The 72,089-nt window shown below is 37.3% G+C and overlaps 1 protein-coding gene across 2 annotated transcripts; it reads right to left on the reverse strand.

Annotated features, from left to right (window-relative positions):
- Positions 1-10,990: 10,990 nt before the first annotated feature.
- On the reverse strand, positions 10,991-58,588 carry LOC130072500 (complexin-1). Of its 2 annotated transcripts, none has more exons than XM_056237628.1 (4): positions 58,570-58,588; positions 57,277-57,389; positions 17,138-17,313; positions 10,991-11,501 (listed from the first exon to the last, which is right to left on the reverse strand). In XM_056237628.1, the coding sequence occupies exons 2-4, from the start codon at positions 57,305-57,307 to the stop codon at positions 11,304-11,306; spliced, it is 405 nt and encodes a 134-aa protein (XP_056093603.1). In that variant the 5' UTR covers positions 57,308-57,389; positions 58,570-58,588; the 3' UTR covers positions 10,991-11,303. The 2 variants fall into 2 exon arrangements, with proteins under 2 accessions (XP_056093603.1, XP_056093602.1); XM_056237627.1 differs by lacking the exon at positions 58,570-58,588 and adding an exon at positions 58,354-58,542.
- Between the last annotated feature and the right edge of the window lie 13,501 nt (positions 58,589-72,089).

Below are 72,089 nucleotides of genomic sequence, written 5' to 3' on the forward strand. Positions count from 1 at the left end.
GGGATCCGGCCGTGAGTGCGAGCCATCTCTGCGTGAGTGCTATTCACGACAGTACAAGTACTCCACAGCGACTCTAGGGGTCGCTGTTTGACAAAAACGGAATTCCTACTTAGTGCTGCTTTAATAGCATATTTTATTAACTAATAGTGTAAATGAATGTGTTAATTACCACAATTAGTCAAAGCTATGCACTTCAACTTCCAGTTGTCCGCTTTAATTAATCATTAGCTAATGATTTGCAAAGGTATCATTATGTTATGACTTTACTTGTTGAGGCACATCATTATTAACTAGTCATTTAGTAATTGTCGTAATTTAGACATGAATTTGCACTAACAATGAAGTAATTAATCATGTATTAATGCATATTAGTGTCCCTCTATTATCTGGAAGTTGAAATACAAGGCTTTGGCTCATTCTGGTAATTAACATATTAATTAACACTATTCGTTAAAAAAAGTTAGTTATTTGGGAATTAATTCACAATTACATATTTCATTAATAACAATTCATGTATGAACTAATACATTAACCTTACAGACTCTTAATTAGTTCCAATGTGGTAATCGTTAATGAATAGCTTAGATAATCATTAGTTACACATTAATTCAGTATTATCTGTGCATTAGATAAGCATGATTTAATGCTTATTAGTGCACCCGTATTGTAAAGTGTTACCAATTAAACTTATCAATTTGATGGCGGATCCAGAAAGGTTCAAACGACAATCATCAGTGACAACAGATTCACCCGCTGTAAAATGCAAAAGACTTTGTTCGGACTTCGGAGTGAAAAAAAGAGACTGCAACCGGCGCATGCGAAAACAAGGATACATATCGGAAGGACAATACATGTAGTCACATAATGCTGACGTTGTTAACATTAACAATTTGAGAACAAAGTATAATTTGCACGGTTTTACGTGATATGATAAGCGATTTTTAGATTTAATCAGCGCGTTTTACTGCAATGTCAGAACCAGAACAAAAGTGGATGTTACTTACTTGTTCAGATGACATTTTCCGGTGAAAATTATTATGTTGGTCATACTTCCAAAAAGAATAATCTGTGATTCTGAATGCCAGTATCTACACCGACGCGGTGACTGACAGCTGTACACTCTCCTCAAACATTGTGTTCATCCGCGCTGTGCCGTGTCGAGGGTGTCGAGGTACAACTCATGTAAAGTTGATAATTCCGTGAATGACTGCAATTGCAGATTTCGAACAGAGATGGCGACAAAGAGGAAAAACTGCGGACTTCAGCTTTAAAGGGATACTCCACCAGTTTTTCTTATTAAACTATGTTATTCCCTTAACTAAGACGAGTTGATACATACCTCTCTCGTCTCAGTGCGTGCACTATATCGCTCTGTATTGCCGCAAAACTATGTTAGCACTTAGCTTAGCCCATGCATTAAATATGGGCCAAGCAGAGAAGCGACCAAACACTTCCACGTTTTCCCTATGTAAACACAGTTACTCGAGTAGTGTAACTTGACCTGGGCTGGTGACTCAAAATAAACCGTTGCGCTTTTCTAAGCGTTTAAAATTGATGACTATATTATATGGCGGAATACCATAACAAGTGCTTTTGAGCACTTCGACTTGGCCCAATAATATCTTCACTCGTGAAAAGTCCCGGCTCCCGCTTACTCTCCCCCTCCCTCTGACATTTCCGTCAATACAACCAACATGACTTTTACTACCTGTGCTGTGCTATTAGCAAACTGCAGATCATTTGCAATGGCGGACTTTGTAGATGATTATGACTTCTTTGTAGAAGACCCAGAGCCATATCTGTTTGAACCCGAGTACACGGAGGAGGAATTAGCTCTTATGGACCGTGAGAGGCAAGAAAGATATGATCCAGAACAGACCGGAGCTGGCGAAAGACCACGGGCAAACAGCAATTGGTGGTGCAAGTGTGACTGTTGCGAACAGATGCCGACCGAAATTGAGAGCCTGTGCTAACTAAGCTAACTAGCTTCCAACAACCTGTTACTTCGTCAACTCCGCTCGAACTACTACTACCGGCGCATGTCACGTTGGTTGTATTGACGGAAATGTCAGAGGGAGGGGGAGAGGAAGCGGGAGCCGGGACTTTTCACGAGTGAAGATATTATTGCGCCAAGTCGAAGTGCTCAAAAGCACTTGTTATGGTAATCCGCCATACAATATAGTCATCAATTTTAAACGCTTAGAAAAGCGCAACGGTTTATTTTGTGTCACCAGCCCAGGTCAAGTTACACTACTCGAGTAACTGTGTTTACATAGGGAAAACGTGGAAGTGTTTGGTCGCTTCTCTGCTTGGCCCATATTTAATGCATGGGCTAAGCTAAGTGCTAACATAGTTTTGCGGCAATACAGAGCGATATAGTGCACGCACTGAGACGAGAGAGGTATGTATCAACTCGTCTTAGTTAAGGGAATAACATAGTTTAATAAGAAAAACTGGTGGAGTATCCCTTTAAGCTCCAAAAATGTATGACTTCCTGGTAACGCTTTAGATTACAGCCCGGAAAGTACTGCGTAATTAAGATGAATTTACAACGTAACTTTTGGTAATTATTGTGTACCTATAAAGTACTTACATGTAAGTATAAGTGAACAATATGTAAAGTTTGGGGAATAAAGGGAAAACAACCAGGAGAATTAAAAAAAATATATTATACTGTAAGTATTATAGAACTAAGGGGTACTTATTCTACTATTATGATACAATAATCTTACTTTTTTTCATGTTTCAAGGCAAGTAAAGCTAAAACGATTGCAATTTTTTTTTAAATACTGGGAAATGTACTCTTGTTTCATGTACGTGGTGATTGTTACCCTCTTGTTTCATGTAGTTACAGGGTAAGTGTGACATTACGGGCCGTAAATTAAAGTGGTGCTTGTTACCCTCTTCTTCCATGTATATTTACAAAGTAAGTACAATAAAAATACATACACACAATCTAATATCACTGACTCTGAAACCTTTATTTGAAAAACAACTTATTACAGTTGGTCTGAAGCAATAGTCTATAGTTTAAACATTATTGTAATTTTTCTTCAAACACTTCACTTCAGAAGACATTGATCCATCCTTTGGGGTCGTATGGATTACTACAGTTGTTGCAGTATGTGCTGTATGATGCTCCAACTTTTAGAAACACATGAGCTTGCATTATATGTATTCCCAGAGATGTATTTTTTATTTTTCTAAAAACCTTCATTTGTGTTAATCTGAAGAAGGAAAGTCGTATACTTCTTGGATGACATGAGGGTAAAAGATGAGTAAATGGTGAGGACGTATTTCCGGGTGGTCTGCACTTTCTTTTAATAAATAATACAGAATAGCAAGAGACATGATTTCTTCTTCATTCATCAGTGGAAAGAAAGAAAAAGAAGAAGAGAAACAAAAGAAGAAGCCAAGCAAGAGAAAAATGGGGGGATACAACGTGCTACTTTCTGTCAAGACTTAAGCATTTGAAATTAATTGTTGATTAAAAAAGCAGTTTTAAACAAAAACAAAAAGTGTTGTAAATCTGTTTTGAATTAAGTTGTTTTTCAAATAAAGGTTTCCGAGTCAGTGATATAAGATTGTGTGTATGTATTTTTATTGTACTTACCCAGTAACTACATGGAACAAGAGGGTAACAAGCACCACTTTAATTTACGGCCCGCAATGTCACACTTACCAGGTAACTACATGGAACAAGAGGGTAACAAGCACCACTACATGAAACAAGAGTATCTTTCCCCAATATTTAGGCAAAAGTTGCAATAGTTTTAGTTTTCAGTGCACTTTTGTTAAAAAAGATTACTGTATAAATGCATAGACAGGTACCCTGTAATTTTTTAAAAGCCTATACAGTATGTACTGGTTCACCATTATTACAAAAAGGTATGTTCTTGCTAAATTGCTCCCAAATGTAAGATTGTTGTATCATAATAGTAGAATAAGTACCCCTTAGTTCTATAATACTTACAGTATAAATATTTAGTTTTCCCTTTATTCCCCAAACTTTACCTATTGTTCCCTCATACTTACATGTAAGAACTTTATAGGTACACTATAATTACCAAAAGTTACACTGTAAAATCGGAGTACATTCCGGGCTGTAATCTAAAGCGTTACCGACTTTCTTTCATAATAGATCCCCACACACATTCAAATCAAATTGGGTTTGGAATGACATAAGGGTGAGTAAGAAATTTCATTTTTGGGTGAACTAACCCTTTAAGATAAGCTGAATTCAGGTTGTGGAGAAAGCCACCTAGAGAGATTACCTCAGAAACTTGACTTATGTAAGATGGGATAAGGGTCTCCTCACTAGCCTTATGTAGGACTCAATAGAGACCGTTTAATTGACATAAACTTTTCATGACCGCAGGACGCCAATTGAAGCCTGGCTCTCCTACCAGCAGAGTGCTGTTCTGAGATGTAGAAGGCAGCTGAGTATGAAAAGGCCACCCTTGAGCGTAAATGATAATGGAATTGATTTTTTTTTCTCCAGCAGTCTCATGTTTTTGTAGAGCAGGAAGTGGAGTGTGTGCATCGGGACAAAAGCACAGGCATGGTAGTAAATGGATATGCATGAATTCTCTATACTACACAATTAGAGCTCTAGTCTCTTGATTTCCCCCTTGTGCAGTTTAAAGAGCAACATAGGAGCCGTAAGTTGTCTGAAGCGGTTTACTTTCATTAAATGTTTTAGACCAATGACAATTTGGTGAACCAAAACAACTTTCCCGTGTAAGTGCTAATATAGCATTTAGGTTTTATCATGCTATTTTAAATCTCAAAATCACTCAGCTCTTGAATGGTTGAGGGGGTGCCATCTTAATATTAACGTCTACTATGTTTTCTAAACTTGCAATCATGACAAAAGACTTTGAATGATGTGACTTTTCATTGTGGACAGGGCTTTTTAATTGCAATTTTTAAAAAGGTCTCATTTATCTTATTTTGACAGGAATGTGGGCAAGCTGTGAGGGATAGAAATACAGTAGGCCCTATTTTAACGATCTGAAACGCAAGTGTCAAAGCGTAAAGCGCAAGTAACTTTGTGGGCGGATCCCGGCGCTGTTGCTATTTTCCCGGCGGGATAAATGCCTCTTGCGCCTGGCGCAAATCTAAAAGGGGTTGGTATGAAGTAGCTTCATTATTCATAGGTGTGGTTTGGGCGTAACGTGAAATAAACCAATCAGAGCGTCATCTCACATTCCCTTTAAGAGCAGGCGCGCTTGTTTTAAAGCAGATTCCTATTATAACGGCGGATTTGCCAGGCGCGCGCCAGGAGCGGTTCACAGCCGAGGAGAGCAACGTTCTCGTCAGGGCCGTAAAACACACAGAAGTGACATTGGGGATGGAGAAACCCACCCAAATTAACTTCTGTTAAACAGGCGTATGATAATTTGGGTAAATGTGTAAGCTACATGCTTTTATAATAAATTATCTATCTATCTATCTATCTATCTATCTATCTATCTATCTATCTATCTATCTATCTATCTATCTATCTATCTATCTATCTATCTATCTATCTATCTATCTATCTATCTATCTATCTATCTATCTATCTATCTATCGTAATAATGTATGATTTGCAAAAATGAAAACTGCTGCTTAGATGAGAGAATCAATGTGTATGCGCGTTGTGCACACGCTACATTGATTATGGCCAAGCATGCGCCCTTAAAATAGCATAATGAACAACGCGCAACGCGCCACTGACTTTAGACTAGGTTTTTTCTGGTCAGTGGCGCAATTGTTTTATAGAACAGCAAAATAGCATGAGGGAAAGTTTGCGCCGGAACACGCCTCCTCTTTGCGCTGAACCGCCCCGGGGAGCGCAAGTGTATTTCTTAGTTAACCGACATGCGTCTGTGGAGGGAAAAGTCCGCTTTGCGCGGGTGCAAAATAGGAATGATACATGCGTCAGTGTACAAAGTAATTTGCGCCGAGTGCAAGATAGGGCCCAGTGTGTTCAATGGATTGTACGGTTGTTTAACAACATACCGATTGTTCGATTGATGAAATCTATCCAAAAAACTTTCAGTAGACAAAAACATAAAAAGGGTTGTGTAATTGACACGATATAAGACCTTTATACAAGAATGTAGTTTATCCCTCATAGCCTCGTTTTATCCACATAAAAATTCAATTTGACATCTACCCTCACCCTGGCTTAGGTCTATTCTATATGTTCTTGTAAATGGTAGAGCATGATGACAAAGTTTACTTATAATCCAAACGGGTAGCAGAAATACAGTACACACGCATAGCTTATAAACGTGACCGGACAATGAGTGCAGGAGAAGGTAGCCTACCATATAAATAACAAACTGAAACAAGATAATTAATCAAACACAGCTGAAACAAACAAACTAATAATGACTGTAACCAAGGAGACAAACGAGTGGCGGGAATCTGAACAAGGAAGACACATGACAAAATAAAAACAAACTTAAGTCCATACAGGAACTGAAACAGAACCAGTGACAGTGAGGTGTGAAATACTGTAATTCCTTTCTTACTTTGAAATCTAACGTTTACTTTTCTTAAATGAGACCGGCTCGATGTCGCATGCCGCCTTCAAATGCGACATGAGACGCAGTTATTGTGTCAGTGGCATCCTGTTCTCATAGAAGTCATCATCTTGAATGTTTACTTTAGTTATGGTTACCTGCATTCTTCATGTCTATAGGTGAGGACATAAAGTAAATCAAGAAAATTGGCACACTGCAAATGCAAATAAAATTTCCCTTCATTTATTAAGACATTTCCCACAAAGGCAACGTTTCGAGCCAGCCAGCTTTTCATCAGGCCACCCACTTTTTTCTTGATTTACTTTGGTTTTATGAGCACCTACAATGTTTTTTTGTACTTTTATGTGGATAGAAAGTATAGCTAGATGTTGGCGCTGCTGTAAGCATGTTGTACAAAGAGGATGATTTAGAGTCATTCTGGGTTTCACTTTATTTTGATGGTCCCTTTAATACATTCTGTTGTCTATAAGTAATATTGCACCTACATGTCTACTAACTCTCATTAGAGTATTAGTAGAGTATTAGACTAATAACTTACACTAGGTTATATCAATGTTGATACTGTACATTAATTCATATTATCTGATTAATCGTGCAAGTATCTTTTTGCACAATCCAGAAGTCACAATAAAATCATAAATCACTGTCATTTTTTGCATTATAACTCTGATGTTCCAGAATACTAATACATGCGTCATGACCATTATGGTTTGGGCAAACAACTTTTGTTTAAAGAGGACTATTACTTTAATTCCTTTGGCATCCCTAATGTTTTTTTTTTTTTTTTGCAGTGAGATTCACCAGTTTCATCTTTTGGAAAAGAGGATCTAATCATCATTTGAATGAGACAGATTATTCTGTTCAAAGCCCTTTAATGTTTATTGGATTTTTTTTTTTTTTTTTTTTTTTTTGAAAATGTGTAAATGTAGAGCAGCATCGAAAGAATGTAAAACGAGAAATGAATGCAGAAATTATACATTTTTGGATCGACATATACAATTTTTCTACGTAAAACAGGGTCAAACTGCAATTTTTTTGTGATGTTTTTTTATTGTTTTCTAAAAACCCTTGAATCACTGCATAAGATATTATGACTCGTTTTCAAAGAATGCATCTTGAAAACAAATGTATTTTGTCTTACTGCACTGGTTTAGTACAGTAAAGTCAAAAATACAGCTGTATTAAAGATACATACTCTGAAAGCATACTCAGTTTTGTACAACTGTTGCTTTTGAACTAAATCTTGTTTCAAAGATTTGAGATATTTTGACTGGAAAAGACAAAAATACTTATAAAGAGTGCTCTCAAAAAAGTCTTACTCTTAATAAGCTATAAGAATCTTCTTTGTAATATGTCTTGTTTGCTCTAAATATGCTAAAATATCTGTTTCTGTTTTCATTCAAACTCAAATAACAGGAGATTTTGCTGCCCAGCCGAAAGCAGGAACACACAACCATAAAACAATTATATGAAATCACTTTATTATCCGTGTGTGGTGATTCCATTTGGCAGGAATGTTACAGTCTAAAATCTGTCTATAACGGCATGCAGTGAGGCCTACAGGTGGAGCGCTCGGAAAACACAGAGGACACACAGAAATATCATTTACAACCTCACCTACAGTGCACATCATATGCATGCATACAATTCATCAACAAAGAGAGAGGGAGGTGAATCTACATTGACTTAAAAATGCACCAAATAAGAAACATAATTTTTCCAAATTACAACCACCTAGAGACAGGAACAGATTACAGACTGAAAATCACACCAAGATAACCACATAGGACAATGCAGTAGAACAGTAGACACGTACATTCATATAACAACAATGGAATATTTCATAACGTTACTGTGTTAGGCAGTATCTTCATTAGCATCTGAGAGACACGGAATGACTTTGAGTAAATGCATGTCAAATGTTGATTTACATTTAGAGAACATCATGATGATTATGCAATTATTTTTTACTTATACAGTACTGAAGTAAACATACAAAAGATGGTCTGGGGAATGTTTTATTGTTGATTGTTTTTTAAACTTCAAATTGAATTGTGTGATCATTTCGTTTGTTCTTTGTTTGAGGAATCTGTTTAAGACAATCACAAAACCCAAAGCCCAAAGAACTGACATGGTAGTCACATATTACAGCACTTTAGACAATAATGTAAAAGAACAACATTAAAATTAAGGGGAGGGGGAAAAGAGTTAAAATAATAACAGCAGACAATTTCACAAAACAGGAACACTCTTTGGTTTAATAAAACAGGTGATGATATAGGATGAGTGATGGGTTTTTCGGGCAGTATTTATTTATCAGTGCAGCTGATGAGAATTCACCACGTCACAACGATCACACTATAAGAGCGGCAGAATCGAGGGCAGTTGATATTCATCTAGAAAAATCATGTTTGTGCTCCAAAAATGGCCTCTGTCGATTGTAAAGTACACTCTGGGTGGCAGAAATGTGAGATATTAAGTCATTTGCACGGAAGTTTGCACGTATTTTGTTTACTATGCTAATGCTATGCTAATGTTTTTAGCTGAATCTCATCTCTCCGAAAGTGGTACAGCTGAAATCGTCACTTCTTGTGAGTAAAGGCCTTAAACACAAGTGGCAGTAAATCTGACAACATTCAGGATGATTGACCACTGGCATTAGTCTGTTCAGCTGTTGAAGGACGCCATTCTAAACTGTAAGCACATTCATATAATAAACTTTAATATAAATTTAATGAACTCCTTGTTTCATGTGGTACATGGCAGGAAAGCTATGACATCGATGTGCCCGTGTGCTTTAAAACGACACTATTGTACTCTCAAAGCCACGGCGTATCGTATGCTTTATAGAGACACTGAAAAAAACGTTTCTCTCTTCATTCACAGGCCAGCATGGATTGGATGGAATGTCTGGAATATTCGGATTTCGGAATGTTCAAAACAACGGAATGGCAGCCTGATTCCTAGTTGTGTTTTTCTGAATCTTGAATGTTGTTCAAATTTAAACATACACATCTGCGCCTAACAGGTTTTCCTGAACGCGTTGTTATTTACAGTAATTGCAGACATAATCTAACGAGAATACAAGCACACGCTATCAAACCGCGGCCAAGTAGCTTATCTTTTAATTTTCTTAGTAAAAAAGAGAGGATGGATAATACAATCTGACGTTGCGTCTTTCAAATCTGAGTTCCGCTGTTTTCCCTCTTGTCAATGCAGTTACAACAACGAGAAATAACGTCATACATAAACTAGCAACAAGCAGGCATAAAACACGAGTCAGATCCGTTCGTAGCTCATAAAATAAGAGCCAGGCTTTGTTTAGAGACTCGAAAAAGTAGGAATCGCGCAACGTCCTTCTCCAGTTTCCTTTTACTAAGCTCGCTTGACTGATACTAGGAAGACGACACGGCATTTGCACACAAACATTCTCTAGCAAATAAGCTGAATACATAGCCATGAAGATTGTCTGTTATTGCTGATCTGGGATCAGAGTCCCATAAACAACCAACGGACACAGGACATCTTCATTTAGAAACAAATATTGCACCATTGTCACTGTCTGTTTACGTAATGTGTGCTCACAACCATGTTGTGAGAGCTAACGTAAATAAATGTAGACACTAGAGAACTAGATTCTACTGTACAGCAGTGAAGATGAAGAGATTATATAATTATTTATATGTATAGCCCTATTGATCCAATTGTAGTTGTATGTGATCGATGTCACCCCACACAATCTTATACTGTAAAAGCACAAACAAGTCAATTCAAGAAACACCTAGCGCTATGGTCTCTCTCACTGTGGCTAGCTAACATATGTGATTCCTTTTTATTCAATCAAATCCAGTTTACAAGAGTGTGATGTGAATGTGCGTGACAACGTAACGAGGGACGTATAGTTTGCTTTTCTCCAAACGAAGATCTGGTGAGCAATATGCCATTTAACACTGTACAATGTCAGACAACAAAATCCAAAACCATAGTTATTGCCTTAAATTTCAGTGTATTTCAGCTAAAAATGCTAAATTAAATTGGATATAGTTTACTGATAAAAAAAAAAAATGGTAGCATGCTTAGAAGAAACAGCAAAACAGCCAGATCATGTACGTTCTCTTCCATATTACAGTTTTCAGTCATGTCAATCGGATACAATGTGACAATTCATGATGATAGGAACTGTATACTAGTTTGAAGTATGGATGTTAAATTAATCTGTATACAGTATATATCTATAGGTAAACCACATGGATTCATTAATAATATCTATAACAGAGCAACAATCAAAAGTATGATATGATTCGGCGAAATCCCTCCGAGATAAATTATGGCTTGTACTCATAGTCATTGTATATTTTTATATATATATATATATATATATATATATATATATATAGGTATATTGATATATATATATATCCTAAAGTCATATACAGTTATTTTTTCATTTGCTATTTACAAACAAAATGAATGAAGCATGAGGAATATTCTTGCTCTATGGTCCGGACTCAGGGGGCATTCAATTTGTCTTTGAGCAGAGCGTTCGCAATGTAACATTTCTAGTGCACAAATTGTATTTTTCCTCATTCTTTTAATAAAAATAAAAAAAGTCACTTGTATCGCAGCTAAAGACAGATGTGATGGCACACGATTTGAGTCCAGAGATCTTAGAACAAATGCGAGAGAGAGAGAGGGGAAGGGGAAAGAGGAGGTGGCTTTCATGACATTAATGATTCCCGTTTTATCACGACTTGTCGTGGAATGCTGTTACTTTTTATTGAACATATCTTGAAGCGGGCCCGGGAGGAACTTCATGACGGTGTCCACGATGCTCTCCTCCTCCTCTTCTTCATTCCCGCAGCCGGCAGGGATTGCTTTCTTGGGACGGGTCAGACTGCCCTCTGACGCCTGCTCCATGGCTGCCTGGGCTTCTGCCTCCTTCTCTTCCTTCTTCTTTATACCATACTGAAAAATACACAGCAGCATGTTAGGCCTTCAATCTTCAATCAGGTGAACAAATTCTTAAGCTTGAATGGATACTTTGACAATTTTCAATCTGGTTTCCGATCGCATCACAGCACAGAGACAGCGCTCATAAAGATAATAAACGATATTCGCTTAAATACTGATACAGGCAAATTATCAGTACTGGTACTACTCGACCTCAGTGCTGCATTTGACACTGTTGATCACGACATTCTTCTTGACAGGCTGGAAATCTGGGTGGGGCTTTCTGGGATAGTCCTAAAATGGTTTAGGTCATACTTAGAAGGGAGAGGTTATTATGTGAGTATAGGAGACCATAAGTCTGAGTGGACATCCATGACTTGCGGAGTCCCTCAAGGCTCAATTCTTGCGCCACTCCTGTTCAACATGTATATGCTCCCAATGAGCCAAATAATGAGAAAGAACCAAATTGCTTACCACAGCTATGCAGACGACACACAGCTCTACTTAGCCCTATCGCCCAACGACTACAGCCCCATTGACTCCCTGTGCCAATGCATTGATGAAGTAAACAGTTGGATGTGCCAAAATTTTCTTCAGTTAAACAAAGTCATTGCATTTGGAAACAAAGGTGAAGTTCTCAAGGTGAATGCATACCTTGACGCTAGGGGTCTAACAACTAAAAATCAAGTCAGAAATCTTGGTGTATCTCTAGAGTCAGACCTTAGTTTCAGTTGTCATGTCAAAGCAATTACTAAATCAGCATACTATCATTTGAAAAATATTGCAAGAATTAGATGCTTGGTTTCCAGTCAAGACTTAGAGAAACTTGTGCATGCTTTCATCACCAGCAGAGTGGATTATTGTAATGGACTCCTCACTGGCCTTCCTAAAAAGACCATAAGACAGTTGCAGCTCATACAGAACGCTGCTGCCAGGATCCTGAGCAGAACCAGAAAATATGAACACATCACACCAGTCCTCAGGTCTTTACACTGGCTCCCAGTTACATTTAGGATTGATTTTAAAGTATTATTACTGGTATATAAATCATTTAATGGGCTAGGACCTCAATATATTGCAGATATGTTCACTGAATATAAACCTAACAGATCACTCAGATCATTAGGATCACATCAGCTAGAAATACCAAGGGTTCACTCTAAGCACGGAGAGTCTGCTTTTAGCTATTATGCTGGAACCAGCTTCCAGAGGAGATGTGCTCCTGATGTGCTCCTACAGTAGTCACATTCAAATCCAGACTCAAAACACATCTATTTAGCTGTGCATTTACTGAATGAGCACTGTGCCACTGTTCGTCCGACTGTTTTTACTGTACTTTATTTTTTATTCTAAACTGTTTTAATTACCGGTATTCTTATTTGTTTTGATTATTTTAATTTCTTCTATGTAAAGCACTTTGAATTACCATTGTGTATGAAATGTGCTATATAAATAAACTTGCCTTGCCTTTCCAATGTCACCACTTGCTGTTAACTCTTTTTTTTAAACTAGTTTTTGGCAGTTTTTCTGCTGTATCATTTTTAAGAAACCCAAAATTTTAAAGAGGACATATTATGCTTTTTTTAAATTAATTTGTTAAAATGTTTATACATTTTCAGCTTTCTTTAGAGTGTAATGTTGCTGTTTGAGCTTGAAAAAGGTCTGCAAAGTTACAAAGCACAAAGTCCTCTCATTTATTCTCTATATCAGTGTGCACTGTTTCAGAACTCCCTGAAACGCCTTGTAGTCTTGAGTTTTCTTCCGGGAATAAACACATCACAATATTCCTCATTTAAATAATTCCCGCCCAAGGCATACACTAAAAAGGGGGTCAGGCCTGATATGTATACCTTGAATTCAATATAAGTTACATTGGATAAAAGAGTCTGCTGAAAGCATAAATGGATATGTTTATGCATGTACTGGACACTCAAAAACTGTGTGCTGAAAGTGGACACTTTGGGTTGCAGGACAGGATAGGCCAGAATAGGATAGGGTAGGATAGGATAGGACAGGATAGGACTGGATAGGAAAGGAAAGGAAAGGATAGGATAGGATAGGATAGGATAGGATAGGATAGGATAGGATATGATAGGATAGGATAGGATAGGACAGGAAAGGAAAGGACAGGACAGGATAGGATAGGATAGGATGGATAGGATAGGATAGGATAGGACAGGACAGGACAGGACAAAATGGGATAGGAAAGGAAAGAAAAGGAAAGGAAAGGAAAGGAAATTTCCTAGATGAATCACATGAATCACATGACTATTTCCTCTTGATTAGCATACAAATGTTTGAGCATTGGAGAATTCTGGCTACACTCAGTTCTAGATTGTCTCATGACATGAATGTTAGAAACATTTAAATTGGGATGGTGTATGTCCATAAAACCTTGGCAGACTGCCATTTGGCAAGTCAGTGTAATTATTTGGGCTTGGCAGTTAGCTTAGTGATTCACAGAAGCTTCATTTAGATCAGAGACACTTTCTCATTTACAAATAAATGCCCTGATTTTAAATGGTGTGCCGGATATTGGCAAGGAAATCCACTTCATTAGAGAAGTACTTAGATGACAAATGGTCCATTTCGTCTTTGTTTCACCCCCAAAGAGTCTTTCACCCCCAAAGGGTCCGAGGCTCGTTAATTCTTGCCCATTCAACTGTTTTACCCCTTTAGCTACACTAGAAAGACCACAAAGAGATGAAGGAATCTTCCACTTTAATTGTGCTCTTGCCGTTATTAAAGTACTGTAACTGTTTTCTATTTTAAAATGTTATTTATTCCTGTGGTCAAAGCTGAATTTTCATCATCATTACTCCAGTCTTCAGTGTCTGATTCCCTTCATTTCTGATTTTTATCAATGTTGAAAACAGTTTTTTTTCTGTTTAATATTTTTTGTGATAACTATCATACATGTTTTTTCAGGATTCTTTGATGAATAGAAAGTTCAAAATAACAGAATTGATTTAAAATAAAAGTCTTTTGTAACATTATAAAAGTCTTTACTGTCACTTTTAATCAATTGAATGTTTCCTTGCTGAATAAACAGCAAAAGTATTAATCAAATTGATAAAAAAAAAAAAACTTAATGACTCTTTAAATCTCAATAACCCTTAAAAAATCTTAATGACCCTTTAAATACTTTTGAAGTTGTACATACTGTGTGTATGCATTGCTTGTTTTAACTCGTACAACCTGCAAATGATGGGTTCTATTTCCTGTATCACTCCGGGAATCATCCTAAAGGAATGATGAGTAGTAATGGGAAGGAAGGAGATTTATATGAAGGAATGATGTTTAGGGCAAGCCATATTCCCCCCCTTAGGACTCTTAGCGTCCCTGAGACATATATAATTGTGACATCTTGTCAATAAATGGATTAAACAATGGATGATTTCTTCCTCCGACTACTGAGGTCACAAACTAGCTTGTGCAATCAGCAGCTGACTTTATAAACAATGATTTTCTTAAACTATCTATAATTAGGAATAATATGGATTCCATCCCTTGTGTAGACATAATCGTATTAATGCAGCTTAATCTGAGAAATACTTAATGGGTTACTTGAAGGGAGTGCATGGCAAACCCTGGAGTTCAGCCATCGTGGACAAGACATAAGGACTTCCATCAGTATTGCAGTCACATTTTGTACAGAATATGAAGATTCTGCCTTAATCCTTGTGGTAAATTAGACCCATGGGGTGATGGCTTATAGCAGAAAAAAGACTTTGGCCTCCCATCCTCTCTTAACATGGCTTTGCATAAAAATATATCTGTTTTACTCCAACTCAGTTTGTCACAAAAGGAAATCACCACTGAGACTCAGGAGCCCAAGGTAAATTATCGTGACAAATTCGTAAATGCCAAGTCTGTTAAGCAGAATAATTATTTCTAGCTCTGACTTTAGTACATCTGATGAAGCAAATGTTCTTGATGTCATTTACACAAGTTTCCGGCCAGTAAATGCATATTGAAGAAGAACATTTTAAGTAATTAAGTAAAAGACTGTTTAATATAATCTGCCTAAAGACTATATCTAAAAATTTAGAAATTAACTTTCATTAAAATATACTTAAAAAACATTCTGTAACAAACAGTAGCTCATGTACATTTAAATGATCATAAATGAGAGCAAATTAATCACAGTTTCATGGCAGTTCTAGTATATGAATGTAGATTAACTAATACTCTGCATTGCATAACGTAATAATATTTGTAATAATGTAATGAAGCTGTGAAATATCACTGTCTTTTATTAGAACAACATTTTCATTTGAATAATCCCTGGGTCTTCCCTTCCATGACACCTTTTTCTTTTCTTTTATTATTGCACAGCAAAGCAGCCATATGGCAGTGTGAGCGCAGGGACTCGAGCACAGTCAATCTCCACAGCCTCCACAGTAATGGAATGCTTGCCAGAGCTAGACTGTTATTTTCCCAGTCCCTCTGGTTCACAGCATGCACCCTCAGGGCCCGTCCATTCTCATACACCACGTACCACTCAACTACATTCAGCCTCCCCGAGAGTGAAACAAACTAAGAAAAAAAAAATATATATATATTTTTTTTCTTTACAGTATGCATTTATGTGGTCTGTATAATTCACTATTCACTGTGAACAACTATTTTACAACATATATACTGCTGTTCAAAAGTTTGGGATCGGGAAGAAGTCTCTTCGGCTTACCAAGGATGCATTTATTTGATTGAAAATACAAAACAAACAGTAATATGAATGAAATATTATTGCAATTTAAAATAAAGTTTTTTTATTTGAATGATGCTGAAATTTCAGCTTTTCCATTACAGGAATAAATTACATTTTAAAATATATTCAAACAGAAAAGTTATTTTAAATTGTAATAATATTTCACAGTATTACTGTTTTTTTATTGTATTAAATAAATGCAGCCTTGGTGAGCAGAAAAGACTCATTTTAAAAAACATAAAAAAATCTTACCAATCCCAAACTTTTGAACGGCAGTGTATTATTATACTATTTTCTAAATACATAGATTAGTGATTCTCAAACAAAAACAAAGCATGATCATACTTTTCTTTAACTGGGGAAAGATGGGTTCTATTTAGGGTTCATGACTCAGTTATATAAAAAGGAATGTCTTAAATTATTGCATAATGCTTCCAGGTTTAACAGGTTATTTAATGTTTTTCTAGTGATAAAAAAAATTGTGAATTAAAACAAATGAATTAAAACGGGAAACCCCTAAAAGGTTGTATATGTGAACTCTTTTCTTATAAGAGTGAAATAAAATATACATATGTAAATGTTTTTAGCATTTTACCACAGCTTGAGAATCACCGGTCTTGGCCAGTGTTATTTTTAGTATCACTTATATACCATTATTTTCTGTTAGATTTTTTTTATGTATATTTTCTTTTTTCACTTTAATTAAAGTTAAATAGGTCTATATAGCATTTATTAATTAATGAATGAAAATGATAAATGTTGCCTTGGCGACATTGCTGAAATAAAATAAGTTTAAGTTTTCTCATTTTCTTTCAAGTAAAATTTTTTTTAATGGTTTTAGTTTGAGGTTTAGCTAACGATAAAAACACTGGCCTACCGTGAGTGATCATACAAACATCTTGACACCTCATAACAGTCAATCATCTCACGATAGATTTACCTTGTCCCTGATGCCCTGTCGAAGCGATTCCCTCTCCGCTTCCATTTTTGCGTACTTTGCCTTCCTCTCCTCCTCCTGTTGCCTGAGGGCTTCCTGTCTTTCTTCCTCCTTTCTTTCAGCATCAGGGTCCTTCTCCTCCTCGCCCCCCAGCATTTTCCCCATGTCTTTGGTCGCTCCTTTGAGAGAAAGAAGGAGAGAACCAGGAACAGAAAATCACTCAACAGTCCACGAACTGGATCACAAAGAGGGACTTCCAATTTCCAAAGACTTTTGGAGGATAACCTCTCACAAGGTGAATTGAAAAGCTGAAAAATTAGTTCTCACAAGTCATCCAGCTTCTTTTATAAATACTCTCAATGGTGACTGCTCTCTTTGTCGGCAGGAGATGCGAGGAGGACAATAGCCAAGAAAAGCACAATGGGTCAGATTGTTATAACAAAAGGGCTCCATTAGGGCCATGAGAATACAGGATTTTGACAAAGCAGATAATAAGTTCTGATTGCATCCGCAGCTCACATTCATCTGCCATCACGCCGCTTGTTAGCGCTCCGCAGTGAGATTGTGTATCTCTCCACTGTTGGTCAAACCGTGCAACACGTTGTTAGGCTTTGTAATTAGCATTTAGCAAAAGACAAGTGTTTTAAATCACACATGGCGAAGTCAGAATAACTCTTTGTGAGCATGCAGCCAAAGTCATGCCCTTTAGGATGAGGGAATGTTAATTTTAAACGTAGAATTGCATTGAACATTATATAAAAAAAGTGAATTTTTCTTGTAACTCTTTCGTTTCTAATGATATATTTTTAAAAGTCTTTAGCAGTCACCAATATCTTGTGGTCAGTAATGCTGAGCTCAAATATAATAGCACATATCTAGCCGAATTCAAAAGCATACTTTCTGCCACCTTTGTGTCTGAGTTAGGCTGACATAGCAGAACAGAAGTTATCCAAGTTCATGCAATATGTATTCATGTCACGTCGGTTTATGCTGGGAGACAGAGCTCCATGTAAATGCATGAAGGGTTCTGTTTTCAGTCCAGGAGTTTTGTTCTCCCTGGATCAGCAGTGGAGGGCGGCACACTGCCATTGCCCACCAGTCCATGAGGTCTGCGTTCAACCTGCGTGACACCATGGTCTCGCATTTACTGCTCTCTAGAAATTGATTTTAATGAGGACTGGGTCTCTCTGACAGCAGAGACGTGTGAAGACTTCAGCTTAGATCTGACGATTCACTTCTCTTTCAGCCTGGGCTGCTCGTACACATCATATCTACATGAAGGTTGAGAGGACCAGGCTTGTGTTTACTCTGGACAGGGTTGGGGAGCGTATAGCCATATGCTTTTTATCAGGCATTTATGAGAGACCCAGTGTTACAGTTAGTGCCTGAAAGAGTTTATACATGTAGAGAAAGCTTCTAATGACTAGATTGAAAGTTACAGCTACAAAAACAAGAGTTTCACTATACTGATTAAAGTTAACATAGCAAATTGAGCTTGCATGTTCCTGGTCTTATTGTGTATAATTCATGCTATGTAATTTCGAGGAAAACATTTTTTTCTCCCCTTTTTTGTTGTTATTAGTGTTAGGGAAAGTTACTTTTAAAGGTATTGAAAAGGCGCGTTACTCCCTAAAAAGGAACTAATTGCGTTACTTAGTTACTTTTAATGAAAAGTATTGCAAATACTTTACTTTTGGGTTACTTTTTCTCACCTAGGTTTGATGGATTGATTTTTAATAACTAAACAAAAGTTTGGCAAAGTAAAGGCTCTTTCACACCAAAAGTGAAATGGACAAGCCTTCTGCTGGATTGCTGAAGAATAGGATGCAGGAGAAGATAGTTCAACGCTATCTCACGACCAATTCGTACGAATTTGTACGAGTGATTAAAAGGTGGCTAATTCATACGACCTCACTCGTACGAATTTGTACGATTTGTCTAAACCCACGTGATGGGTAGGTTTAGGGGCGGGGTCAGGGGTATGTCATTCGTATGAATTCATACGAATTGGACAACTCGTAAAATATGTACGATTTAGCAAAAATCTTACTAATTCGTACGAGTGAGGTCGTACGAATTGTTACGAATTAGCCACCTCGTAAAATTCGTACACGAATTGCCGTTTAGCAATAAAAACAAAAAACAAAAAAATTAAATGAGGTTTATTTTTTGCTTATTGGCATGCTTTAAGGTCAAAAGCGAAGACATTGGTAAATAAAGTGAGATTAAGTACATAAAGTATATTTGTGTAATTTAACGTCTAGAACTACAAAACCCATCATGTTCACACACAGCACACACAACGCCTCTGCACTTACTCACGATTCTCTCAACATGAGGACAGGAAAGCTGCCAGTTAATACAAAACAAAGTAACTTGCGTTACTTATTTGAAAAAGTCCCTCAGATATTTTGTTGTAAATGTAAAAGTAATGCATTTTTACTTGGAAAAATTTAATCTGATGACATAACTTGCGTTATTTGTAATGTGTTACTACCCCCTTCACTGGTTGTTATCTCTAGACCACACAGGCTAGCAAATGCTAACCATTAGCATAGGTATTTAGCTCAAAAAGACTTGCCAATCAACTGCAAACTCACATTCAGTCTGACTCTGTTATAGAACCCCCATCAATTTCAATCCATTTTTGATGAATCCAAGCTCTACTTTTTGTTTTTCTTGGAAATAGTTGCATGATGTGGGGTCAAAACATACATTTATATCACAAACCAATTGACTTTTCAGTGTAAGTGACTCACTTCTGTCTTGCTGTAATTCCAACAAAATGAAACAATTATCCCCACTCATATTACACTGGACCCAGCCATTCAGCGTCAGCACAATCAATAGCTTATAAGAGTCAGAACTGCACAACTATATGAGCTTGAACAAAACATGCCCACAAGCACTGCAGGCTTAATACTGTTCTCAAAATGACTTCTGGAAAGGAAATGGGAAAATGAAAGAAAACATTGGTCTTCATCTTTAAAATTTTAGAACAATTGATTTGGGGTTTTAATTTTAGAGTAGGATTAACCTATGAAAACTGACTCAGAGGCAACTGAACTGAAACTACCCACTAGGGCATCCATGGAAAGGATTAGCTGACATTACCGAAAACTTGCTGAAACCGAGAGATTTTGTAGAGAGCTGTCATCCTGAATTACCAGTCGAGTGCAGAGTATATATCCCTGTAGTGAACAGCTTTAGCAAACTCTAGGTTTGAAATGAGTATAGCTGGTGTGTATTCTCTGAGAATATCTTTGGCTGCAGTAGGTGAATGTCTTGAAGGTACAAACAGTGCTTCTCTCACTGCAAAGTATATTTTTAAATTGCTCAACGTGCGCTGTATTTGTATAATTTCAATGTAGGGGAGAATAAAGTAATGCCTGATATTTGAGGTTTGAATTTAGCATGGCACTCTGTTAAGAAGACCTAGCCAAAGACATATTTTATTAATTCTGTGGTTATTTTTTTAATATTTGTATTTTATTCAAGGAATTTTGCATTTAAGTCAACATGAGACGGTGTGCACAACCCATTTTTACGCCGGTCTACTTCTGAAATGTGACATATTTCTGAGTGCATGAGGATATTCAACAAGTAAAAACTCTAGGGTAAAGCCCACCAAGGACGACAACTATAGCTATAACGTTTTAATAATCGTTCTAATTCTCTGAGAATAGGGAAGTACACACCACAACTATAGTAACAACGACACAGAAGAACAACTTTCTTTCAGAACAATTTTTTTTCCATCTGATGAACGATAAAAACATTGACAGCCTACCAGAATACCACGAACTTTAAAGAGCTTGAGTAATTAAAGCAGCAGATGAAAAAAACTGCAGCATGTACTTATAATAAACAGACGCTAATGGTTATAGTTATCTTAATAGTTATTGTTCCTTTTCTTGTATTGTTTGTTGAGCCTTTGTCTAAAGACAATTTTCTCCCTCTGTGAGGATAGACAATAAAGCTTTTTGGATTTGAATTTGAATGTGCCTTAAGACTTAATTATGTCCTTTGGGAATTTATTTTAGACTATACTGAATCTAAAGACAAAAGAAAAGAAACATAATTAACTTAAAATGGATAATAACCTTGGTTGGACCATGTGCATTTGATGAAAAAACGTGTTTCAACTCAACTCAACTTCCAGTCCAATTAATATTAACCCTTATTTACCCCAAAGTTTTTGAAGATCACAGGCCAGAGCCGTCACTCTTTTCTCCCGTCTGAACTCTAGTGTTTTTCATTGTCTGTTTTTAATTAGAGCTGTTTTCTGCGGCTTGGCACAGGCTCTTGTCTCAGCTCCTCTGCTTCACACGCTGTTAATCTGCGCTCTTGAGGCTAATTAGCTCATCTGATCGTGACAAAGTCTCCGCGTGACACACAAACGCTTTACGATGTCTCTGTGTTGCTTGGCGCTCTCTACTGCTCAGCCACTTGTGCAGACCAGACCAGAGTCCCTAAAGTAGATCTCTTCACAACAAGCAGCTAACCACGCTAAAGCTAACGCTGTTCAAGGGTCTCCTCATCATGTGTCATGGTACGCCTGTCGGCCGGGAAGCCCTGTGCGATTTGAAAGACCGCAAAGTGATGCTTGAGTTTTGAAAATGGTACCGTCACTTGGGCTGGAAATGGACTGTGTTATATAAAAAGAGTGTGTATGCTTAAGTATGTGTCTGTTGTAGCGGAAAAAGTGATGGAGATGACGTACTTGACAGGTGGCGTATCCTCATTCCTTTGTGTGGCTGTCAGTGTGTGTCTGTGTCCTTACTGTGAGAGGAAGTGTGGGTAGATGAGAACAAAATGTGCCACTCTTTAGCCGAGTGCCTGTGTAGGAAAGGGAAACATGCCCGTAGGGCCGTGCGGTATATATCGTGTGATAGTTGAAATGTGCCAGCTGGTGCAGATTTTGCTAAACCATTCATACCACAGTAGATGTTTTAGTGGACAGAAGTTAACATGGCTAGCTTCAGCACTTAGATTCCTATTAGTTGCCATGCAACAAAAAGCATTTTTGTTCTCCGATTGCCGGTATCTGTTTATTTAGTTTTATGTACAATTTTATTACATTAGAATATATTTAAAGTCCCTCTGTAGTCAATCATTTTATCCCTTAAAACTCATTTTTGATCACCAAAATGACTTTAACTTTTTTTTTTTATCCTTAAAAAATATCTTCATGCCTTAGCCTCCTGAGACCCGAGAGTTTCCCTGGTGTGCATTTTATAATTGTTCTTGCTATTTGGGATAAGTAGGACCTAATAAATATAATAACTAAAATTTGTTTTTGTACAGGAAGTAGTTTTTGCAGAAAATGATGTCCTCATGTGAGGACAGTGGGTCTATGATTTACCATATGATGTCCTCGTGTGAGGACACAGTACTAGCAATAAAAAAAAAAAAAAACTTGTGGTTGTAAAATGGTTGTAATTCAAGAATGCTTTGGAATATAGACATATGGTTGGTCTTGTTTTTAAGAAGACATTTGCCAGATTATTGTAGAAGTGAAATAAATTATGAAAGTGAAACAGAAAAAAAGTTATATAAGTTTGAGTTTATGAAAATATAGAATGTAAAAATATAATTATTTATATTTTATATAAAATATATATATGATAAAATATATTTTACTCTAAAACTGCTAGAAAATTAAAGCCAAAAATCTAAACAAGTTGTGTTCCAAATTTTAGGTTGATATCTCAAAAAATGAGCTTTCAGTAAGATTTTATTTGGGCGTAGTACCAAACTTTTTCACTAGATGGACAGCCAGCTTCCTTACTGACCATATAAGGGTGTCACCATTTTCATATGTTTTGAGTGATCTGAACCATGTCTTTCCATAATTCCATACAATTTATTAAGTATACATCCTATTCAGAAATAGTATGGGTGTTTTGGCAGTATTTGATTTGATTTCAACCTCTAAAAAACATAAAAAGAGCACATGTGCGTTATAGCTCGCTGCCGCATCACAAATCGAGAATTCATAATATTTTTCTTTATATTCTAAAAATGTTCAGACCTTTTTTTCTGATAACATTTAATTAGTGTTATCTTTTGAACTCTTGGCATGAAAACAAACTGAGGTTTCTACCAATCTTTCATGATTTTTCATGTTTTTTTTTCTATTTCAAAATAAAGGCCTAAACACGCCTAATGAATATGAAATATTCTTGTTGCAAATTGATAAATTACTGCTATTCTGTAATTTATTTTTAAAAACAGCCACCAAATATGAAAACTAGAGATTGTAAGCTTTCAAATGATATTTAGTTTGTCAATATTACTTTAGGTTTTTACTAAGATATTATTGTTCTAAATATATATGGGCAAACGTCCCACGTGGGACGGTGACAGTTAAGGGGGTAACGTAATATAGTCCCAATGTCCTCAAACGAGTACTTCATATTTACTGATGTCCTAGAGTGCTACTATTACTAAAATATGTCAAATTTTAATTCCCATATGATGATAGAGACAGTATTGTACATGAAAATACATTTGTTTCATTCATATAATTTGAATAGATTTTTTACCTGGGTAATTTTTCTTTCGGGAACTGGTGTAGAGGTGTTAGGGTTAGGGTTAGGGTCATTTTCTTCTCACTGACATTGGTGTAATGTTGTGATATCACTACAAGATGGTGTGGGCAGTGCCCCTAAATGTGGCCAACATGTCTAAGATTTACAAAATTGACTATCATTGTGTCAAGAGGCAAAAATGTAATGTCCTCATATGAGGCCGCAGGGTCTCAGGAGGTTAGAATAGTATTTAGTACACGTGGTTCTATGAATATGTAAATTAGCCCCGCCTCCACTCACTCACACCAGCTCAGAGATTCACTCACTGACGATCACACGTTGACGTGATTGGTTACAAGGTAGTTTGTGACGTCAGAAACACCATTGATTTCAAGCCGCGTTATTGAGACTGTCTTTGATCCACTGCAGTTTTAAGGAGAAAATACTCAGCAATGGTGTTGACATGAATTTACACATGGTTTGTCTTAAAGCATATTGAAAACACCACATAGACACATAAACAACTTTAAAAGCTTGATTTTTATCTCAGCGGGACTTTAAAATGATGTCCCTGGATGTCTTGGCAGATTTAGCTCACTTCAGGGAACAGTCTGGTCTTTAGAATATCGTGTTATATAAAGTGTCAAAATGTGGGTTCATTTCTTATGAATAATCGAATCTATTAGTTTGCGTTCTTAACAGAGAAAATAAAAAAGTTTATTATAATAGAGTACATTTTATGTGTAAGGCATTTCATTCACTGAACATACTTCCTCAAAAGTAACAATATATTGCATACATGATGCTTCTCAACTATTCTTTTCAAGGTTCTTTTTCCTCTCTGTGTGTGTGTGTGTGTGCGTGCGTGCGTGTGTGTGTGTGTGTGTGTGCGTGTGCGTGCGTGTGTGTGTGTGTGTGTGTGTGTGAAGGTCATCTACACACTGAAGGACTGTGAGAGGGGTGATCAAGTCCCCCGTGGAGCCCGGGCACATGGAGAGAGCGCAAACTCAAGGACTCTGTGTTCCCTTCTTGCTCCATCTGTCTTAATCTCACACCTGCTAAACAGCGAGAGCCCAGTGGCACACCTTCCTCCCTGCGAGGACATTAATGTCCACCGACAGATCAGATACCACACAGGACACCCACAAACACGTCTCTTCCACAGTGCCAAGCAGCAGAGAGGCCATGACCTCTGCACTTCTCTCCATATGTTAGCGGTAATCACGTGTCTCATGTGACGCACTTCATCCATCCCAATTAAGTGATGATTTATGGTGAAGGTGCCTCATCTTGAAAAAAAATCCAATTATCTTTGAGGCTTTGTAAACAGATTTTTTAAGACTTGGCATCTTGTCCTTGATTATCTCCATAACTCCAAAATAATGACGTCTTAATATTATAATAACTTCAAAACAGTGCCTGTGATTTTCCATTTTCTTTCTACAAAGTTTATCTTAAAAAGTTGAATGAAAAAATCACTCTTTATATCAATGCCAAACACTAACTTTTTATTTTATTTGAAATGTTCTGCTTATTTCTAATTATTTAGCAATTTCATATTTAGACAGCAGGAAAGGGATTTAGGGGTTTGTTGACTATGTAGGATATAAATGTTTTATATGTTTCATATGATCATATCAATAACAACTCGCTAAATTCTAATTTGTGATCAGGCAAATGTCATCATCCTTTGGTCTTTGATCATAAAACTTCATGTGCTCCTGAATTCTATCAGATTCTGTTAGACAGCTTTTACTCTTTTGCTCACCACACACACACACACACACACTCTTCCCAGTATTGAGGAAACCACAAGGAGAAGAGCGGTATGATATATGTGTCTTTCAGGAGAGGTCATGGTAACTAAGAACTGTGCAAAAGCCTGGAGCCAAAATGGAAGGATTTGGCCAGTATTCCATGCTCTAATGAGAGGAGGATTTTTTTTTTCTTAGGGACTGGGTTACAGGAATTGAGGTGTATCTCCTAAATCTCCCAAGAATAGATAGGAGAAGGTGGCAGGAGTGCTATCACGAAAGCCTTTTATCACCCATTCTCTGCCATTATCTTCCCTAACCAGCATGCGAATAGCCAGGAAATGGGACCGATTTTGCAGGGCTGGATAGATCCATCACCGTCTGGGACATTTAACTGGCCACCATCTATCTGGACCAGTGTTTTGTTGAGTGTTTTGGAAATAATTTGACTCATAACAAAAGAAAAATCAATTATTTCTACCTTGATTATATATCAATAGAGTGGTGCAGGTATGTCTATTTGCCGCTGGGTTCCTTCGAGATTTTTGTGTTTTATAAATTTTTTTTTTTCAATTTATGAGTAAAATAAAGCCTGTAGTAAACATAACTTGACGATACTTTGTCATTTTGTTCTACAACGTACACTGCACACACTCACACCCCAAACGGTCTTATATAGTTACTTAGTAGAAACATACGTTTTAAAAAATTACCATTCATGTTTTCACTATGGGTGTGTGTAATTTATGTTGTAGAACAAAACGTCAAAGTATAGTCAAGTTGTGTTTACCACAGGCTTTATTTTACACATAAATCGAAAAAATAAATATATATATATATAAATCCCTATAGGAAAATCTATAAGCAACCAGCTGCGAATTCAACTTTCGGGTTCTGGCATCATAACTGCACCCCTCTATTGATCCTATTTAAAAGCTGCAGTGTCTGCCTGTCTGTCTGTCAATTGAATTTGCTTGGAGAATTACTGGCTTTCTTGCATTGTAAACCGTATTTGTAGCGTCTGTTCTCTCGTGCAGATCCTCCACCTCTCTAGTCGTGCGTGCTGGAAGTACTGCAGTCCTGGGCAGCTCAGCATGCTGATCTTGGGCTGCCAGAAATCATGTACGACTGCAGCCGCCTATCACACACTAGTGCTTTCATCTGGCACAGAGTTATAGCAGGAGGGCGAGACCGTCTCGACAGAAACCACTGCACAGCATCTTAACCTGGGGTGAAAGGATTATTCCAATGAAATTCAAAGTGCTGCCATCGTTGCCCACTGATTACCCTTCTCCGCAGATGCTTGTGTCATACGTAAAGGCTCTGCAAAGGGAAATGAAAGGGAAGGAAGTGGAGAGAGAGGGGATTGATTTTGAGGACTGGCATCCATTGGATATTTAATCTTCAGCTGAAGGATTCAGGGACACTACTTTGTCTCAGTAATGGAAGTCTGATCAGAGGAGCTTATGTTCTTGTAACTTTGAAGATTCTTTGGAGGGTCTATGATGAGCTTGTAATACAAATCTAGTGTGGAAACCTTGCATGCCAATTACCAAGACGCTCAATGACACTTCCTGCCTATAGTGTCCTCTGCTCTGGTGTCTAAAGGCACAGGGGGATAATTCAAAGCTGATTATTTTTAGATTCAAAGGGTTAAAAATAGTCTGCTCAGATAAATGATGGAAGCCCTGAAAGTGTGCGGAACAAGATTAAAAATTTACATTCTAGAATTACATTCTTGGGTCTCAGGGTCTTGAAATGCAATATAAAAGACTTGCTTCTCTCCCGAGGAGGTTGTACGAATAGATCCTACACATTGATGTTTAGAAACTAGAGTAATTCATCACCTAAATGCATCTCGACCAACTTTGCAAATGCCAAAGAAAAACCCATTTTCTTTTTCAAAAAAAAAAGAGAGAGAGAAAGTTAAATGTATGAGATGACACCCACATTCTTATTTATGTTGCCTTGGATACGCCAAATGCATGTGGAGCTGTTTAATTATGCCGTTTTCTTTCATGTTTCTGTCATTTGTGACCTTGAGCATTTTCATGAGATTTTATTTTATGTGAGATTTTTACACACACAGGCAAGCTGTGCTCTTGTATTAAAATGTACAATGCCATCAAACAGAGCTCGACTTTAAGGGTTTAACTGAAGAAACAGAAAAAAGCACCTGATCCAAAACCATAAATTCAGCTTAAATAAGAAACAAATAATATCTGCTTTGGTTTATGTTTTACTCCAGTTTACTTTTGAAATTCGGTGGAACCGGTGAGAGTCATCTATCTATCTATCTATCTATCTATCTATCTATCTATCTATCTATCTATCTATCTATCTATCTATCTATCTATCTATCTATCTATCTATCTATCTATCTATCTATCTATCTATCTATCTATCTATCTATCTATCTATCTATCTATCTATCTGGAATTTTAGAAAGAGGGCGCACATACTTTTTGTGATTTTCCTTGTTCGATAATGATTACATGCAAAAATGGAATATTAATGTAACACTTGTCTGTATTAATCATAACTATAGCTAATTGTAGCTATAAATATCACTGAACAGATGATATGTCACATAAATGAGAGTTAGCACTAATTGTTGAGTGCATTTTATGTGAGCTTATGATTAAAAGTGCTTTGATAATTGTGCAGTTAGCAACAGGTTTCACAGAATCTTCTGAAAGCATTCTGATGTTTCTCCACATCTGTGAACAAAACAGAAATTTGAAACATAAAATAAGCCAGCCTACTCAGTGCAATTAAGGCAACTAACTCACCTATTTACTCTATAATTTAAAGAAACCCATACGAATGAACTATAATGAGATAAGGCTCATTTCATTTGCATATCAGATGCAGCTACACATGCCCCTAATTGTGGATTCGGCAGCCAATTAAAAAACGCTTCTCTGGCAGGGTCACAGAGAATGACGCTGGTTATAACACCTACTCTAACACATTTACACATTAGCATTCAGCTAACCAGGAACTGGTTCTGACTCGCTTACAAATTACATGCTGCATGTTTGCATTGTGTGGTCTCTTAATTGTCCTTGTCATATGCAATTAGGACTTTTCTTTAGGTGAGCTATTGGTTTAAAAACTTCTTTTCAGACTTCTTATTTCCGCTGCTGGTAAAGTAAAGTGTTAATAGGGTGTCTTTTCAAAGAGTGCAAAGACAAGTTTGGAAATATCAAAACAGCTATTCGTTAGTGTTCATGTGTGGTGTGCTGTCACCTAACACACTGTGAGAACTGATTCAGATGTGCAAATTAACACATACCTGCTTGCGCTTGTCCTGACATACACCTTTTGAAATTGCACATATACGCTGTACAGTACAACTGCTGATATTTGAGAGTAGCTTTTAATTGGAATATTTTAAACTAGAAGTGCAATAGAGGCGGCCAACAGGGTGGTGCTAAATGCCCAGCGACAGGATTTATGTCATCTAATAACATGCACTGTGGTTCAACTCTGCTCAAATATATAATTCAAATGTAATATTTGCATATTAAAAACAAAACTGCATATACATCATAGTCCCATCAAAAAAAATAAGTTTTATTGCTGTGATATCCCTATAGTGAAAAAAGAAATATACTAAAATGTATTTGAAATACATTGTTGTATTATGCTAAGTATACTACAAATACATATTATTTATGTACTTCATATAAATACCCTGCAATTTTACTTTTGGTATACTAAATTGATGTACTTAAAGTCTGCGAAATTGGAACAACTAATCCACTTTAGTTATCCAGAAATAGTGCTGATGTCCAACTAAAGATATACTTAAGTATATTTGATTGTGCTAAAATGGAACTATTGCAAGTGTACTTTAGGTACACTTTAAATATCTTGCATTTAAAGACTGACATTATACAGAGATCATACTATTCTTACTAATAGTGATATTAAAACACATTTGGCTTATTATCAATAAATGTGCATTGTGCAATAAAGAAGTGGTCCAAATAAAGTTTAATTATAATATGTATATCAGTAAGTCTCAAGCGATATGTCAGTAAATGTGTTATGAAATAAATGTATTTGAAATGCATTTTGGTATAGGTTTTTTTCAATAGGGATGATCTTTACTCATCATCATCATCATCATTTACTCAAGCTCCCATTTATGTTTTAGGTATCAAGTTCGTTTTCTCTTAGAAAAAAGATTCAGTGGAGTCCCTAGGGTTCATGACTCAATTTTAAAGAACCCTTTATGCCGAAAGGATTCTATATATGGAGAAATGTTAGTTACAATTTATTCCGATGGTCCACGACTAACTATAAGTAACTTTGCAACTACAAGTCAACTAACTCTCATTAGAGTATTAGTAGACTATCTGCTTGATATCTGCTAATATTTTATTGTGATGGTTCCCAAACATACTTTATTCAGCCTATAAGTAAATTTGCAACATGTCAACCAGAACCCTAACACATAACACCTAACTGTCTACTAACAGTCCACAATCTACAAATATTCTAATGAGAGTTAGTTGACATGTAGTGTACGGTAGTTGCAAAGTTACTTTAAGTTGGTAGAATGTCTAAAGTGGATTATTGAAATAAACTGTTACCGAAATGTCTTAAATGATTGCGTAATACTTTAAAGGTTTTTTTTTTCTAGTGATAAAGTATGCTTAAAAGCTGTTTAAAATAAAAAATAAAAATAATAATTAATCAGAATAATAATAAAAAAAACTGTTCAAAATCACAATTCATTAATGATGGGATGATGGCATCAACTAAATGATGGGATCCTGTGAAAAAGTTCTATATATAAAGCGCTTAACAGAACCAGAACCAGAGTTTGCATTATAAAGCACATTAATGTGTGTTCAGCAGATTTACAGTAAGTGTGTGTGCTGTAGCAGCAGTAGTGCCAGTTCTATTCTCTGCATCTGATTGGCATCTACTAAAATCATATTTTCCTCATGACTGGAGGCCGTGCTGCTTTTTTCTCTGCTGAGTTCTGTCCTTTATCATTTCTGTTTTTTTTGGAGCTCTTATTTCTACCCTGGATTAGTATGTATTAACCTATGGTTTCTAAATGATAAAAATTTGTACTGGGGAAATTGCTTTTTTATCATAGAGGGAGTTTCACTTTTGTGTTTTGAGGAAAAAGAAAGGCAGGGGAACAGGTGGTACAGAAGGACCATATATATCACTGTGCATTTATACAGACTTTTTAATGCACATACTGTAGGATGCAGAAATGTATTCAAACAGAAATCACACTAAATCAATTTTATTTTAAACAATTAGCTCTGGCCACTGGCCCATGTTTTTTTTACCCATTTTTTATTTAATTTTGCAGCAGAAGTTTTGATAACACTTTACATAAACCCTTTTTGTATAATGCATTATAAAAGTATTTTGTGTGCATCAATTATGCCTTATAATGCACCTTATAATGCATTGTGTGGTCTCATGAATATTTGTAACCATAGTTATATAATACATTATAATACACCTTTAGAAAGTATAATACATAAAAAAAAAAACAATTTCAGATGTAACAAGGAATCTGTAACTATTTGAATGCATTTAAACTTTGGTTACAATTGCTTATGAAAATATATAATGCATTATAACGTACATTATGAATACCTTTAGAAACCATTATACATAAATGCTTTAAGTAAATGGCCTTTTTTCTTAAGTTATCTCCAATATTAAACCAACACTGCTTGTCACATGTCAGTATTGGGCTAGAGTGACTGATAGCTCATTACTGGGCCTGGTAAATGTCAAAAATAGCTTGAATAAGGTCAGCCTTAAGGTCCACTGTCTGACACAAATAAAGGTCACAGAGAAAGGTCAGACTCAATGATCTGCCATTAGGACAGAATCACTGGAGCCCTAAAGAAACCATCACCATGGTGCTGATATTAAAGCAAGACTAGCTATCAGCGTCTGTTCTCTGGTATGGGATTCCAGGCATAACACGTACACATACAAACACTGACATAAGCACCATATCATATCACACATACTCACACATATTTTCCATGTAAATGCCACGACTTCCTTCCTATATCGTATTAAAGAAAAAAACACAAATGAGATTGATTTAATGGGATTAAATGGGATTGAGACTGCAATGTGAAATTAAATGTGAAGCATTTAATTTCACATTGGGGGGGTTGCATTATAAACCTAATCAGCCTGGCTCATGAATATTAATTAGCCGACATAATGTTTACCAAGTAGTCCTGATGTGCTAAAGGTTTAAGATCTCAATTACAACTCATAATGTCCTCACATATGGCGGAGGCATGGGCGTCACTAGACACATTTTAGGAAGGCTTAAGCCCCCCTAAATTTCCACCCATCCCCCCTAAAAATTTGCAAATATATCCATAGTCTCTACACAAATTCTTGATCGCCTCAGTCCCCTTTAAAACTCATATGAAAATAGCGACAGGTTTCGGCTCCTCCCCGTATTTTTATAAATGCAGTTTACATAATATGATGCCGGAGCAATCCATAAACTGCTAAACGTTTTTGCTGCATTAACCCCTCATCACACTACAGGTGTTTTCCTCCAGCCTCCAGGTTGGGGAGGGACACAGTTTAAACCTTATTATCCTGACTCATGCATATTAATTAGGTGGCAACGTTCACCCAGTAGTCCTGATTTGCTGGAAGGTACATAGGAGATCTCAGTAATGTCTCAGTGTGCTCAGTTAATGTAAACTCAAAAAAAAATTCTCATCAAATTTTTCAAAGATCAATAAAAAGAATATGCTATTAAAATTAAGGCAGCGGCAATAGATGCTATTTAAGTCTGAATTTTCTTAGTGATATGCTATTTACACTGTGTTAGTGTAAATATAGAAATACTATAGATTTTATTTACACTATGCAATAAGTGTAAATAGTAGTTAGATGCTACTTATAAATAGCGGCAGATACTATTTGCACCTCAATGTTGTTGTACACATTAAACGATATGTAATAATAACATAGAGTGTAAATGATTATATTTATTAAAATTATTAAATGAATTGTGCCTTATAGGGACAATAAAGCCTACCCCTAACCCTAACCGATAAACACTTTATTATTAAACACACGTTAGACACTTTATTTCCACTTTTCGAATATTTTCTTCATTTTAATGGAAAATAAAGGCCTTTCCGATCTGATATGTGAAGGGAAAAGGGAGAAGAACGAGTTTGATAAAAGGCAGATTCGAACTCGGGTCGATTTGCATCAAAATATTTTGCCACACACCTTACCTCTATTGATACTGTTAACAAATAACGTCTTCCATAATTTTGTCTGGCCTAACCAGACGTTAGTGTGCCTGGTGTAAATAGCCTCTGATAACAAGGCGGGCTATTTGCACGTAGTGTAAATAGACACTCTGTAAAAGGCCATTTTTATAGTTATTTTCTTGTATTGCATGCCAACGATTGTCCAATTTGTTTCTGTTTTTATTTCCCCTAAGAAGTTTTAGGAGAGGCATCTGAAACAGTTGATACTTAAACAGTTGATTCTTCAATGAAACAGGTTTGAGAACTCCATGTATGTTCATGAGCTATAAAATGAGCAAAATCTAAGCACTCAAATTCTCTTCTGTTGTTCACTGGCACTTGACTTGGCATGGTAAAGTATTAGCCGTCTAAATATGCCTTTTCTTATCCCGTGTAAACATATCAGCCTCCTCACTGTGACTCCCAGAAGTCAGCCATCGATCTCACAGCCGTTCTGATTCCCAAGATAGCTAACATCATTATTCAAATTCGGGCTCGCCTACGTCCCTCCCAGCCTCTTGCCAGTGTGTGACGGAATTTGTTTGCATTCAGTTAATCGTGAGATCTATGAAAACTCATTCAAGGACAATCCCGTTCCCAGCATGGCGCTCATGAGAACGCTATGGACGGGTCAGAGGCACACTCAAAAAGCTCTCGAGTGAGTCTCATCAGAATACATTATTCAAATGCACAGTGTTGGTTAAGCAGCTTGGTATTTGCCTTCCTCTTTCATCTTTTTTCTCCCAGAAGCCTTAAAAAAAGCCATTCGGCGAGACATTGAAGCATGCATTGAGCCAATAAGCCAAGTTCAAGGACAATTGCACTCCATGCAGGTCACGTCATTTGTCGATTCAGAGGATTAGACTCACTTTATCTTGCTGACACCATTAAGGTGAAGCTGTGCTGTTTGCCCTGCTGAATTGAACAGGATATCTGGACACCACTTGGCTTCTTAACCATAAAGAAACATGCAGTATCACCAGTTTGACAGGTGAATTGCGTGGCTTTGTTTGTCAATCAGCTAGTTTATACCAATTTTTACCAAACTTATATGTATATTTAATAGCTTTTATGAAGCTCAACATTAGAGGATGGTTCTCGCATCAGCAAGGTCATGAGTTCGGTTTCCCTGATTAAATGTAAATGTACCTTTAATGCATTGTAATTCCCTTTGGATAAAGTGTCTGTGCCAAATGCACAAATGGTATCTATAGTTATATTTACAAATGCATGATCATCAGTTGATGAGCTTGTTTCTTTAATGTATTGATTATTGTTTTCATGATGTTTTTTTTAATTAAGTCACAGCGACCATGACTTGGTACAGTACTTCCAGTCAGGCGCATGTGGGGGCGGGGCATTCTCATTCAAGAGGGTGTTTGATTGGACAAAAATATGTGTAGGTAAGGAGGAGTTTTTTTAAATGTCAATTTTAAATCTGTTAACGGTTTTGTCAACCTTTACAACAATTAGTCCAAAAAAATTGTCACAGCACAACTATATTTTGCTGCAATTGTAAATAATCTGGTGAAGATGGTCAACCCAGAATTCTCTAGAAAGTCTAAATAATTGCACTTTTGTGTGTTGGTCTACATTATCTAGCGCTTTTCTGTTCTTTTCATGGTGTTCAGGTACTCATTCAGCGCAGTCTCATCCCAAGACGTCATATAACAAAAATATGACGTCTTGGGACGTGTTTTGACCATACGTCAATATCCGCCTTTTTAGGGTACCCTTAAACGTCGGTTAGATGACGTTATCGGATCCTAACTCTACCCCAGACCTAAACCTACCCCGTCACCTACCCCTAAACCTACCCCGTCACCTAACTGACGTTAAAGGTAAAGCGTCAGTTGTATGACGTCCCAGGATCGTCATAAACCGACGTTTAAGGGTACCCTAAAAAGGCGGATATTGACGTATGGTCAAAAGACGTCCCAAGACGTCAGTTATATGACTTCTTGGGATGAGACTGTGTTAACTCATTAATCTGAGATGTCCGATAATTGCAGACTGCAGAGGGACGGGACCTTGACCTAATTGTTTGCTTACAATCTGATTCAGAGCTATTTAATGAAGGCGTGATTCAGCAGTCGCTCTTCTCTGAGTCCATTAATCTAGTGTTAATATGACAGTTATAGTGCTTGGGATCTGTCCTGTTGGCTATTCTGGCCCATGAAAACCCAGCAATGCACAAACATCTCACAAGCATGTTGATCAAAAGAATCTCTTGTTCTCCATTCTAATGGTGACCAGGTTAGAGGATGTACTTAGAAGAGTATGTCTAATGTTTGATTGGTGATAATGAGTTGTTTTTAGCATTTTGTGACACTGTCACATTTGTGGAAGCACTTGATGAGAACAAATGGTTAGCCTGATGTTTTTTACACTTTACAGTGAATTGAAAGTCTGAATCTAAGTGCAAATTACTCAATCGAGATGCAGTTAGGTGTAGGGTCAAAGGGCATTTCTAGAGTTTATTGTTGATGTGAAATCTATTAAAATGTGCAGTTAGCCCAATGTCAAGTATCTTGATGAATTCTTGTCTAAACTAAATTTTAGAGGAATTTGTTTAAAGCTATGCTAATTTCATATCTTATTTTATCATATTTACATTATATAAATTGAAAATGTATATTGTTCACAGGCCTTACAGACAATATATAAATGTGAATATATATTGAATAGTATAGCTCTATTTTTAAGGCCTGTGAATGATATACACTTCAAAGTAGAATTTCTTTGAATTTCTATTTATTTTATTTTAACTTAGTCACATTTGAATACGCATATGTATGCGTCCTGTTTATTACCTCGCTTTAAAGAATTCAACCCTGTATGTATTCAAAACCTAATGGACATCAGACACAACAAGTTGCTTTAAAAACGTAGACAATTAGAAATGATGGTAGAACAACAAAATAATGCAATGGAATATAATAGGTGATATAAGCCAATCTATCCGCACTAGTGTTATCTCAGCTCTCTATGTGTCGAGATGTGCTGCAAGTTGTACAAAATGTTCAAATGTTCCAAGGACAGTTGGCGACCTTACAGCTATTCAGAGTTATTTCAAATGTCTCATTTCTTAAGCGAGTTGAAAGTAAAGATTCTATAACCGTTTGCCAAGACTCGTTGGTGTTCTAAATATCAAGAATTCCCCAATGTGAATGAGAGCCAAGCAATATGTTGAAGGTTTTGATATATGCTGACTCATTCACCGTGACGACCTTCTCCCGGCATGCCCAGAAATATCAATAGCTGTATCTTGCAGAGCCAGGCTGTTTACTTCTCCCAGGTTTCCAAGCTTCCGTTTGCTATTGCCTCGTTTGGCTCATCTTTCACACAGAATGTTTTAGACAAGGACTGCTGCAATTGTACAGGAATACCCAAAAGGCACAAGAGGGGGGTCTTATTTTACCAGCTCCCCCCTTTTGTTTTCAGACTTTAACTTTGTTCTCAAGGTTGTCAGGTTTTAAGGAGCAGTGTTTTTTTTTTTTTTAACATGTCAAAAACTTTACTGTAGACTTCATTCTTTAGTTAGCCAATGCTATTGGTGATGTGCTTGAAAAGATGTTTTGACAAGACTTTCAAAACATTTTCACATCCGGCAACTGATGTTTCGCTAAGCTCCATCCTCCTTGGTTACTATTGCTAGCTTAGATACGTTTTACAGAATATCCTTTCCATCAACAGTGTGATTTTTTTCCCCCCGGTAAAGTGTGGGTTTCACTTTATTTTAATGCTCCCTTTTAACACATTCTGTTGACTATAAGTAACGTTGCACCTACATGTCTACTAACTCTCATTAGAGTGTTAGTAGAGTATTGGTAGACTGGTAGGGTTGGGGTTCAAATAAGTGGACATGTTAGTCGCAAAGTTACTTATAGTCAACAGAATGTTCAAAAGGGACCATACAAATAAAGTGTTACCAAAATATGTTCATAAAGTGATAACAATTTATTATCCTTAAGTTAGCTGAGATGAATCGAGGCAATGCAAAACAGTTTTCTTTAAACAAATTGTTAAATTATGCAGTAAAATTATTAAAAAATACATTTTATTTAACGATTTGGGGAAAATATTTTACATTATCATATATTATTATAAAAGTGCAGCAACATAATTGTATGATATTTTTGTTTAATTTCTGTAAAATATCATTTAAAATAATACAAAGACACAGAACCTCCATATACATGCATTAGAAAAGAGCAAGTTGTTCTCTGGCAGATGGCAACAGCTGCTATTGTATGATTGGTCAGTTCTGTTTTAAGGCGGAGCTTAGCGATGGCTCTACATTGAAAAAAAATATTTTCTTACTCAGTATTTTTGTCTTGTTTCCCAGAACAAATATCTAAACATCCTTAAATCAAGATGCATTCACTTGAGAAGTAAAATGACTTCATGCTTAAAACAAGAACGAATAATAATATCATATGTTATTTTGCTTCTCGAGTAAATGTATCATGATTAAGAATGTTTAGATAGAATGGCAATATTTGTCCTGGATAAGAAGACAAAAATACTGTGGAGGCAATCCATTTTTTGACGTGTATTTCTGAAGCAAGTGTTGAGGAATTATCAGACTATTGCTATCTTTCAGGGAATGTATTGAATGCTTTATATATGGAAAAAAGATTACACTTACTGTGGTATAGATGAACCTCTTGTGACTTGTTTAACCAGAGATACTCACTTTTCATTCAGCCTTGCAGGCACATTAAGTGATGGAAGCCGTACACACCGCATTTACTGTACATAGGCCAGGAAAGCTATCTGACTCAACACTCAATGAGCCATACGGTGAGTGTGTTGACCCTCTGGCCGTTGCTCAAAGACTCAAACACAGTCATTGTAGAGATGCAGTCGGTGTTCACACTACCATTGTCTGGATCTATTACATTTGTCATTACTGTAATGCATCTGACAGGACCTGCTCACTTGGAAGATTAACCTTTTTATCCTTTAGGGGAGACTGGCGACTGGCCTGGTTTTGTGTTTTTCTGTGCAAGATGCTAAAGAAAGCAAGAATGAACATGAACGTTGATTTATCTGGTGCCAGAACCATTTGGGTTGTACGTACACTTGTGGTAAAAGCCTGAGGCCGAACAGAACAATGAAAAGTAGACTCAAATCAATGCAAACAAAAGCCCACAACAGCCAGAGCACCAGTAGGACAACTGGCGATAAAACTATAGCGTGCATCTGTTTTTTGTCCGAATAGATGTGTCAAGAAAGTTCTGGAAATCTTAAGGGCTTTTCAGACTATACGCTTTGTGTTTTTTATGTCACAGCGCTAACCCCAAATTGCTGTGCCAAGGGAATACAGAAACAATGCAGTGATAGAATGCTAAAGCGAGTTGTTTAGCAAAAGACACCCAATCATGAAATGCCTCAATGGTTGCCTCATTAATTATTCATGCGCTTTGTAGTCACAGAAACTTTCATGTGCTGTGCTTAGTTTCAATGGCTCAGCTGAAATGTCCAACAGTGACGGCAAATTATCCTTTGCATTTTGTTTTTTTGTGTTCACGTTTTGGAAGATTTTGGACACCTAGAATCAGTGTTTTTAGATTGTCAATAACTAAAGAAAATATCCTTTTCTCAATGAGTAAATTTGTATTATTTTCCTGTAAGAAAATTGGCTTAATAAAACAACACTACATACAGTTTTTCTGAACCGCTTTGGTACATTTCTCGAATCATCCTTAATATTTGCAATCCAGAAAGTACATTTGTCAAAACAATTCACACAAACAGCTCCACACAATGGATAACCAGCAAAAGCCTGTAACTTGCTAAAAATCTTTCGTTCATCTCTCAAAAGTATATCATTGAATATCAGTGCCATCACGGTGAAAACTCCTTGTGTCATTGTTCACAAACAAGATAGTCAAAATGCTTAGTCATGTTCTCAATATGTACTCTGTCAGTATTTTCAGATGTAAACTATGACTACGATTTTGATGACAATGATTGAAAATGCACAAGACTGCACTTTAGTATGGCATATCTACATTTAAACAGTACAAATTTACACATTACGCTATGTAGGATATTGATTGCAAGAGACTGGACAAGATTCACAACTACACTTTTACTGTTGATCTGTCGACAAATTACAGTAAAATGCCATTGCGATAATAAAAAAAGACAAGACTATATATTAGGGCTGTCAAACGATTAATCGCGATTAATCGCATCCAAAATAAAAGTTTGTGTTTACATAATATATGTGTGTGTAGTGTGTATAATTATTTTGTATATATAAATACACACACATGCATGTATATATTTAAGAAAAATGTGTTATTAATATATAGAATATTTATATATAATATTAATTATGTATAAATATATATAAAATATATACATGCAAATATTTCTTAAATATATACATGCACGTGTGTGTATTTATATATACAAAATAATTATACACACTACACACACATATATTATGTAAACACAAACTTTTATTTTGGATGCGATTAATCGCGATTAATCATTTGACAGCCCTAATATATATATATATATATATATATATATATATATATATATATATATATACACACACACACACTCTCTCTCTCTCTCTCTCTCTCTCTCTCTCACACACACTCTCTCTCTCTCTCTCTCTCTCTCTCTCTCTCTCTCTCTCTCTCTCTCTCTCTCTCTCTCTCTCTCTCTCTCTCTCTCTCTCTCTGTGTGTGTGTGTGTGTCCGTGTGTGCCTAGATGTTTTGAGGGGTAAGACTATTCAACAGGGAACCATATAATATATATATATATATATATATCAACATGACATAAGCAATTGATAAAGTAGGAAACAGCAGACAATTGCACATATTCAATTGCATGAATGTACCAAAGGATTTGCAATTTCAAAATAATGAGAAATTGCTTTTATGATGTGCACAGGTGACTAGACGATGTGGAGGTTGAACAAGTATTGAGAATTACAGTTGTGATCCGAGAAATGCACCAAAGCGACTGAGAAAAACTGTACGATCTTTTTAAAGAATTTCACTGGTACAATTTTGATATCATCATATTTCCAACAAAATAAACTATTGTGTTTTTTTTTTGTTTTGTTTTTTTAGAAATGAAGGTAGAGGCTTGTTAAAGAGCTTGTCACATTGTTGCATGCAATGTAAGAAGATGCAATAATGTATATACTATTTGGCAACCCAGTTCTGCACCTGGTGCTATAGCCTACAGTAGAACAATGGTCTCCATTCTTTACAAACTAAGAACACGCTCTCAAACCCGTGGCACAAAATTCCAAAAGTTTTTGTGAGCATTTGTACCCAAACCTGTCCAGCACTCAGGGTCACCCAGTTACAATGCATGATGGGTAAGTGGTGGCACAGTGCACTTTGTCTTACTGCACATGCAGATTTTTTTCACTTGTTTTAAATGTGTACAAGAGCAAAAATCTGCCAGTGCACTTTATAGTGAAGGTACAATCAAGTGTTAATATCTTATGTGGTGTTGCTTATCAAGTAAATGTGTTCAGTTTGAAGGATGTCCTGGAAAACCACTGAAGTAAAAAATACTAATTAACTCATTAAGTAATTTTTCAGCAGTGTGTACAAGAGTTTAAATGTGGGAAATTGTAAATGAGCATTTTAAGATCTTATCATGTAATGAGCAGATTCTAATTAATCAGCTTCACCCTGATTGCATTCCAGCATCCCTCTTCCCTAATCGGAATCATTAGTAATTAACCGCTTCAAGCATGTGCCACTATTGTCCCTGTCTCACCCCTGAAGCCTATAGCATATCATTTTGGTTTCCCCCTCATTAACAAAGCTCAGCATGATTCCAACTCAACATGGAACATGGCCCATGGTGACATCATGCCCTGTGATGGGACAGCCTCTCTATAGATAATGTTTGCTTTTATGAATGCACTTCCAGAACCACCTCCTCTTCTCGTTGATTGTGGATTCTGACATGATAATTCAACTTGGTGATTTTGCTCAAAATGAGCTAATTAAAAAAAATAATTAATAAATTAATCATCCCTGGCAGAATAGTGACATAAATCACTATGAATGCTAAGTAAACATGTTGACAGCTTGCAGAGGAAAACAAGAAAAATGTCATTCTTCAGAAATGTTACAGTGCTTTCACAGGATCTCCAGAAAATATTGTGATATTTAATCTTCCAATTAAATTATTATCTAGGTTATGTGAAGTAGTATGAATATATTATTTTAGACAGACAGACAGACAGACAGACAGACAGACATAAATAGATAGATAGATAGATAGATAGATAGATAGATAGATAGATAGATAGATAGATAGATAGATAGATAGATAGATAGATAGATAGATAGATAGATAGATAGATAGATATTTTCATTTCTAATATGCAAGAGTTGCATTATTTTCTGGCTAGACCGTCAGAGAAAAAGCAAACCCAGTTACCTTTGACCTGTTAATGTAAAGTAACAGAGGAACTTCTGACCTCCGCTTTGAATGGTCTGTTATTATGCAGTGGATAGTCTCTGTCGGCCTCCATTTTCAGCTCTTACACAGCTGTGTCTGTGCATTAGCCACAAATGGGTTTCTAATTACATTCTTACATTAGCTTTGCTCGTCCACTGTCTGCTGTGACTTGCAATAACAGCAAATGACACTGGTGCTCGGCCCTCTGCTGATGTTTTCTTTCATAGAGTACTCTTCACAGAGTACTTTCTGAGACGTGCCTTCAACGTAAATGCCGTTCATTGTTGAAGTCTGCTGGAATATTGCTGTGCAATTCCATTCACGTCTCTGACCTTTCTGTGTGTAGCCATGCATGACTCTGGAATTGTTCACCTGCAGAATTGGTTGATTGCAATTGATTTTGCTCCCATTATTATTTTATGGGAGTCACACTATCTGTCTATGTCTTTCTCTGTCTCCATCCATCCACCTGTTCCTCCTCCTGTCACACTCATATGATAATCTAATGCAACATAAACCACGGTGCATCATTTCTAAAACTTTTCGTTTAGGTTCAAATTAGATGTTGAATGTCGACTCTACATTTCAGATTCCATGTTATCTTTCTTTCCCAGGACTGGTCAGTTTTGTCCAGTGGATTTGGTGTGTAGTCAGATGTATTTGTGCATTGGAGTGTATGGGTGAGACAGATATCACTACAGCTGTTGTTTCAAGGACAATGCCACCCTCTGATGTCAGTCCCAGAAGTCCACCTGTCTGCCAGCCATCCAGATGAGCTCAGCATTTATAAAGACACAAACCACCCTGTCGTCTCCAAAACACAGACTCGAGTTTCGAAATCAAGTTGATCTGAGCTGCGTGTGCTGGTTTGACCCTCTCGAAGGTGATAGTGTTTAGTTTTTAAAAATATTCAGGGACTCATAATATGATCATGGAAGGAACTGTGGACACAAGATTGATTCTCTCTGTTTCATTTGCCCTCTGAACCTGCCTTTCTTATTTTCCTGGAAGCAGGCCTGTCTGATATTTTATAGGCATCTCTGATCAATTGGGAAATATTCTCTTTATTTCAGCTTGTCAGAAAACAATCGCTTTAAAGTGATTCACCAAGCTTTTTCATCATAGAATTTGTTCGATTATCAATTTCTTTCTCAGATGGATTAAAGGGATAGTTCACCCCAAAATGAAAATTCTGTAAAAAAAAATTCTCACTACATTTTTAGAATTGTAATTTTTATTTGGATGAATTATTACTTTTATCAATGATGGTGCAATGCATTTCAGTATAGATTTTCCAGTAACAAGATACTTTGTACAATTTCCAGTGTGAGAAAAAAGTAGGCTAAAATATTCATTCTCTCACCCATAAAAAGCATTGAGAAGTCCAATTCATTTTTAGTGAATCAGTGAAAACAAAAATGATTCACTGACTCCCATCATTTCCCAGTACGACAGTACGCTTAAAATGAAAGTTCACCTAAAATTATGTAAATTATTTCCGAAAACTCACCTGTTCTAAAAGATATTTTAAGAGATAAGATGACTTTGAGGTCCAAACAACATTTGACCCCATTGAATTTCACTTCATGGATAAAATATTTTAGAATATCTTGTGTCTCCCACGGAGAGTATTGATTTCTTGACAAACTATCCCTTTAATACTCTGCACCTTTAAGTGCTGTTGTGGCATGAGGTAAGCTTCCAGATCTAATAAGGCTGGTGTGTTCAGATTTATTATTCTTATTAGTAAAACACATTGAATTGGTAAGCCAATGAATTTGAGCGAATCTGCAGCCTCATCAAAACACCAGCTGCAGCCACAACTGGGGATTTATGTGTGTTTTCCTATCTTGGTGACTAATTTGTCATTTTGCTGAAGCTTTTATCCAGAGCAACATACACTACACTTTTTACAGGCACAAGCTCCTTGTTTAAGGGCACAATGCTTAGTTCACAGCTCAAACCTGTATATCTTTACAGTTAACTTTCCAGATTTTAACCATAGCTCTCTGCTTTTAGTTTCCTAGTTTATTTGAACAAAACTAAATGTCACATGCAGAATTCCTTGCATTTTATGTTTGTTTTTGATCTGAAAGTAGAACAGTCCAAAACATAATAATATGACAGACATTAGTCAATTGCTAAGCTAATAACGCATAAGCTCAACAAGAGCATTGCGTGTGTGTGTGTGTGTGTGTGTGTGTGTGTGTGTGTGTGTGTGTGGCAGGTATCCCTGACCTTATGGGGACAAAATGTCCTTACAAAGATGGCAATATTCTAAATCCTTGTCCTTGTGGGTACATAATTTGTTGGCCCCCAAGAGAAAAACAGCTTGTGTGTGTGTGTGTGTGTGTGTGTGTGTGTGTGTGTGTGTGTGTGTGTGTGTGTGTGTGTGTGTGTGTGTGTGTGTGTGTGTGTGTGTGTGTGTGTGTGTGTGTGTGTGTGTGTGTGTGTGTGTGTGTGTGTGTGTATGTGTGTGTGTGTGTGTGTGTGTGTGTGTGTGTGTGTGTGTGTGTGTGTGTGTGTGTGTGTGCAGCAAATAGTGATGTTTTATAAAAATTGTGGGTGGACTCTACGATAAAATAATACAAATATAATGTATATATGAATAAAAAAGAAGCTATAAATCACTGTAGATTTCAGAAGACAGGCATTAAGCAAAAGTCAACTGTAAGTGAAGAAGCGTGTTTGGCAGCTATTGCTCACCCTGGCATTGAGTGCTGGCTAAATGTGTTTGTTTGGATGGAGGTGGTGCATGGCGGGGCTCTGCAGGGACTCTGTAAAGTGTTGGTGGGTCAGCAGAGGACTCTCCAGACGCCCACTACCCCCTTATTCTCTGACGCCTACCTTCACCATGTGGGTACCGCTCCAAAGGCATACCGAAACACAAGATTGGTTCTGAGACCTTCAACTCAAATGGAAAGAGAAAAAAAAACCTCCATCACACAAAAAGCGTTTTCTATCAAAGTATTTACAGTAATTTTAAAGATTACATACTGTAATTCTGTATTCATTTTTTTTTCACCAAATGGAAAAGTTTGGTGAATAACTGTTTGGCCTTTGAAAGAGTATTAAAGTATATTAAAGGCACATGCTTTGGAAGGATACAACCTTTTGCAGCCGTGTTATCATTGTACACACAACCACGTTTGGAGGCCATGGACTCCCTTTTTATATTCCTACGGTTGCTCACAGCGCAAAGCTCACTGTGATGAATGATTTTGAAATGGTGTCAGCGTAGGCCATAACTCTCCACCAGTGTCACGAAGACCACAGTGACTGCATATGCTGCACAATTTCATATACACCGTTTGTTAAAAGCAAGGCCGCTTTCTCTCTCTCCAGGAATAGATGTTAGTGGGTGTGTGGGGCCAGGTGAGGAAGTGGTGAGAGATGCTGAATAGAACTTTTTTATTTTATTTCTTTATGCTTAAGGATTCAAGGCTTTGGACTTTTTCCAAGGTGTTTGCCTTTTCCAATGAAAATATCTAAACATCATTGAACAAGATAAATTAACTTAAGGAAATTACATCAGCTATTGAGATTTATTTATATAGGTGTACGGAATTATGGCCATTTTGTTATATTGAAGCATAACACAAGAAAAAAAAAATGTTTTTCCATTCCATTGCACTACGTTTACATTGTTTTTCAATGTAAACACACGCTAAACGTATGTGTTTGACCGGTGCGCTTACGTCCGAACCTTTTTAGCGTTTTGCGCATGACACTGCAAGAAGTTCCACTTTTCAAAACACATCTCTAGACCTTATGTTTTTTCATTATACTGACCTGCATCTCACATTTGAAACAGCAAAAACTGGCCCGTACACTTAATTTCAGATGGCCTATATTAAAATAATCTTAGTAGTTTGACTTTTTTGAGGATTTGCAGCGTAAACATAAATAGAAATGTATTACTACAGCATTAGTATTTCAGGGAGTGTTTTTTTGAAGTGGTTTGGACTCCATCTGCCAGCAAACGTGAAGCCAAAAATAGCTAGCAATGATCAAAACGTACTGTAGATACTCGCCTTTGTTCAGTTCAGCCCATCTCCTTTTAGCCACTTAAGGCACAGAAAATATGTATTACAACTTTCACAAGAGGGGGAAGGAATTTCCCCGTGACAGATGGTGAATGTCGTAGCCTGCTGTGTGCACCAGTGGAAGCTGGGGTAATGCTGGGATCCAGTTCTGTCTGAAACTACTGAAGGTATCATGGTTTTCTGCCTTTAACATATGGAGTGATATGTGCTGCTGGTGACATTATGGTATACTCTATTTGACTGTAAAGGTGAAGTGTGTAATTATTCTGATGTTAAAGTGCATTAGATTGATGTGTAGTGACAACTATAAGTAAACCGTTCATAGGTTGATTTCCTGAAGTGTGCAGTAGCTCTGTGGCACTTTCAAAAACTATTTGACATATCAGCTTCTGGCTCAGGCAATGGATTGTTTTTGGGAAACCTGTTTAGAAACGATAATTATTTTAGCATTTAGGTATAGGAATGTGGCACAGAAATCATATGCTTCACCTTTAAGTGTTCTTATAGGCACATTGTGGGATGACATTTCAATAAATAAGATATCAAGACCTGTCAGTGCGCACAATATAAGGTTTTTTAAAAGGTTTTTGAAAGAAGTCTTATGCTCACAAGGCTGCATTTATTATTTATATATCTAAAACACAGTAAATATCAACCCAGTCTCACACCCAAGGCGTCATCTAACTGACGCTTTTGACCATGTTTGGCCATGCGTCAATATGCCGACGCACAGGGTACCCCTTGAGCGTCAATATGAGACGCGCCTCCTAGTGGTCTAATCCTAACCCTACCCCAGACCTAAACCTACCCATAACGGAAGCGTCATCTAACTGACGCTAAAGGGTGCGCGGCATTTGATGACGCCCGAGGATGAGCGTCTCATGTTGACGTTTGGGGGGTGGTGTGTGCGTCGGCATGTTGACGCATGGTCAGAAGCGTCAGTTAGATGACGCCTTGGGATGAGACTGTGTTGTAAATATATATATATATACTGTGTAATATTAGTACAATTAAAAATAAATACATTTTCTTTTTGAATATGTTTTCAAATGTAATTTTTTTCCTGTGATGCAAAGGTGGATTTTCAACATCATTATTCCAGTCTTCAGTGTCATATGATCTTTCAGAAATCTGATCTAATATGCTGATTTGGTGCTTAGGAAACATTTCTTATTATTTTCAATGTTTAAAAAATGTTTTGTGGAAACTATCATTCTTTTTTTTCAGGATTCTTCAATGAATAGAAAGTTCAGAAGAACAGCATTTATATGAAATAGAAATCTTTTGTAACATTATACATGTTTTCCTGTCACTTTTGATCTATTTAACATGTCCTTGCTTAATAAAATAATTAATTTCTATATTTTTATTAACAATATATATTCTCGAAATCTAAATATAATCGGTTATGATGAAATACTGATTTAATGAAATACTGTTTTAATTAGAGGTGATACTTTTATGTTTATATGATTTATGTGTTGCAAGATGCCTTTTCCCCATAGAATGGTGTAGTTACAACATTAACCAGCAGGGGTTGAAGCAGGCTAACCTGTTTAACATTGGCTCCTTGAATCTGACCTGACAGATATAAATACTATAGGTAAAAGTACTCACATGACAGGTCATGTTACCACATTATTGCTGATGTATTCGCTTGAACATATCACCCAAAGAGAACCCAAAGCAATTGGACCAGATTGGATTTCCAAAGAGATCAAATACAGAAGACTCAACCGAAGAATTCACATTAATGGGCATTCACTCTGGTAGCATGTTTCTGTATTGTTAATAAAAGGACGGACTTCATCTCTATGGTAATGAGGCTGAAATAGACATCCCATTAAAGAGTGTGATCACATAACGTGGTGTTATTGCCAGCAGTCCAAACGTCCACTGACGTTCACACGTACACTCTGTATCGAACACACACACACACACACACACACATACACACTGACAAATGGTCTAGTAGTTCATCACAAAAGCACCAGACTGCTTAATAGACCTCCATGCCAGCCTGTGGGTCATAACTGATGAGCGCTAGAGAAAAAGTCGACAGAAAGTAGCATCTGTGACCGCAGTCACAAAAAGGGATCGGCTCACAACCTTTCCAGGCCTGCTGTAGGATTAACTCTGCTAGGGATAGAAAGTTTGCCAGAGTTTCTTGCTGGGCCGTGACCGCCATTTTGGACAGCGGTCAAGGGCAAGCGGCGTATCGGCCAAAAGACCTCTGCCCCGTGCCAGCGAGCGATGGAGTTCTCTCGCAGGGATACCGGATAGCAGCTCGGAGACCCAACCGCTAGTGCGTGGCACGTCAAGGTTATCTAACAGCTGACGTCAGCAACCTATTTTTTGCTTGCCGAGGTTCCTTTGCGTAATTTGCATCGAAATGAGAACATTAAGGGTGTAAGGAGTTAACTTTCACTCATTAGTTTGAGATTGTATTTAGAGCCTGTTCAATTCTCAAGAGACATCCAGAGTTTATTGGGTCTGGATCTATTTTTATGCACGAATATTCCTAAATTAGGTCAGACGTCTTCATTCACGGAGTTAAAAAAAAAAGAATCTTAAACAAGGACATTTGAAAGTTTTTGTCATGCAGGCAGACATATAATAATCTTCACAGAGGAGCTCTGGGATACTGCGTATGATAATTGTTCCCTGGGCGGGGCTGTTTTATGGCTGAGATTAACGTCGCAATGGTATCATGACACTGGATTAATATAGGCCGACTGCACGAACAGTTGAGGAGAGAGCTTTGAGAGCTGCCTGTAATGAATCAAAGAAATGAAATGTCAAACAGGTTTTAATAGGGCCATTTGGACAACTTCGAGCCAGATCAGTAGGTACTAAATCATTTTTTCCCTTATTTTAACTTTTGAATGTCAGGCGAGGCAGTAATGACTGTGAGCGCATTGGGAAAAGAGAATTAGCTATTTTTTGCACATGTTCTTATAACATTTTATTTAAATAAAAGTAAAAAACTCTTTCAATTTAGTTCTGATTATCAAATATCCGTTTGTAAGTTGAGAAAGGAAATGTTTAACGATGCTGTAAAGTTGCCATGACAAATGTAAGGGCGAGGAGAAGGATGACGTCAATAGTTGGTGACGGTAATGCTTACTGATGAGAGAGACCTTTCTAATGAGACAGATAGATAGATAGATAGATAGATAGATAGATAGATAGATAGATAGATAGATAGATAGATAGATAGATAGATAGATAGATAGATAGATAGATAGATAGATAGATAGATAGATAGATAGATAGGATTTTTTTCACTTATTTTAAGATAAACAAGTTAAAAAGTTAATTTAATGTATTTTGTTTTAAGTTTTTTTTATATTCTTTTGCAAAAACAAGTTTAAAATAAGAATAATTAAAAACTCATTAAGAAGATGTTTCTAGCAGTGCATCATGAGATGCTGCCCACCCACGACACCAGCATGGCAGGATTAACTGGTGTAACTGGCACCAGTCTAAACTATTAAACCAGTCTAAGCTGACTAATCTTGGTCTTTTCAGCAGGATCATCATTAGGCTGAGATGGAATCTATGTAATGATTTTTTTTTTTTTTTTTGCATTTTTGTGATGATTTGGTTGGAAAGTCTGCAGAATGCATTTAGAAAGAAAAATTCGAATGAAATGAAAGTGCACTTGACGATGTATGACGTAGGATGCAGGAGTAGCGTAAGCTGGACGCCTCTCACGGTTCAAACAAACAGGGCTGGGCAACAGCGCTCGTCATTACGTTGTGCGTCAAGTTTAAGGGTTAGTTTTTCGTCGTAAATTGATGCGTACGGTACGGCCGTTTGCCGGAAGCTAGTTATTTTAGTCGATAAAGTTTTAAATTTGAATGTTTTCTTACACGAATGCATCGCTTCACTTCAGAAGGCCTTTATTAAACTCTTAAACTGCTTGCTAATGAAGATCATTTCACTTCCAGTTTTTTCTCTAGTAAAGTGCGCTTTGCCGTGTCGAACTGGCAAGGACGTTTTGAAGCCACATGGCACCATGTCCATGGGCCGGTCCAAAGTCATGACGCATCCATAACACACATGAATGGCTAAAGCTTGACCAGATATCGAACCGGCAGTCATTCTGGGGACAGAGCCCATCTGTGCTGTGTCTGTGTGTGTGTGTGTGTGTGTGTGTGCTTATAAAGTATGAGCGTGTGCAAATGTGTCACTGCATGTGACTTGGCTATTAAAGGACATCGATTGTGAATTGATGTGTTGACAAGGTATCCACATGGCATCATTTGTGGATGAGCAGATCACAATGTCAATTTGATGCATGCATTGGTGCGTTGTGTGTGTGTGTGCGTGTGTGTGTGTGTGTCATGATGGCAGGTGTTTTCTCAGTGTGGAACTGAAAGGGCCATTGCACACATGTAGTCCCTGCAGCTCAGAGCCAGAAACCTACAGCCGGAGAACTTGCCCATATGTCCTGCATGTGGTCATCTGCTGACCCGAAAGAGAAATGAATTGAGATAGTGAAAGAGAGAACGAAACAGAGAGAGCGCTCTGGGTCCCCTAAGGTCAGGCACGATTCACAGCAATACTGTTTCTTACGCTATCTACAGGAGGGACAGGAGAACATATTGCATCCTGTCCTGGAGAGCCATTATAACAGGTGTGAAAGTGTGTGAGTCATTACAGTCAGTGGAGGTGTGTGTATAGGTTTACTGTAGACCAGAGTTCGATGTGACCTTTGTGAGAGACCCCCCTTTCTAAAATATAAAGGCAGCCTTATTATTTAACGTATCAAGCGTTAAATAATAAGAGACCCTTTTATTCTGTATGAGCAAATATTATATATATGAATATATACAATAGAATAAGATAATTACAACTTTCATGATTTTAAAAATCAGAATGAAATATTAGGTAATAATAAACAATTCAGTAAATGCTAGCATTTCTCATCACAGGTTTTCTGCCGACCTCAGTTTGAAAACGCATGCTGTAAACTACTTTGAAGGCAAAATTACAATATATAACAAAATTGGGCAAAGCATTCCTTTGAGGACGTTTCATAAATATAGTTCATAGATTTTATCGCCCCTGATTTCCCTCCCTTCGCTCACCTTAGAGGCTCACATTACAATTATAAACTTGATGACTGTCAGATTAGTCCACGAGTCCGGGTTTAAGAGCTCCTAAAAGCCTTATAATCAATTTAATGTTTGTCTGATTCTGTCGGAAACGCCGGATCTAGCATCTAACCTCCTTCCTCCCTGCAGAGGGATCGGCCCTTGGCCCAATCTCAGCTGCTGTATTGATTTCAGCACATTGCATTTACCGTCCTTCTCATTACATGGTTAAAAATCATGCCGGCTGAGCGTAAGTGATCAGCCGTTTATAGGTCAGCACATAAATCAATAGGCGTCAGCTCTGGTGCTGCACCGATCTGAGCGTCCTGGCGTCACAGGGTTTGTTTTCCCCTAGCCTAGTAAGATACACAGGAATATAGAGAGACCAACTTCATTGTCATTGATGCACATGGTTACTGTGGTCATTTGAAGGTTTGGCTTTTAGCTCATGACTGTTAGCTTTTTGGTCATCTATATGCTAATGCAAGGGCCCAGACAAGATTTTGACTCATTTGTGTCCAATAAAATGCTCTGAACAGAATGAATGAGTAAATGAAGTCACTCCCTCAACACCACTTGCAACCGTAATGCTAATTTATTAGCTATAAGGCATGAGGCTTTTGATATGCCCTGCCAACACAGGACTTTTTTTTAAATGGGAAAACATGACATAAGTAATAGCTTGTTTTCACGTGATTAATTTGTTCTGTCATTAATGCAAATCTAATTAACCCCTGTGACAGCCGTGATGTGGAATTACAGCACAGTTTTGCACAGCCATCAATTCAATAGAACTCAATTTAGTTAATTTCAGTTGACTTGAAGTTGCTTTGTGCTTCTGATTAGGGACATTTGATTAGATTAAGCATTTTCACGACCTATGTTAATGTGTGACCCTTTGTTTGAGCGGCCCGCCAGCCCCCCCGCAGGAGGTGCGAGAGCGTTGGCGCTAGTGTGAAGGTGATCTGATGCAGGTCTGAACGCCTCAGTGCATGCAGTTGTTAAAATTGGATTCAGGCGAGCAGCTCCTGCATATTAATGACAACAGGTGTTAATTTAACACAAATGAGAGCATCCCATTTAATCATGAAAATTATATATACAGTGAGGCCTGAGAGCACATTGGAATCTGTGATTGTCTTCATTTAAACCTGGAAATGAACTTTAAAAATTAAAGCACAGCCAGGCATGTCGAGCTTATTAACAACGCTGACCAACTCTACGCAGGACTCTCTTTCCACTCCAACAAGCTGCTTTAGCCGGAGAGTTGCAAAGAGAGGGAGAAAGGGAGGAAGTGGTCAAGAATATCAGGGTTTGAAAGTGGAAGGAAACACTGCAAATGTGTATGTGCATGTGAGCGGTACTGAGCAAACGATTTGGAAGAAAAGAAGACAGAGCAAATGCGTGTGAAATTCAGCAGGGAAGTGGGATGAGTAAGTGTGAGAGCGTGTGTGTGGATAAGGGTAGACTCCAATTCCGGTTGCATTCTGGTTGATGCTGCAGGGATGCCCAGGAGATTTCTCACACACAACCGTGATTAGTCTTACATCCGTGAGCTTTAGTACCGAACTCTCTCGCCACATGCTGACCTGCTGCCTCTAAATCTCTTACTGAGCCAGACAGGCCCATTATTTCACTTCAGCCTGAGCTTTATTATCTAATGTCGGTCAGAATCGTGTGTGGGGGCCTGTCAAAACGGCTGCTAGCAAATGGAGATTGCCTGTTCCGTGATTTACAGGATCAATCAACAGTGGAGACTACAAGCACACACAAAAAACTCCACATGCAGCAGTTTTACAGTGGGCCAATATACTAATGCATTTATAGATGAATTTATGTATGCATCCAAAGGATGCAATAAAAGCTTTAGAGCAAATACATACAACCACTTCCATTTATTTGGTATTCCAAGACGCTGCAAGTGATTGGTTTTTCTTTCCTGCATCCATTTGCATAGTAAATTGTGATTGTCCTCGTCTTCCTTGCATATATTTAAATGCTTTTTTTGATTTTGCCTTTCCTTTAGCATAGCTGTCTATGTAAAAAAACAAAAAAAACTAAAAAATATATATATATATATATAATGCAAAGACATTTGAAATAGAAAAAGAAACAGAGATTATTGGAAAAAATGTTTTGTTTTTGTAGTCCTGTCATTATTTCTGTGACTTAAAGTAGCAATGTTACCACGTTGCACATTTGCCCACTGGCTGCCTAGCAAACCCTTAACCCTTAAACACATACCTTGGGTCTTTATTGCCCCTGGGACGTCATTCACTATACCCTCCTTGTCATTCATTTTTTAAAGGGGGCCTAATATGCAAAATTCACTTATATAAGGTGTTATAAATGTGTGTCCACAGTGTGTCTAAACCTATCACTTCTTTTTTATATAATCCCCATAAATCATAAACAATCTCTCCAAATGAGCAGTTGCAGATTTCAGAAGCCCCGCCCATGACTGGTGGCGATCTGCTCTATTAGATCCTGCACTGAGTGAGCCGCAGCAGTTTGCCATTTGTGTTTCCTTGCTCTAGCAGCTGGAGATATACAATGTCTGCTCCAAAAAAAAACAAAAAAAACAAAACACTACAAATGTTCTGTTATTGGATGTACCAATGGACATAAAAGTCTCCAGGCATCTGCAGCCACTGAGAACACCGTGGTTGAATTTCATTTATGAAGGAAATGTGCTGAAGAAAGTCATTAAGTTTTATATATTTGTGCAAATCATTTTACGCCGGACTGCTTCACAAATGAGGGTCAGTTCAACACTGGATTTGCACAATAGTTTTTTTTAAAGATTTTTATATTAACATGGCGGTACATGCAAGTCGATGAGTTGAATCAACTTAACTCCGCAACAACTACATACATTTATCCACTAACCATTCAGAAACATTCAGTTGCATTCTAAACTGTAACTTCTTCCTGAGTCTCTCCATCAGTGTCCGACTCTGTTTCGAACACTTAAGGCTGAACACTGCTACTGACTTTTCCTGACATTTTGGCTGCGTGACATTCTCCAGTTTTGTTGTTGCCGGAGTATCCGAAACACGAGCTGTAAAGGCTCTCCCCTCTTCTGGAAAGGGGGCTGGGAGCAGCAGCTCATTTGCATTTAAAGGGACACACACAAAAACGGTGTGTTTTTGCTCACACCCAAACACGGGCAAATTTGACAAGCTATAATAAATGATCTGTGGGGTATTTTGAGCTGAAACTTCACAGACACGTTCTGGGGACACCAGAGACTTACACTCACCGGCCACTTTATTAGGTACACCTGTCCAACTGCTCGTTAACACTTAATTTCTAAGCAGCCAATCACATGGCGGCAACTCAGTGCATTTAGGCATGTAGACATGGTCAAGACAATCTCCTGCAGTTCAAACCGAGCATCAGTATGGGGAAGAAAGTTGATTTGAGTGACTTTGAACGTGGCATGATTGTTGGTGCCAGAAGGGCTGGTCTGAGTATTTCAGAAACTGCTAATCTACTGGGATTTTCACGCACAACCATCTCTAGGGTTTACAGAGAATGGTCCGAAAAAGAAAAAACATCCAGTGAGCGGCAGTTCTGTGGGCGGAAATGCCTTGTTGATGCCAGAGGTCAGAGGAGAATGGCCAGACTGGTTCGAGCTGATAGAAGAGCAACTTTGACTGAAATAACCACTCGTTACAACCGAGGTATGCAGCAAAGCATTTGTGAAGCCACAACACGCACAACCTTGAGGCGGATGGGCTACAACAGCAGAAGACTCCACCGGGTACCACTCATCTCCACTACAAATAGGAAAAAGAGGCTACAATTTGCAAGAGCTCACCAAAATTGAACAGTTGAAGACTGGAAAAATGTTGCCTGGTTTGATGAGTCTCGATTTCTGTTGAGACATTCAGATGTTAGAGTCAGAATTTGGCGTAAACAGAATGAGAACATGGAACCATCATGCCTTGTTACCACTGTGCAGGCTGGTGGTGGTGGTGTAATGGTGTGGGGGATGTTTTCTTGGCACACTTTAGGCCCCTTAGTGCCAATTGGGCATCGTTTAAATGCCACGGCCTACCTGAGCATTGTTTCTGACCATGTCCATCCCTTGATGGCCACCATGTACCCATCCTCTGATGGCTACTTCCACCATGTCACAAAGCTCTAATCATTTCAAATTGGTTTCTTGAACATGACAATGAGTTCACTGTACTAAAATGGCCTCCACAGTCACCAGATCTCAACCCAATAGAGCATCTTTGGGATGTGGTGGAACGGGAGATTCGCATCATGGATGTGCAGCCGACAAATCTGCGGCAACTGTGTGATGCCATCATGTCAATATGGACCAAAGTCCCTGAGGAATGCTTCCAGCACCTTGTTGAATCTATGCCACGAAGAATTGAGGCAGTTCTGAAGGCAAAAGGGGGTCCAACCCGTTACTAGCATGGGGTACCTAATAAAGTGGCCGGTGAGTGTATATTACATCTTGTGAAAAGGGGTATAATAGGTCCGCTTTAAAGTTAGACTTCAACCTTCTTAGTATCCTCAATCCATTTGTTATAACAATATGACAAGAAAAAAATTGTAAAAGAATGTATGCTTTCTAATAATTTTTTTTGTTTTTGTTTTGTAAAACGTTTATAGGGTTGCAAGCAACCCAAGGTATGTAATAGTGCAAGTATATTGTTTCTGGGCAACAATTATTGACTGACTACACAATGATGACGTGATGTTCCACTAATTACCGCAGGCATAAATCAAAAGAATACAAGTACCATCAGCAAAAATTAGCAATGGCTCAGCAATTTACTCCAGAGCAAGTACTGAACGCTATCAAATATTAGTGTCATTGTCACTTGATGATGGATCTGGTGAAGAAACTGTCAGCGTTCAAAATATTAATTTTGAAGACGTTAAAACCAATAGTTTTGGGAATATGGTTGAGATCGCAAATATGAGCCAGATCCTGAATGTGCTGGGAAAAAGAGCTCTGGTGATGACAGTGATGATGGTTAAAAGCATCAAACTGAACCCTTCCAAGTTACAAAAGGTAATAAAATATGCCTTATTTTATTATTTTGTAATTTTTATTCAAATATCAGGGGAGTTTTATACTTTTGCGGCAGTTAGAGAACCATCCGTGTAAGATATAGATCCGGGTCTCTAAAGACCCGAATTTGTAATAATGATAGGGGAAACATTCATGCATTTAAGGGTTAAAGAACAGTTGGGAAAGTGATTTATAATGTTGAGGGGATACTTTTTTCATTGTGAAGACAAAAAAAAAAAAGATAGAAGCCAATATTGACGCCATAATTACCACAGACATTATGACATTTACGGCTGCTCATAAAGTCTTGGGAGCGGAAACCAGATTACGTTATATTTCAGACACACTCTCTAAGCAGTTGACCAATCGCAACAGACTGAGCCAGCTGACCAATCAGAGCAGACTGGGTGTTTCAGAAAGGTGGGCTTTAAAGAGACAGGAACTTAAACAGAGCATTTCCTGCAGATGGTGAAAAGAGGTGGTGCGTCAATGTACAGTAAGAGAAAAATAATGAGTTTTTCAAACTTTAAATCATGTAAATGTATTCTAGCAGACCCCAAAAATAAAATGAGCATAAATGGGCACTAGCAATTTATGTCTGATTCTTCTGTGCAGCCAACTGAAAACAAGATGCACCATGAGTGTCATCATCATTTGCGCAGAACCGAAGCCTGAAACTAAGCTTACCTAAAACTTATTCTCTTGCTGCTTTGCAAGTAATGGTAATTCCTGAAGGAAATGCAAATCTAGTTATAGGCGACTTCAAATCTTTAAAACATAATAATCCAAAAACAACTGAAGACAGGATCAATTTATCTTAGACACGCACTGCTACTCTTAGAAAAGGACGTGAGAGGATGAGAGACGAAACTTGGGGAGTAAACAAGAAGCCGGGGACCATTCTTTCTTCTCAAGGGTGAAATTCCTTTCCGAACAGCTCAGTGGATTTCACTCATTTTCTGTATCGACGGAGCAAGTGGACTAGGGCAGGACCCTCGTGGGCAAAGCAGCCTGCAGCTGGTTAATGAAACAGGTCGTACGCCACCTTTTTATAGCCCATCCATGCTAATAAACCATCACAGTCCTCACATCTCCTGACGTCCCTCGGGACTGGACTGTCAATCTCTAAGTGCTTGGACGAGCGGAAGTCCGCACAGAGTGAGACGGATAAAATCCTCATTAAGAATGCAAAGGAGATTAATGAACCACATTTAGATGCAGTTCTGTTTGGACGTTTAATGCCAATATTTATGGAATTATTATCTTTTTGTAAGGCTAGGCAGAGCACATTGTCAATAGTTATAGTGATTCTAGTGGGTCTGGATATGTCTTGCAAGAATAATTAAAATGGAAATAATAACAATGAGCAAAAAGTTTATTCAAAAAATGTTATAGTAAATAGAGAAAAACATCTAAATTGACCTCCAGCTAGAAAACAAACCCCTTTATCAAGAAAACAACAGGCAGTGTGCGGGTGCTGCGGCAGATTCTGAAATGCGCGAAGACTCACGACCTCTATCTGTGATGATACTGACCTGCCCAACAGATCAACTGCTTTCTTACCCATCACAAGATTATTCTAAATTACATTGAATTATAAAATAAGATAAGGTATGAAGGTATAAAGGAAAAAGCAACACTTGGTTCTCTTTCTATATGTGCATGAAAATGAAAAGCAAGATAAAGGTAATATATAAGACGATAAACATAATTGGTACTGCTATGCAAGCATACTGTACATGAGTGTATAGTTTTGGTAAAACTAAACTGCTCCTAGTCTTTTCTATCTCTCTCTCTCTCTCTCTCTCTCTCTCTCTCTCTCTCTCTCTCTCTCTCTCTCTCTCTCTCTCTCTCTCTCTCTCTCTCTGTGTGTGTGTGTGTGTGTGATGTTTGGAGAAACGGGACAATCTGAAACTTACCTCCCAACGCTTGCTTCATAACAAAATTCATGATGATGGCTTTTTATTCCTGCCTTCTTCAACCAAATATTACATTCAGGTTAAGCTTTTCAAGTAGTTCCTTGTCACCAGATCTACAATGTGAAACAGACAATTACTTAATTGCAAAAAAAAAAAAAAACCTTAGTTTGTATAAAGAGATATTCACTATAAAAAAAGCTAATATATATATATATATATATATATATATTAGTCTACCTCAATATAATAATATGATATAGCGATTTTCTCATATAGTGTTTGAATTGATTAAACCCAGTTATTTTGGGTGTTATACTTGAATGCATTTTTATGTTATACGACAAAACATTACTGAAGCCTGTAATAACAATGACTGCATGGCATACACAATACTATCCAGTCGATCAATTCACAAGATGCGACATGAAGGACAGTAAAGGTCAATATACCTCGCATACAGTTCACACAAAGTGCAGAGTTGTAAAATTACCACGGGCTACCATTAGTGGCTTATCGGTGCCTGCATGTAACTTAACCTTCACTAGGAAGAATAGCGTTAAGCTCCGGGACAACATCGTGTTCATTTGAAATAAATCTGCAGGGAGCGTTTGTTCTTCTCGCGGGGAATGAATATCAAATAACATTTCAGGAAAAGCCGTGTTGTGATGATCTTTTCTAATTGATAGAGTTTAAGACTGTAAATCCTAGAATGTAAATTTAAAGAATATTATGATCCAACGCGTGGCCCCGTTCCCTTAATCTGTGTGTAAACTTTCCCTCGTCCATCCGAATTGAAACCAACACGCTTATAGTCCGAATGCACCGACTCATCGGCTGATGAATGAGTCCAGATGAATCTCGTACGTTACTGTGCTCCTAGTATCTTCGTACGCCTATAAATGCGTTAAAATAGCCCGCTTTAGTATTTACTCCCGTTCGAAAACAAAATCACTTCCTCGTTCATTGAAGCTGCTTTCAGCACCATTGCTGGCGGACAGCTCCCGCTCCATCCCACATAGAGCAAAAGCCCAACGCTCACGTTCCACATTCACACACACACATAAAGGTCATAATTACCTGAACGAGCGAATTCAAATGTTTCGAGAAGCTGAATAACTCCTCAGGAATGAAAGTTGAGCAGTAATGATACAGCGAGGCTTTAACTGCTCGTTCCTAACATCTCTAGTTTCCAGGCAAAAGAAGGACGTCCTTGTTTCTCTTGCTCAGAGAGGCAGTGTGAGTGTGTGAGTGTCTGTGAGGGGAACTGCAGCTGCCACTGATAAAGGCACTCACCGAATCACATGGAGAGCTCCCATCTGAAGCGTCCCATGTTCTGAGCGATCAATTTTTAACGACTGTGGTCGTCGTGGGTATATGTGTCCTGCTGTATGTGCCCATTATATGCTTGTGCAATCCCAAAGCTAGTCCAGCTGGGATGAGCTTATTCAAAGCACATTACCCTAAGATGCAAAAGTCTTGTAGCATGCAAATGGGAAATGCATGGAAGGTTACGTATATAGGCTGCGGTGCAATGCTTTTAGTGTTACAGTATTGAACGATTAAGCCACCGGTTTCTCGGCCTCACCTCGATTCGACCTTGAAGCTGTTGGATGCAAATCTGTGTGTTTCCCCTGACTAAGAATGATTTAAGAAAGTGTGACCGATATGTTTACCCCGTGACCGTTATGAGTGCTGGTGAAGTGGTACAGATGTGCTTCTGCCTTCAATTAGCAGGTTGTGTTGATCACACTTACACAATAGTTAATGAAACCATCTATATCTAATAAACCATAATATATCCTATATCTATATACAAATATATATACAGTAACTGGGAATATTTGGCAAAATACACAGTATAAGCACATTTGCCCTTATAAGTTGACCTTAAAAAAAAACCCAAAGTAACCTATATTACAGTCTGTTTGTTGAGTTAACTCATCTAATAACTGAAAACTTTAAAACTTTTGTTCATCTAATGAACTTAAAAATGATTGTCTACTCTAGACGAACAAAGATTGTTTAGTATTTAGCAAGGCAAGGAGCTAACAAACCTTGTTCTGCCATCATTATGATTGATTTTCAAAGCCGAGGTAGTCATTATTTGCCACCAGGCAAATATATTACTCTGATGGATAAATACATTAAAATGCACATATACTGTATGTCAACACACAAATCTTAAATACGGTGAGGTCAACAAAATGTAAATTCTGTAAAAATATGAAATCAGAACCATATCCAGCTAAGTATCTAAGAAAGGTGTATATGTATATATTTTTAGTGTATATGGCCATCAATGGAGAAATATGCCGTTTGTGTCCAAATGGTGTATTTCTGGCATCTACCAGCAGGGGCTGAAATATTTGAGACCACAGTAATAGATTTGGCATGCATTGACAAATTCAGTGAATAGTTCTCCCTCAAAAGTGATTATTGTATCAACCTAATGCCTTATAAACATAATTTAGAAACACTCAAATTCTCTCCAATTTCTTGCCAATTCGACTGAAATGGCTGATCTGAAACGGCTTGCCAGATTTATTTCCATCAGACAGTCAGTAAATGGAAAGTGGGCATCTGTGGGTCTCAGTGTAGTAAGAAAAGTTTTCCATTTAATTCATGTAACCCGAGATCAAGTAGTGAGGTGGGTGAAGCTTAACCCAGACTAAAAAGGTTTAAAGTGAAGCTTTGACTGTTCCATGATATGACAAGAAAGAAAATCCTTTTTGTTTATCTAATCTTAAATGTGTATGCAAACAAAATGCATCAAGTGTAAAGTAGAATTTGAAATTGTCATTAGATTGTCAAGGCTATATCTGTTCACATTGAAAACGTCCCTGCAAGCTTGATCTGGAAGGCTACAGGTAAAGTGGCAGAATTTACAGTGCACGCAGTTGTGATATATCATCTTTTACGATTTGACCTTCCTCTCTGCCCTTCTGCAGCAATGTTTTATTTAGCTTTGTATTCAAATCCACCGATTTGCACTGATGCCAGAAGAGAATATGATTCACATATGGGGGAGTGAAGGCTGGTAATAACCTGGATTACAGACCGCAGTGGGTGTCAGATTCCCTGGGAATTTTAAATTTGACATTTTGAGACATTTCGCCTCCCACCGCGCTGTTACAAACAGCAGTGAAGGAGCATTCAGCCTCAATCAGCGTTGTCGCCCACACAAGAACCTCACAAATGCTAAACACTGCCTAAATACTTCACTTTCTGACCAACAGCAAGCAAACAGTTGTGACTATTGCAGTGTGATGACGATGAAGCTATGTGTTTTTATTTTGCGAACAGGTGTGCTTTTGCATCGTTTTTTAATGTATTAATGAATGCTGCATCCTTAAATCCGCTCCTTAAATTAGAGATTTATTCCCCACATCTGTGTTTATCTGTGTTGGCTCTGTCTCTCTCACTTCAATCTAAACACATTAAAATGTAAAATGGCTTTGGGGTTGAATTGAGTAGCATTATAAAAACAGCCTGTCGCACTTCAGCAGCCTTTGATTTCTTGTCTCTATTTGTCGAGTTATTGCTACCTAGAATTGGAGATGGCTTTTGAAAATTGTGACATTACAGTCACTATCCAAACCGTCCATCTTTGTCATTTTTGTCTAATGATGATGGTTTTTCAGCGACACACACACGTTTTCTCATAGCAGACAAGTGAGCCACTGAAAATAGACTGATTTTAACCCTGATTGAATTCAGAATTAGTTTTTAGACAGCATTCAATTGATTTTGTCCGATTTTGCCACCTAAAATCCATTTAATTTTTAAAATGTAGCATTTTTAATAAGTAGTAGAATCTATTTAATCTCCCAATTCATGGCTAAATAATGGAAAGGTAACCAGGATTAACTCATTATTGGGTCAACAACATGAGTATCATTTTATTAAAGCTCTCGTGTCCTTCATCATGAGCCGCAGCCATGCAGGCCCGCTGTATTGTTTTCATGTTTTAATCATGTTTTCATTTTAGTCAATTAAGGGAACAACCTGTACTTTACATTGGTATTAACAAAAATCCTATATGCTGCAAAATTATCTAAATCATGAACTGTAGAAACCGAAACACCCACGCATCGTATTTTATAGCAGGTACCGCATCTTCACCCATCAAAGAGAAAATGAAAAATAGAGTGAGGCAGAAAAGACAAAAGTGTTTACTGAAGTAATGAATGTTCTGACTCATCGTTCCAAAGAAACCACAACCGATCCTGGCTGTTAATCTCTTTTATAAAACGCTCTAATACTCAGGATATTTTCAACAGTCTTCTGAGTCTTCTGTGTCCTAAATATGAATTTGATATAAATGTGATATACTGTAATATACTACAACCCCAGACAATTCTCATGAAAGACCCATGACCCATCTTTGCTTGCAAAGACTGAGCCTTTGGTGAATGCTCCATTTATACCCAAACACGATCCCCTCACCTATGACCAATTCACCTGTTAATTGTGGATTATTTCAAAACAGTTTAACTTCGATATTCTATAATCTTTTCACTTTTATTTTGCCTCTGTCCCAACATTTTTGGAGTGTGCTGCAGCCTTTAAAATCAAAATCAGTTTGTATTTACAAAACACAATTCATTTGGCCAGTGAAAACATGGGATTTTTTTCTTTGTATTTAGTCAGTTAACCCTCTGGGGACCAAGGGTTTTTTGGGGCCCTTGGGATGTTTTGACATGCACTGACATTTGTGCTTTTTTCAGTTATTTATAAACATGTTAATGGCAAAGGTGTAAATTCACTCTATATAGCACAAACGGGGCTACCATAATCTGTGAACAACATGTATGTACATGTTTGTATTTTTGAGAGAATATTATTTATGCATGGTTATTGAAAAACTTAAAAATAAAAGTTTCTGAAATAAGTCCACAAAACACATATTGATTATTTCTTCACAAGACTTTTGAAAATTGTATCACATAGCCTAGAATTTTTGCTCCAAAACTATGTGAGAATCATCCTGACTACTCATTCAGATAAGTCAATAAAGTCTTTTAGAATGTGTATGACGTGTTTTGTTTGAGAAAGCTTTATGCAAGGAGGCGTGATCTCTCATTAATATGTATGGCATTTCACACCTGAGAAAGACAAAGACCCTCCCATAATGGCCCTATTAGGTGCTATCAGGCCATATCATTAGAGGAGCCTTGCACAAAGAATGAGGAGATTTAAAAAAGAATGGCTTTTAGATTGTTTGGATTTATTTACAACACAACATAATCCAAAGATACACAACAAAGGACAAAAAACCACATTAGTAAACACACTGATCTAAATACAGAGGCTTACACAGTCACACAGCATTGTCCCATTCCTGAAACATAGTACATACCTGTCATTTCCAAGGTGTTTGATTTTTCATTACAGTCTCCTGTGAATGTTGAAGTCAGCAGGACTGATATCAAGAGAAACTATATGGCTGCACGACTTTGGGCATGCATTGTAGATTTTTCTGGTTAAAATAGCTTTTTAATTATAGGCTATATATATATATATATATATATATATATATATACACACACACACACTGCTTAGAATTAGAAGAGAACACACCCATGCTAAAGTTGACTAAAAAGAGGAATAAAAAAATCTTAATGCCTTAATTAAAAAATGAGGAAAACTCTAACCTTTAGGGACGTGAATAATGTCCCTGAATTCTTTGTGAATGAATAATGTATCGCAAATAATTAAATGTTCTTCTTTAAAATACAGGGTGCATACGTCTGGACACTTCTATCCCCAGAAACTCCTAACAAAAGCTGATGTCTTTATTTTGAAGCTTATTTGATGCTTATTTGATTTGAAAAACTTTATCCAAAACTAGTCAACGAAATTTTGTCTTTTATTTCGTCTGTAACAGTGCATATCTGTGCGTTCATTCATTCATTTACACACACACACAGAGAGAAACATGATTCACAGTATGCTATTTTTCCGTTTACAGACACTAACGTTATTCTATATCGCGATTAGAACAAAGCACAGCCATAAAACACTTACAGTTCTCAGCTGAATCTGTTGCTCCTCCTCGAAGTGAAAATAAACCAGCACTTCTGTATTAAATGTCCCAGGATTATTCCTCATAGCCGCGCAAGACGAATCTTAATCTGACTAAAAAATATAGTGCGTTTACAGCATTTGCCTGGGGGCGTTTATCTATTTTGCAAATGGCCTCAACACATTATCTTATGAATAGCGCGCTCTGCGAGTGGGTGTGAACAAATTAACGATAATGAGCTGAGACAGGAGAAACTGTACTTCTCTTTAGTTTCAGACAGATTACATTGCAGGAGAATATTTGTTTTAAATGTGAATTGTTTTATTTAAAAGTAGAAATTTAAAGTGTTCTTTAGACGTATGCTTCATGTTTGTGTGATAAGTATTAGCGGAGTTTCCGTTCATTTTCCAGACATGTTTCAGAAAGATTTTTGCGGAGACAGAGTGAGCTGAAAGCGCACCCTGTTTATTTTATTTATTTAAAAAAAAAAAACAAGGTTTTGATGTTAATGTGAGTGTACACAAAAAAAGAAGACCCTCTATAGTTTATAATCATGTATTGATTTTATTTATATGACCATAAATGACGGAGTATTTTAAGTCTATGTTGCTGCTATGTGAAAAAAAAAACAGCAAAATGCGCGGGCGCGTTCTTGGTCCCCAGAGGGTTAAAGGAACCGCTCTACAGTAATTTGAAAATGATTGCAGTACCAGTTTTGGCCACAATCTTACACACGGTTCCTTTAAATAAAGGTTACAGAGAATTAACAAAATCACAAATTCTTGATTGTATTACGTTTTACCAAATGTCCCAACTTTTCTGGAATTGGGGTTGTACTAAATGTGTTAATGCACCACGCGAATGAACGTAATGTGTCATGCAAACAAGCAGTCTAATGGTACCCTGCAAGTAAATGTAAAAAACAACAACCAAAGAACAGGATGTAGCTCAAACAAACCAACACACAGTGAGGAGTAAGTATACCGAGCAATTTTCTTGCTCCAAAAATGAACTGAATTACCCTGAGTAAGCACTGTACTCCATCTGCGCTTGTGTTCGTTGTTATTTCTTGGTAGGCGGTGTGCAGGTTTGCAATAATGACCATGGGTAAGTGGTTGCTGAGAGACCCCTGAATGGGATGATTGCAATTTTCCATCCCTCCCGGTCCCTTCTATTTGCTCTCCGGGAAGACAGATTTCAGAGCTAAACGTCATTAGGAATGGGTAAGAAAGGGTCATTTTCCTTAACAAACTTGACTTGCCTCCAGGCTACAACTCTGTAATGTGATAAGATTCGTGTTTGATTATCACTTGAGGGACTGATTTGTTTTCATTAACAGCATCATCAAGCGCCGCGGTCAGAAAAACAAGTTGGACCATGAATTTAAACATTTATCAAGTCACGTGATGTAAAACAGTATCCTTAAGGTAAGAGATAATTCGATACAAATCCCCACTGGTCACTTCCCTTTAGATTCTAGGCGTTTATGAAAGTTGGAGCGTTTCAAGGGTTTAATAAAAATTGCTTTAATTATGAAAGATCTTACGTTCAATTAAACCCCCTGGGGTAAATGTGAAGGCTGTAGTAAACAAACCTGCTCACGTCCTTGAGGGTTGAGGGAAGAGACGGGGACTCAATATGCAGAAACAATGAGCTTTATTAATAAAAAATAAAACAAAAACAAACCAAATCTACCCCGTGGGGGAAAACAGGACAGTCAGCTGGACAAGGCAGGACTGAGCAAGGCAAACAGGATCAGGCAGGACAGAACACAAGAGTATATATAACGATGACAAAGGCTACGTTCACACTGTGAGTCATACGGGAGAACATTAAAGTAAGTGATTTATAGTGTGATCTGCCGTGGAAGCTAGCTAATTTATGCACAGGCGATATAAAAAAACAAAGACAAAGAGAACAGAGTTCTTAAACATTTATGATACAAGCCCTCGTGTTTTGCTTGTATAGAGTGTCACTAGCTGCGTTTCCATTACCCTTCAAATTGCACAAACTGAAATTGTGAATTGAAAATACGATCAATGAAAACATGTTAATAACGCAAAAGCTCACATTATCGCAAAAAAAGTGTTTACGCTCGCATCGTGGTTTTTCAGGCAATTCTAAGAAGGAATATTTTGCAAAACTGCAATGGTAGGGGTTTACAGATCACCTGGCTTACGTAAAAAAAAGTCACATGATCATTCTTTAAAGATGGCGTGGTATGTTTGGACGGAAGATGAGACAAAGTTCAAAAAAGTTAGGGCAAGTTCTTTATTAAACTCATAAAAGAAAATAATTATTGGAATACTGGATTCTAAACAACAAAAACACAGTTCCACTGTGAAATCACGTTTTACCTCCCGGAAACACCTCATACATGGCTGCTCCAGAGTAAAAGGCTTTCACCTTTATTTCACCTACATTAATGCTTGGATAACACGCCTACGTCTCCTTTGATTAATATAATGGCTAGTGCGGTGGCTGCGATATACGTAATCTGGTCCCACTTTATATTAAAGGGATAGCTCGCTCGTTTCGTGTCTTAGGCCATCAATGCGTACTTACATTTACGAGTCATTAAATCATGTTTAATTTGGACTTCTCTGTGCATGCTCTTTGAGGTGGTGACCATAGACCTGCATTATATGACTGACAGACAAGAACGGTTTGACCTAAAAATATCAAAATTGAAACTTCTGCGGAAACAAAGACACCTACATCTTGGATGCCCTTGAGGTAAGCTAAAACATACCAAAAATTAATTTCAAAGTGAACTATCCCTTTAAGGCTTTAAGTAGCCTACTATGTACTTACATCGAAATGAATAATTTAATACAATGGACTTATTGTGTACATGCATGTTTTTACATCGTACTTATATTTTGAAAATACCTGCATGTAATTACAGCTGTAATTAATTTATGTAATTACATTTGTAATTACACTGTTGAGCCTTCCCTTACACCTTAACCCACCCTTAAACCGACCCATACCACCACACCTGACCCTAACCTTACCCGGATCACATCTCAATAGCAGCAAAAGTGTTTTACAATACGACCTGAACACAATTCACAATAAGAAAGTACATTGTTCTTATTTTTCGATGTAAGTACATAGTACTTAAAACCACTTACCGGTAATATAAAGTGGGATCAGTAATCCTACCAACATCCGTCGCCATGATTTTGGGAATGACTTATCGCGAGAAGGGAAAAATTGCATTTTAGTCAACATTGGTTAACGGAAAGAAATTATTTAGAAAATATCGCAAACATTTTGCGCAAATCTGCAATGGAAACCAGGCTACTGTAATACTGTAAGATTGTAAGCTGACACATCACTGTCCTTCACTGACTACCTTTAGCAACTGTCTTGATAACTTTCGGGTATGTAAAATCTTTGAAGTGACTCCCATGAACCCAGAATTGTAACGAATGTTGATCTAGAGTGATGTAAAAGTTGCAATATGACTGTTCAGATTGTGGTATTGCTAAACATCCGACCTGTATCGGATTTAATACCAGATATGGAAGTGGCACACATTTGAATTGAAAAGATCAGATTCCATGTGGTTTGTGCTGTTCACACTGTCATGAGAAAAGCAGATCTGAGTCACATATGAGCAAAAAAAAAAAAAAAAAAAATCGGATTTGGGTCACATTTGCTGTCTGAATGTTGCCAAACTGGCACAGGACTGAAAACACATGAAGGAAAAATAGGGCAGCAAACTAAGCAGGTAATGAGGGAGGACAGTTGGGGCAAATGAACCAATAACCAGTTAAGAAGAACAATAGACACAGGAGCACATGGCACAAAGCAACATGACAAGCCATGTGCTCACACCAAACAAAACAAAAACAAGAGCACATGGTCAGCGGACACAATCACAAGCCATGTGCTCAAACAAAACACCAACATGCAGCAACGAGAGCTCTCACCGTCTGCGTGTCCACACAGAACATGACAACAAGAAAACACACGGCTGATATAAACACGAACTGCGTGCTACACAGAACAGAACACACACATGGACAGAGGAGCGCACGGCCTGAGCAAACCCAGATCTGCACCCTCACCATGACAAGACAATGGCTGCATGCAAAATCACATTCTTCCCTACTATATAGTAGGTAAAAAACAGTACGAAAGAAGTATGTCCAAATTCACCGCACTCATAAAAGAGTAGGCATAAAGTACCCGGATGACCTATACTAGCGAGATTCTGAAGTGTGCAATCAAGGGACACTTTACTATTCCATGAGGCCATGAATGGCAGTGAAGCGACATAACTCATGCTGGTCGGTCACATGATAATAACAACATTGCGGATGTAGTGCGTCCGGATTACATTCATACTCCACTCATACTATACAATATTACTTATTCAAAGTAAGTACCTACTCAGGAGAGTATGTGATTTCGGACACAGCCTATAGGAGTGTCCGAGCTCCGTCACCAAACCAAGAATAAAGTGAACAGAAGTGACAGAACCCTGACAGTGCTGACAATCCTTTAGTTTACTCGGAACTGATGTACAGTTAGGCCTATGTATTGTCTTCAGATGCACATTGAAACCTGCAAGTTCAAGAGGATGGAAACTTGTCTATGTCAACCGTCAAAACATTGTTTGCTAATAAATGAAATGAGGATAGACATTATCTGTGATATGCATCAACTTGCTGACTGTGAACTGAACTAATTCTTAAAGGGACAGTTCACCTTAAAAAAAAAAGGAAAATTCTGTCATCATTTACTCACCCTCTCATTTTCAAAACTGTATTTCTTTCTTCTGTGGAACACAACAGGTGGATGTTTGAAGATTGCCCTGTTCATTCTTTACAGTATAATGTTAGTAACTGGGGACTGTCTGGAGCTCTTAAGTTTCAAAATGACAATAAAAGAATGATTGCTGAATATTTTTTTAAACTTAAGTACATAAACCCAGGCACTTTACTCCAAATTTTCCGAAGCCACATGACAGCTTTGTGTGATATAGGCCAAATTTAAGTCATTATTCATCAAAACTATACTGTATAAGAGTTCACGAGGGAAATATAGCAAAATCTAAATCATAGTAAATCAGTTTATTGAATTGGTTTTAACAACGAATCGTTTGATCCAGTTGCCAAACAACACTTTCGTTCTTCCATAGGCAGCTATTCAGATTACAATGTCTAAGTATAGACCCTGATTTCTAGCTCTCTCTACTTCTTTTTAGTCGTGACTAATGGTTCTAATGATAGAACCCAATTCAGGTCAATCACACAACATCGGGCACCAGGACAAAACGTTACTCTCTGATCGGGTGGATTTTTGTCTCTCTGCCTGTCTCAGAACAAGCCTGATCGGTTCACATTCAGTCCTATATTTTGGAACTATAATTCCTGTAATTATACAGTAATTTTTCTAAGGTGTTTTACAGTATAATTTATATTAACAGTTCTGATGTATAATTTTGAATACAGTATTTTATCATAAGACATTAATGTTGAAACGATTAAGTGTGAGCACGTTACTGTGTGGCCTTGCTATGTACTGAAACAATATATGGTTTCACAACTGCTATACCTTTTTTTATCCCTGTTATAGTGAAATACAACAGTGTTGAGCTTCACATGGTTTTTGTTGTAACATGTCCCGAGATAATAAGTCTATTCGGCTGTCATGTGTCTTTTTCTTTTTTCAGTTATTTTCCTTTTCTCTCGTCCCCTCCCTCTCTCCCTTTCTTACTTATTATATCTGGATCAAGGCTGTGCTTGTGACACAAACTGCCATTTGTTTTCATTAATCCTGTCATAACTAAGCAGCCTAAAAATATGAAGCTTTTAACAAGCTAAACCTTGACAATGTTGCTTTGATGCAGATTCTGCCTCATACACTTATAATTTCATTTAATTCAAATACGTGCACAAATCACGCAAAATAGACGCGGGATTCACCACAGGTGCATTATTATATTTATTTATTAATTGTCATCCCTATACTCCTCATATTGGGCCCCCGAACCACCAGGGGACCAAATTGCTCTCAAATATGATTTTGATTTTGGCTTCCAACAATAATGAAAACACGATGCCGCACTCCGTTCCTTTACTCTCCTTTGTTTGCTGTCGGCCTTCCTACATAATCCTACATCCATCCAAATCAGTCAAATCCTGTATCATGACTGTCGTAATACAGCCAACAGCCTGCCGTGCTTGATATGCACAAAACAAAACAAAAAGAGTTAAAAGCGCGTTGAACTGCGAAAGAGACGCTGTTTTCTGTACGTGCGATCCGAGACAGAGCGACCCACGAACAAGTAAACTACTTAGCTTATATATTTTTATAAGCATGTGCTTAAAAACGGACAAATACACACAAAAATGTCAAAATGTCCGTCACTTAAACGTAGTCAGTTATGACTTAAGTGAACATAAACAGTTGGAAAACTAATCGAATTATATATATTAGATCTGTGTATTTGGTTTTAAAGTGACAGCAGCCTAAATAACCTGCTGTCTCTTTCATTTAATGTTAATCAAATAAAAATGAGATAATCTTGCTCTTAATAATTTTTGTAACTTTAATAAGAATCAATGTATATTTAATTAATACAGTAGTCAGTGTTTTATTTTTTACATTTGATTATTCAATTTCTGTAAAGTAGGATATTATTTTTAGTAGGCTACAGATTATTTCAATTTTATCGTTTCTCTATTTTTCCTATTGATTGTAATATTTTCTTCTTTTTTTATTGTATTGCTGACAATTTCAACTGTAAAACTGCTCTGAAAAAATATTTAAGGGGTTGGGGGTTATTTTGGTGGTTTTATGAACCAGACATGACAAAGATTTGCTTAGGGCCCCTAAAAATCTAGGACCGGCTTACCATCATTCTAATGAAGATTAATCTGTGATATATTCTAAATGATTATAAATGTCCATGCACACAGTAACTTTATAAAACATGCCTGAACATGCACTCTCCTGCTCGCTTGCCAGAGAGCAGGCTCAGCAACATTGAGAAAAGGACTGGCATTTTCAAAACGTCTTTAATATATGGCTAGTCTACACGTGATTAGGTTTCAACCACTCATTTGGCAGCTTTATATATATACACATATACATACAGGTTGCATTTTTGTCATGCCATTTTTAATTTATTTATTGTTACTCTGTATAAAATGAATACTTTTGTCACTTAGTTATTCAATTTGTAATATTTTAATCCTCTTTTCTGAGGCCACCTAAATCATGAATTCTCCATGAAAACATTTGTTTCTGGCACAAATATGTGCCTGTTCACTTTAGTGAATGAGTGCCTATGTGTTTTGAGCATTGATCTTTGCAAAATAAAGTGTTGGTACTGTGTTGGGTCACACTGTTCATTGTGAAAAGCAAAACCAGAACAAGTAAATGCACAACTTTTATAAAAAAAAAAAAATCAATGCAGTATTGAAAAAGGCTGTAAATAACTAAATAAGTTGACCATGTACCTTCTACCTGTCGCTGAAAATTGTTGGCATTGCAGCTTGTTGAAAGTAATTATATAATCAGAATAAGAATCACTGCTCTGGTGAGTCATAGGAAGCTTTACAGTGCCATTTTCAGTTAACGTCAGCAGATCTGTCAGACTCCCTCTCGCACCATAATGTCTAATTCTGTGTCTGTGTAGTAGCAGTCTGAGGACACAAGCCAAGCATCATCTCAATTTTAGACTTCATTTTATACTCATATGAAGATTTTTAGCTAAAAATGCTAAGAGGAGAGTCTACAGTATCTTCTTTGGTATGTGCGTAAAACTGAACTAAAGAATTTCTGTCCTCCCAAATCCTTCTGAATTTCCATGCAGGTCCAGGTTGGTTTATGTTAGTTAGTGCTGGTATATCAGGTGGACCAGTTTAGCCATGCTGTTTTCCCAACACCAACCAGCCTATAATTCCATCCAGACGGTCTTTTGGGTTGCCATTGTCATTCATTGCAACACTTCAGATAACCTAATAGCACTAACTCAACAAATAAAAAAGAGAAGAAGGGCATGAAACCTGTGACTAAGGAGGGTGGTTTATTCATTCCGACACAGGTGCTGATACTTAATTTGGCAGTGTGATCTAGACTGGTGGCCAGCTGACCCACTCACAGTGGTGTAACATTAATTATCTTTCCCCAGAAGAAGTAAAATGTTAAGATGAGATGGCTTTACAAGGTAGTACAGTATATGAGCAAGACTTAAAATATCAAGGCCAACCGGGGAAAAAAGTGAATTATGTTCAGAAGTTATTCGAGGATAATGAATAGTTGATACATTTTTAGAGCAGCTAGTGGCTAGTGGGGAAATAGTCCTGTTCCTGGCAAAATTATGTCCGGGTGATGAAAAGTTACCATAAAAGTGCAGCTGCCATCATTATGCTGAGGAAAAGTGGGAAGGAAAAAGGCTTCTGCTCATTTTCTGCATGGCTAAAACTGTGGTTCATGAGATCAAACAGAACAACGAGAAATAGTGAGCCATTCATCTCTGTACTCAAAAGAGGAAAACGAGGGTGTAGATTGGCAGAATACAAAAAAGCATATTCAAAAAGTCATTTCATGTGCATCATTTAGAAGACACAGGCATATCTATGAGTTCTCCAAAATGAAATAATGACCTGCAACTTTAAGATGCTCCAGTATCTCGTTAGATTTTGGAAAAATGTCAGTATTTTGGCCTCTAAAATGTTTTAATGTTTTTCCATATAAATATTGGTATCACTTTACAACAAGGTTTCATTTGTTAGCATGAACTAACAATGAAAAATACATCTAA

This window comes from Rhinichthys klamathensis, unplaced genomic scaffold, assembly GCF_029890125.1.
Source record: "Rhinichthys klamathensis goyatoka isolate OS25496 unplaced genomic scaffold, OSU_Roscu_1.1 h1tg000491l_1, whole genome shotgun sequence".
NCBI lineage: Eukaryota > Metazoa > Chordata > Actinopteri > Cypriniformes > Leuciscidae > Rhinichthys > Rhinichthys klamathensis.

Bases quoted from the DNA above. Each gene is read 5' to 3' on its own strand.
- LOC130072500 (XM_056237628.1), bottom strand. From the start codon at position 57,307: ATGAATTTTGTTATGAAGCAAGCGTTGGGAG. The intron at 17,314-57,276 runs GTAAGTTTCAGA...TTTCTCTCAAAG, and splicing joins TATGAAGCAAGCGTTGGGAG to GAGCGACCAAAGACATGGGG. The intron at 11,502-17,137 runs GTAAATCTATCG...TGTATTTTTCAG, and splicing joins GACAGGGCATCAGGGACAAG to TATGGTATAAAGAAGAAGGA.